The following is a 72,089-nucleotide window of genomic DNA, read 5'->3' as shown; positions in this document are numbered from 1 at the left end:
TCTGCTTTTTTCTCATAGTGTTTGTATTAATTGAGATTTTTTGTTTATATCTATTCCACTAGAATATAAAATCCTCAATTGCTAAGGATGTGCCTATTTTGTTCAGTACCTTATTCCTAGCTTTTAGGACAAAGTATGAAAGATAGTAGGTATTCAATAAATACTTGCCTTAAAAAGAGAATAACGAAGCCTTTCACATCGCATGGTTTCTATGAGAAATTTTTTTTAAATGCATTTGAAACACTAGTATATCCTAGTCACTCATTCAATGTTGCTCATCTCCTCATAGTTGAAAATGAATATTTTTTCCGTCTTGTTCCCTTGATACCTAGCAGTTTCTAGAAATATTATGCATATAATGATTATTTTTTGTATCAAATCAATGATTCCACAATAAGTGCACTAACTTTGGTCACTATGGATTCCATAGGATATTTTGATCAAGATATTTTTGGTGATAAGAAACAGAAATCTACTCATACTAACTTATATGCAAAGGAACAATCATACTAAGGGCAAAGGTGTCATCTTATAGATGCACAGAAAATACCTCCCTGAGGCTTGGAACCAGGAACTAGAAAATTATCACATACCGTGGCTATTTCTTTTGAGGTGGCATGACATTTTTGTCTGGATCATTCTCTCTCTGCAGTTCAGGTCTTTCTAGTGTTTCAAGCAATGGCTATCCCAACCCTGGCTTTATATTAGTTCATGGTTCAAATGACCGAAAGACAGTAAACTAGTGTCTGGGAATTAGATTTCCAAATTCCTGTGAAAAAAATCTAATTTACCCGGACTGGGTCAAATACTCACCTCTACTCAAACATGTATGGCCAGGAGTTGTGGTTATATATTACCAGATGGCTTTGGAGGTCCACACCTCTGTGTGTGCATGTGTGTGGTGGTGGGGGGAGGGTAGAGGTCTCAGAAAAAATGAAGAAATAAAGGAATGGACTAATTCCTCAAAATACATTTACCTCTCAAGATCCATAAGTTCAGCTTACCAAGGAGTAGAGACTCTTATCTCCAATGGCAGCTTTGGTCTTCAGATCTTAGCTGATTTTCCTTGACCATGTCCCATTCAAATGGTGTAAAATACACTGAGAGGGGAGACCTGGCCCAGATGTATGCGGAGAGTTTGCCTCATTTCAGTCACTAGTGAGACTTCACACTCCAGGGGCCTTCCAGTGAGCTGGTGTCTGATATGTGTAAATTACAAGTCAGATACACAAAGCACTCACAATATGGGGGCAAGAAGTCTTGTCTGATAATGCAGAAGGAACAAATGTAATTGGCATTTTGATCAGGATACAAATGTTCCCAGGAAGAACCATTTTGAAACAAGCTACGGAGTAGAGATTGAAACTGAGATGCAAATAGATACCACTTTCATCTTTGACCTCCAGAGAAGCTTGATTTATTAAGAATGTAGGAAAACAGAATGATTTGATTCCTGGTGTTTGCATGGGCACTGCAGTAGAATCATGGAAGGAAAGGAAAGTGGATTTGTTTTAATCCTTTTTGCCTTACCCTCTAACGGCAAGCCTATACATTTCCCATGCATAAGAGAGAAGTGTTTATTGAATTTTAGGACATAGTTCTTCTGCCTGCCACTTCCCATTCTGTGACTCTCTCATGAAGAATGAGCACCCTTCGAATTGAGAGGTAGGCAAGAGTGAGAAAAAAGTGAAAATTGGACTGACTTCTTTGAATGTGGAATAAAAGAAAAATAAAGATAAGGACAAGCGACTGAATGCTGCTTTGTATTTTAGACAGTCCAGATCAGAAGGAAAATATTTGTAATGTTCTTGAGGTCAAGTCCAGCTACATTTTAGCCATATCAGGGAACAGTAATTAAGAAGATGTAAATGTTGGATATGCAAAGGCTACTTCTGCCTTGAGCAAGTAATACAGAGATTATAGTATTTATCAGGCATTCCTCAGATTTCAAACTTTACTTCATAACCATGTATTAAGACCTGACATCATGGACCAGTGTAAAAACACATTTGTCATTATCTGGAGTGTCATCCAGCCAAACTTATTGGACCTGACTATGCTAGCTATTTTGAACAGTCCATATATAAGCTATTTGCTGGCAAATACATTTTTATTTATTTATTCATTCATTCTTGCATTTCTTGATACATCCATTTTCCCAAAAGATTTTTTTAAGAACCTTTCAAATTCCAGGTACTGTTCTAGAAATATAGACTATAATAAGGCAAAGAAAAAGGATGAGGAGGAGGAGAAGAAAAATTAATTAGGACCTTGCCGCATACTTCATTTTGCTGAGCACTTACTCAGTGTGGTAGTTAATTTTATGTGTCACCTTGACTAGTGCCCAGTTGTTTGGTCAGACACTAGTCTGTATGCTGTGAAGGTGTTCTGTAGCTATCATTTAATATTTAAAAGATCACCCATGATAATGTGAGTGGGCCTCATCCAATCAGTTGAAGGCCTGAAGAGCAAAACCTGAGGTTAACTGGGAAAGAACTGCCTTAAAACTGTAACATGGAAGTCCTCCCTAAATTTCCAGCCTACCATCCTGACCTACAGACTTTAGCCTGAAGATTGCAACATCAACTCTTCTGTTTCCAGCCTGCTGTCCTGCCTTAGATTTTGATTTGCCAGCCTCCACAATCATGAGAGCCAATTCCCTTAAAATTTCCATTTCTCTTCCCCCACCCCTCCTCTCCCTTTCTTCTCTATATTAGGCACTCTCCTAAAGCTTTATATTTACTTGATATCTCATGTCATCTCTGTAACCACAGGCAGATCCAGATATTATCAGGCCTGAAAATAGTCAATTTGGAAGGCTCTTTTTAAGAAAAACAATACAAAATTACAAATACAAAATTAGATACTGAATTTGGAGAAAACTTGTATAAATGAAGCCTTGAAACTTATCCTTTATTAATGTCATGGTAAAGTCACCTCTCTTTATAACAACTTGTGAGATAGGTCCTATTATTTTTATTTTTCCCAACTGACATATGAGGAAATTGAGACTTAAAAGACTGACTTGCCCCATGCCTTAAAGCTCAGGATCAGACAATGGAAAATTCTAGAATAAATTATACCTCATGTTTAAGGCTTAAGGCACTTTATGTAAGCATATTAGGTAATATTCCAAACAGGAAGTTTCTATTTTGGGTTGAAGAGAGACAATTCTGAGAGGTCTGTGCCTTCCAATTTGAGGTATCTTTTTAATTTCTAGACCCAAAATATACCACTACCACCACTGACCAAACACAGAACACAGAGAAACAATGCACCGTGTAATCAAAGTCTTGAAACCCACATGATACTAGCATCTTAGGATTTATGGTCACAAAGTGGGAATAGTGCATTTAAAACAAAAACTGGAATAATACATTATATGTTAAAAAAAAAGATAGTAGGAAAGGAAAAATGAAGGGGCGTAATCGGAGGGGGAGACAAACCATGAGAGACTATGGACTCTGCGAAACAAACTGAGGGTTCTAGAGGGGAGGGGGGTGGGGGGGATGGGTTAGCCTGGTGATGGGTATTAAGGAGGGCACGTACTGAATGGAGCACTGGGTGTTATACGCAAACAATGAATCATGGAACACTACATCAAAAAGAAAGAAAGAAAGAAGAGAAAGAAGAAAGAAAGAAAGAAAGAAAGAAAGAAAGAAAGAAAGAAAGAAAGAAAGAAAGAAAGAAAGAAAGAAAGAAAGAAAGAAGGAAGGAAAGAAAGAAAGAAGGAAAGAAAGAAAGAAAGAAAGAAAGAAAGAAAGAAAGAAAGAAAGAAAGAAAGAAAGATTAAAAAAAATAATAATAATAAACTGGAGGCGCCAGGGTGGTGCAGTTGTTTGGGTGACTGGCTCTTGGTTTTGGCTGAGGTCCTGATCTCAGGGTTGTGGGATCAAGTCTGCACTGGGCTCTGCGCTCGGGACAGAATCTGTCTGAGACTCTCTCTACCTGTTCCTCTGCCCCTTGCCCCTGCACACACACTCTCTCTCTCAAATATATAATAAATAAATCTTTAAAAAAAACTGGAGCAAAATGAAGTGCTTTTAGTACTTACGGATTTTAAAACATATTTCCTTTTTTCTTATTCTTTATTCTCAACCAAATGTCACATATTATATTCAAGATACTTGGCTTTAAAACAAATATCATTGGACCTACAATAAGCTTTTTTTTTTTTTTTTTAATTAATGAGGAAGAGAGAGAAAGAGAGAGAGAGGAGGGGCAAAGGAAGAGGTGGAGAGAGAATTTTAAGTAGGCTCCAATCCTCAGCATGGAGCCTGACTCAGGGCTGGATCTCACAATCCTGAGATCATGACCTGAGCTGAAATCAAGGGTCAGACACTTAACTGACTGAGCCACCCAGGTGCCCCTGGACCTATAATAAATTTTAAACAAATCTTAATATTTTGCCATATTTGCTTCAGATTTTTAAAAACAAAATATTGTAGATAAAAGTTAAGCCACCATTGTATTCCCTCCTCAATCACATTTCTCTCTACCTCAATATTTACTAGTAGAATAAATAACTGAACTAATGAGCGAATCCAGTTGCAATAATACTTTCTCTCCTTTCCTTCTCCACAAAGCCGTAAGTGCTTCCATCCTCTACTCCAATAAACACCAACAAATATCATGCAGATTTGAGTGAAGAAACTAAAGATGAATATTCTGATCCTCCCAAAATGTCAATAATGTCATTGGGCAATACATTCAATTGGAATGGAAAACCCTGAATCAACTAAGAATTAGTCCATTCCTTAATCTTTAATCAAATTACAGGCACTTAATGCAACTGTCTTTTAAAAATTCCTAGCAGAATCTCCCCACATCCATTTTTAGAATCATAGGATCATTTTTCTTTAATTTCTAGTGAGATCTATAGCTTTAGGTGAGGACTAACACCACCAAAGTTTATGAAAAATCAGCATCCATATGTGAAAGTCACTTTTAGCATGAAAGGTGTGATAGTTTATACTCTGTTGGAAAGAGAAAAATGATATAGACATAGGTAACAGAAGCACTTCAAAGTTGTGTGATCTATAACATCTAAAGAATTCCTGTCTTTGAGTTCTGCTCTGGCTTTCTTTTTCATGGCTTGTAATCTCTGGCTGGCCCTCAACATTGGGGAGAGAGAGGAATGAGCTGTTCCCCACCACACCAGGGTTCAAAATTCTTCTGCTCACTGACGGGAAGTAGAAGTCTGGTCTGTAGCTGAAAAGAGACATTTATTAAATTAAATGTCCATAACAGTCAGTAGCTCAAACTCTGAACCAGGCAAGCTTGATTTGGTATGCTGGCTTTTCACCTTACTCATTTTTTAAAGCCTGAACAAGTGACCCCTCACTATAACTTAGTTTCTTCATCTGTGATATGGAGATAATAATAGTAACTACTTCATTAGATTAACATTTAATTAGATATTTCATCTAAAGTTTGTTGCATTGTGCATAACACAAGAGTAGATGTGCACCAAAGGTATGTAACTTTAGTAAATATTTTTTTTTAAAGAGAGAGAGAGAGAGAGCGGGGGAGGGGCAGAGGAAGAGGGAGAGAGAGAATCTTAAGCAGGCTCCATGCCCAGCGTGGAGCCTGAAGCAGGGCTCTATCTCACAGCCCTGAGATCATGACCTGAGCCAAAATCAAGAGTCAGATGCTTAACCGACTGAGCCACCAAAGCACCCCGATTAATATTTTTAAAAACCAGGAATTGAACTGCCTCTCCAACTCCCAAAGTCACTTCAGGAGCCACCAGGTGCATACATTATGACCTTACTCCCTGAGCACAGTTCCTTTGGGGTGGGCATCTGACACGTCCTTTCCTGGTAATTTTGGAACTAGAACTGAGAGAAGCAGACTCTCTTTGAGTAACTTCTGCCAAAGATATAAAACTCAGAAGTTGACTTCTTGGACAGCCATGATCATCTACTATGAATAAAAAGCTGGTGTTTGGTGGAAGGGAAGAATAACATCCACATGCAAAGGAAATAGATATGAAAAGCAATAGTGTCTTAATGGCATCTGAATCTCTAATTGCAGTTGGCCATGAGAGGCAACCAAGTCTTTGCATTCGGTAAGGTCTTCATGTTCTACAGCATATCCCAATAACTTTCCAATACATTGCCCTTTATACTTAAATTAGTTGAAGTTGAATTTCTATATCTTGCTAACAATGGCAGCACTTTAAAATACATGATCTCGTTTACTTTTCAGTAATGCAGAGAGGTAAATATTATCCATAATTTACAGATAAGGAAATCATGGTTCAATATGTGGTTGTTCAAGGTCAAACCACTGATGAAAAGTTGAACCCAGATGCAATATCTTTCTGCCTCCAAGTCTTTAATCCTGCTTCTCCCTTCCCTCTATCATGTTCTTGCCTTTTCTTTCTGTTCTCCTCTCTCCCTTCACCTAACTTCTCTTGTCCTTTAGGTACCTAAGCCTACCATTCCTTTAGGAATTTCCTCTTGTCTCTAAGGACCAGGTAAAGGTTTTCATTCTATGCTCCATAGCTTCTATGCTTCGCCTTATTGTAGTATTTATCAACTTGTATCCTGAATCTCTCTCTTCCAAGTTCAGCCCAACAGTCAGAACCTTCTCTTCCTGGGCTAGATGCTCCTATCTTATAAAATCATACAAGTCATCCTTTTGCTTAACAACCCACTCTTCTGCACCCCTCCCCATTTCTTTGCAGTTTTGCAGCTCTGCTCTAATTGGGAGGTGAGAGTGAAAATAGCAAATAAAGGCAATTTATAGACTCTGAGCTATCACATGGCAGTTCTACAGCATGGAAAAATGTGTCTTGGGCTAATAATGTTCATAACATTTCTGGCTTTAAATGCTGTCCTGGTAATCTCCAGAAATAGAAGCTATGGTTTTTCATTAAGTTTTACTTCAGAATGTCAAAAATTATCTGGTTTTCATATTTTTTCTTGACATCCAAGGAAATATATGCATAAACATAGCATGCATGCACACATACACACGCACACACAGAGAAAGAGAATGTAAGTTTTAAATAAAATAATTAAATCTAATGATTAATCCAATATTTAATCTAGTAATTAAATCTAAAATAATTACAATATTATCAAAGATTCTTCAAAGTTGAATCAATCATAATGAAGAAAGTTGAAAGAATAATATTTACGAAGATAAATTTTTAATGAGCACCGCCTGCACCTAATTAAACTTTTCTCCCCAGAAATGATCTCAAGTGAAGGAAGACCAATTGGAATTGATGCCAAAATGAACTATCAGATATGAGACTTCTTTTTTTTTTTTTATTTCTCTTGGTGAGCCTCATGTCTCAGTTTGATAGAGAAGACAGCATGCCTTTTTGTAGAGACCATACTGAAATGGTTTTGAATTATTAGGACTTCTGGGAAATTGTGCCTATTCTGGACAGGTGAACTGTTCTGAAGCTGTGAGTCTGTCACCATCCTCATTAAACAAAATCCTGAAAGATCAAATCCTCACGCAGGTTGGGACCAGAAGATTTCAAACAGCTGCTGAGCAGTGAGGGGTCTACTTTGTGGCCAATATCCCTCCAAGTTGTTCTTTGAAAGCATTGTCTCCTAAGCAAATGGAAGGAAGGGGACAAGAGCTCTTCAGCACTACAGAGGACACAGGAAACAAAAAGATACGTAGTGTGAGTGCTTTCAGAGTGGGGCAGCTTGGCTCCGGAACATGGAGACTTTGACTTTCTTCCTTTAGGACGGGGGATGGGGGAACAGAAGAAGTCACAGAAGTACAGAGAGTTAACACAATTAAACCAAACCTCTCATAGTGTGGGGGATCGAGTTTGAGTAAAGGACTGTATTCCTCCATCACTGTCAAAACTATTTTCCACAGGAAGCTTTTTGGTTCTCAAGCCTGTAAGTCTTATTGTATTTAAAACCCTCTATGAACTACGTTCCCCTTCCATGAATCTTTTTTTTTCTTTTCTTTCTTTTTTTACTGAAAGTTGCTATTTCTGAATTTTGGTGTAATGGAACAATCTGTTCAGCTGTAGCTCTTCATTTGCTGATTATAATAAGGAAAGGGTTAGTTGTTTTATAAATACAATTTATCATGAAAGGTGCTAACTCAAAGAGATAAATTAAATTGATGTTTGTATTTATTGCCATGAAGATGAAAAGAGTTACTTGGAAATAAGCTGCAAACTTGCTCCAACCAGAATGCCAGTGAAAATCAATAATTCATTCTCATACATCTTCCTGCACTTTGCTGGCAATTGCAGACAAAATTAACAGCAAATCTGACAACCAAAAGGAATGACTCTACCATGTTTCCCCAGGAGGCCTGCATCATTTCAGTACCAGTGACATGATGAGCAATTGGCTTTGGGATTTATTGTAGTTAGGGGGAGGGGCCGGAGTGAGGATTCTCAAGCAGGGTCTTGCATGGTTTGGACTTGCTGCCAGTGCCAAGGGAGGGAGCGCCTGGGCTTTCTTAGCAGCTTGCTGAGACATGGAGCAGAAGAGGAAGGAGGGTGCTTGAAAGTGGCCAAAAACCAAACATTAAAAATGTGGTCAGATCATTTAATACTCTCTATCTCCTATTGGGCCCCCATACTCTGTGGTCTCAGATTCTCTTTGCACATCTGCTACTTCAGCTTCTTTAAGGAACTGCTCCCTCTGTCAGGCTCTTGTTTTTTTGTGTGTCTTTTGGGGCTCAGTTAGGAATGGCAAAAACTGTAGCCATAAGTCTCAGTGACCTGTTAATGTTAGTGCTTATCACCATATAAATGACAAAACCTCTTTATCTAAATTCAGGAGTGAGAGAAAGAAAGGGAGACAGGGAAATAAAGAGACGAAGGTGGAGAGAATGAATTTTTTGTTTGGATTTCCCCTAGGCAAGGTATCCACTCTGGTCCATTTAATTCTGTCCACTGAGGTAAAGAAAGTCATATGGTCCAAATAGGGCTACTCAAGTGCCCTCTTTCTAAAGGTCCTGTGGTTGAGGTAAATTTTAATAAAAGAAGTGCTGACAGGGAGACTATTATGGCATCTTTAATACACTAAGTCAACACCAAAAACTACATTGTGAGATCAAATTGGATGAGCATTATATGAATATTGATCACAGAAGATGGGAAAATAGAGACATGGTCAACTAAGGGCATGATAATTCAAAACAGAGCATGGTATGCTGTACAAATTAAGCTACAAACAGATAACTGATTGATTATTGATTGAATGACGTCACAAATAAGCAAAAGTTGGTCATGTTAGTAAAGAGAGACAGATCCATCATTCGTTAAATGCTAATTGAGCACCAGCTATGTTTTAGGTATTGTTCTAAGCACATCTGTAAACTAAACAGAAAATAGCTTGCCCACATGGAGCTGTGATCAGTAAAGGGAGATAGAAAATAAATAATTTGTAATGTAATATGTTGTAGTGATAAGAATATTTTTATAAAACATAGACAACAGAATTCTATGTAGGCTAACACTTTGTTTATTGAGTACTTACTATATACTAGGCCCTGCTCTAAATCCTTAATGCATTCTAGCACATTCAGTTTTCACAACCACTATCATGTGGCTCTTCTGATTATCAGTGTTTGATGAATGAGGTTTCTGAGACACCAAAGAGGGTTTCTGCTCAAGATACATAGCTTTGAAATGGCTGAGTTGGGAAATGAGCGCAGGTTACTTAACATGAGTTATGGTGCGCTTAAGTTCTGCATTGTGTTATGGTTCTTAGAAGGTGTCCAGTGCATGTATGTTTAATACATATATTCTAATATCAATTACCAACTCATCCTAATGAAAAGTGTGTGGAAACTCTTAGCCAGGAAATATTTTCTTTTCCAATGGGGCCTGGATTTCTCTTCTTTATTCCAGTTGCTTTTGCAAAAAAGAACCAAAGACTAATTGTGAAATTTCTCTTGATCATGATTTTACAGGTGATACCATTCACATCAAGTGCGTTTGAATAATGGCTGAACTTTAAACTGTCTGTCTTAATCAAACCTTTCTTTTAAATATATACTCCTCTCTAGCATTTGAAGAGCACATATTGCTGTGGTTTTTAAGCTTATCAAAAGGTCACACTAAGATAAATTATAAGTGGAAAAGGGGAGAAATGGTAAGGGAGAGGAGTGGGGATTTGTAGCAAAGGGAAATAGCAGACCCTGCGGGAAGACATTTGGATCAGTGGGGGATAGCAGGGTTGATGAATGTAAGGAGGAAAGTAATCTAATTCCTATAAATGCCCTATAAAAAGAGCAGGTCCAAAGCACAGTTCCTCCAAAGAAGGCTCTCTTAGAATCTAAGAAAAGATTCTGCCTGAAAAGAGTCTGAATCCCCCGCATTAAGTCCTATCTGCCCCTTACCAGACAAGGTCTTGCCTGGGAGGGACTGCATCTTACCAGGATGTGAGGCTTTGTGTAAGAAGGCTGGCAAGCAACAATCTTGGCATTGGGGTCTTTCCCTTTCCCGGCTACTTTTGCACTGTGACTTTGTTTCTCTGAATCTGACAGCTAAGGACTTTTCTCTCAGACACTTTGACCACAGGCAAGTCAGCTCCTGCAAAGCTCTTTTTGCCTAGTAAGTAACATGTCTAAAATTCATAACAAGAGTCAATTTGGTCCAACCAACTCCGTTTATCAATGTAGAGCAATATTCTGAAGAGTTCCTTCACTCACTCAAGACTTTCAAAGTCATCAAATCCACCTCATGAATGTTTTTAATCCAGAAAGGCAATTTTAACATAATTATATCCAATAAACTATAAATAATACACAGTCTGGATTTAATTTTAAAATTTCTTCCTTTTCCAGTAGTGTTAGTTCTGGTCCTATCTGATTCTTTCTGGTTCTTTCTCTTCTCTAATTGCCCAGTATCTTTTCTGTATTTTGTCTAATGCTACTTAACTCCTAATATCCCTTCTTCCCCCTTTTTTTTATAAGAGAAATTTTAGCTGCATATGTGGTCACCCAGATAAAGACATTTTCCAGCCTCCCTTGCAGATATGCATGGCCATGTGATTAGGTTTGGGCCAATGGAAATAAATCAGAGCCATGTGTTTAACTTCTGGATCATGCTTCTTCCTGTCAACTGGCAGAGGAGGGCTATCCATGAACATGCAGGTAAAGGCAACACTCTTGAGACTGAAGAGCAACAAAATGAACAGACCTCGCTCCTCAGTACTGTCAGGTCATCCTACCAGCCTTGGACTCCTTTCTCAGAGATGATGAACCTGATTAAACCATTCAAACCACTATGTGTTAGAGTCTTTTTCTTACAACAAGCAAGCCTACATTCTAACTACCGTATTCTGCTCACGTCCCACCTCATTTTTCATTGCTTTGGTCACTCCATGCACCAAGATTTCTACTATTGATCAGGCTCTTGATTTTTAGTTGCTTAAAATGTGGGTTTTGGAGTTGCCATCAACCAAATTAAACAAGATTTTCTTCATTCCAATGCACCCACCATAATCAGCTTCATATGCAAGAAATCATCTTTCTTTGTTTTCATAGACCTACTGGAAGAGTATCTGACATGTATCAAAGTTTCCTGAGTGTGCAGTTGGAGATTCTTTGGAAGTATTCGTCTGGACCATTCCTAGCCTTTTAAACTCAATCACCCTATTCGTGCTCCATATTCCAGATAGCACACAAAATCAAACCAATAAAGAAGAGCAGAAAGTTTTAACAATTTCCCAACACCCTTCCCATTTAGCTTTTCTTAAAACTTTATCTACAGTAATAACATTAGTTCATTTTTATTTTTAAAAGTTGTCTTGAATCTCAAAAAAGATCATTTAAAATTGCCAATAAGCCCAGCACCCAGAGTTTACCATTCCATTAACCATTTAGTATTTTGGTTTATATTTTCCTATTTTATTTCTGTTATTTTTCAAAATAAATTTCACATTTAAAAACTAACTGAGGGGCACCTGGGTGGCTCAGTCGGTCAGGCGTCTGCTTTCGGCTCAGGTCTTGACCTCAGGGTCCCGGGATCAAGCCCTGTATTGGGCTCCCTGCTCAGCGGGGAGCCTGCTTCTCCCTCTGCCTGTGGCTTCCCCTTCTTGTGCTCTCTCTCTCTCTGACAAATAAATAAATAACATCTTGTAAAAAATAAAAAATAACTGAATTTAAATTCCACATTTAAATTTTCACATTTAAAAACTAACTGAACTCTATATTATGTGTATTCATCAGGGTATGCCAATTGCTTTAACAACTCCAGTTGCAGTGCTTAACGTAACAAAGGTATATGTGTCTCTCACTTAAATAATAGCAGAATTGGTTCACTCGGGACATTTGCCAGGCTTTTCCATCTAGTGTCTATGCCATCATTAGGTGCTTCAGAGTTCTATACTGCATTTGCTGAATCTGGCAGGGAGATAAGAGTTAACATGGAGGCATGAAGGCTCTCACAGGAGATGTCAGGTCCCAGCTTCTGCCTACATTCTATTGACTAAAAACATGTAAGACACCTAAATGCAAGAGACTGGGAAGTGCAATTTAGCTGGAAGGAAAGGTCACTTTTGATGAGCACCTGCTCTATCTCTACGAGGTAGTATATTCCCATGTGAGTAAATATTCTCAGAAAATGTGACTTTAAACGATTGCATAGATAGTTCCTGCTGACTCTGATACTCATATCCCTGGTTCTCGAATTGCTAACTATATGCTCCAGCTTTCATTTCTGTTTGTGGAACTATCTCTTCTATTTTCCATTTCCTCTTTCTATCCACTTCTTGGTCCTGTTCTCTCTTCTTCCTTCAACATCTCACCATAGTGTTAGTGAGAAATTTTCTACTCTAAATCTGTGGCCACAGAAACCTGTTAGCTCCAAAAGCTGATACGCATGTGGAAGAATGGGAAATAGAAAGGATATTTGGAACCTGCCAACCACTCACCTTTTTTTGGTCAATTAATAGCTTCCTACTTAATTTGGGAAATCATCCCTTCTACTGTTCTCAAATCATCAACTTTAGATGAAACGGACTCCACCTAGAAGTCAGAGATAAAACCTATGTCTGGTTAATTAAGACATCATATTTTCCTCTCCAGTTATTTCAAGCGAAAGAGAGTCTGTGAGAGAGTGGCTGGCCCTTAGAAGAAAGCAAAGAAGGAGAAATCCAAAACAATTTGGATTAGGCTTCTGTCTCTTTCAACAAAGAGTCCTAATTAATAATAAATACGGAAACCAGCAGGGAACAATTCAGGTTTCATCAATTCAAAGAGATACCACTCCAGAAAAGGAAAACAAAGCAGCATCTACAAAACAACAGAACATGTCAAAAAGCATTCTTAACTGAGCAACTCAGTAAACTGAAAGAGTAAAGCAAAAGAGGAAGAGGATTGGGTCAAGTCTGTTGTAGAGCAGATAAAGTCTCAAAGTTGGTTCAGTAGTTAATTCCAGGATTATTGAATACCTGCCATGGTATCCTTGTAGGTACAGCCAGGTAAGTCTCACCAGTTAAAACACAGGCATGTTCCTGAAGGGTCAACAGAGCCACTTTGTATATTTTTGTGGACAGATTAGGCTTTCTGTCTTAGGTTAAAAAACTTTTAATAGGGTGATCCAGCTCATCCTGAGCAAAGGTTGAGTGTGGACTTGGCAAGAAGATCAGCTATCAACTGTCCAGGTGAAAAGCAGTGATTCCCCAAAGAAAGTTGTGGAGAGGCAGAATGGATTCTTCCTTGCCGTCACCTCAGTGCTTAGATACATTCCTGGGTCATGGGCTCGGGAAGGGCTTTCTTCTTACATAGATTACCAGATGAAGGGGAACAGGTGATAGCTTACACTTAAAATCTGGCTGATATTACCTTTTAGACGGCTTAAACCTTGATGACGAAATTGTCATGTTACTTTTTGATTACACAAGGGGTGGGAATTTATACTTTTGCAGTAGAACACGTCTCCGTTCTTGGAAAACCATACCCATGGGTCATTTACTTATACAAGTGCTTTATAGAAATTATAATAAAAAATAGAGGTGTCTCAGAAGGTGTGTAATTAAGGTGCTAAACTTCTTGATGTGCTAACATGAATGCTTGTTGATGATGGGCTTAGCTACATCTCTGAATGTGATGTTTCCTTCAGAGAAGGTTTAATTTCCAAGTATGGATTTGGAGCAACGTGCCTCCAAAATATCTTCCTTTGGACTATTCTGTCACAAGAGAACAACATTTGTCAACATCACCAACAATTTCCATGTTGTAAAATCTAAGCGTCAATTTCTGTCCTCTTTTAAATAATAAATAATAGCATTTGACACTGGGGTCACCCCTTCCTTCCTGGAATGTTCCTCTCTTCTGAATTCTGCATCAGCTAGAAGGCCTTGTATTGCGTTACTAACATCTGGCTTACAAAATAAAAGAGATTTGTGGCGGCGCCTGGGTGGCTCATTCGGTTGAGCGTCCAAATCTTGATTTCAGCTTAGGTCATGATCTTGGGGTTGTGAAATTGAGTCCTGCATCCAGCTCTGCGTTAGCAGGGAGTCTGGGATTCTCTCTCCCTGTCCCTCTGCCCCTCCTCCCCCACTCTCTAAATAAATAAATAAATAAATAAATAAATAAATAAATAAATAAGGGCTTTATGGCTTATACAAATGTGCAAAGTTCAGAGGTAGCACAGGATGGGTTCAGGCAGAGTTTAGTCCAGGTCTGGCTCCATGTATATACAGTTATTTCAGCTCTGCCCTTCTCCAAGAGTCAGCTTCCTCCATAGCTCTGCTCTTTATGGTTACAAGATAGCTTCCAGCCACATCTAGGGTTAATAGCTTATTCATTTATAACCAGTAAGAAAAGACAGTTTTTCTTTAACTGTGGAAAAATAAAAACTTATGTTTCATATTGATTGGAACAGACTAGAATGAAATCTTGTAGTCAAAATAATGTCATGCACTACTTGACTTAAGCTATCTACTTCAACTACATTTCGCCCCATGCTCCACATTCCCACTGAGCCCCAGAAACATTGTCCAAGCTTGTTCTCATGAGCCCTTCCTTCAGCTTTAAGTACTCTTCCTCCAGATAGTTGCATAAATGGCTGCTTCTTACTTCCAGTGCCAAGCTCCAATATCACCTCTGATAGTGAATATGGTGGGTGCCTACCCATATTCCCTTTGCTATGTTCGTGCACCCATCCCTAGCTATCAAGTGTATTGGCTCTTACCAGCTCACCCCTGCCACCTTATCCAAAGAATTGCCCTCAGCCCCATAGCTTAAGAGGTTATGCTCCCCTCACCAGGGGGAGGAATGAAGCCAGTGACTGACTGACAGGGAAATACAACTTGCTTCAAGTTGGTACCAGTTGGTGTGGTGTAATTCATATTCTAGAGCTCTTGGTGGGACCAGGCTTAAGGTCCCCACATCTGAGACCACATCCCTGCTTTGCTTTGCTTCCCTGGCCTCTTTCCCCCTATTTCCCCTTGTCCTAAGAACATACATTTGATAAATCACTCAGGAATCCCCATCTCAGCTCTGCTTTTAAGAAATTCTATGTAAGTTTCCTCCTCAGAGAGGCTTTCTTGACAACCAAGTCTAAGGTAGAACTCTACCCTCCCACCATTCTCTATCCCATTACTCTCTTTTATTTTTCCCTAACACATACCATTCTGAAATTATTTTATTTATTTGTTTATTTATTTATTTACTCTTAAAAATCTGTCTCCTAGACATGTAATAAGTGCCATGACAAACATACATATGCTTGGAACAGTACTTGCTTGTGTGTGGTCACACAGTCAGTATTGGTTGAATGAATGGCATGTTGGCTTTCATGGATGAGGAGGAACATATTTTTTCTGTCCAGACTTCAACCTCTTAAGGCTGGCCTCTGAGGTGGGCAGATGCTTTTGAGCATAGCTGCAGGTGAAGGGGAAAAGGTGATGTATGCCAATGGGACATAGGCTAAGAGCATGGCAGAGAGTTATTCCTAGATCTTGCTAGGAAGTCAGGCCTGTAATGAGTGTGACACATCCTATAAGTGAGGCCTGAGGAATTCCCAAGTCACATAGCCTCTAAACTGCCAGCCCAGAGACTTCCAAGTGAGAGCCTAAGGGCCAAATAGGCCTGGAGAAATTCTGTTTAGTTCACATTGTTTGTTAATTTGCCATTATGTTTGCCAGTATTTAAAAAAAAAAAAAAAGTTCTGTGATGCCACATAAATATCTCAATTTTCTGCCTCTCAGAAAAAGATGGCATCAGTCCCATGGGGCCACAATCAGCTGGAACTAAGGAACTTCTGTCCCCTTTCGACAGGGTGTGAATTTTCTGTGTCAGCCCATCCCCACCAGCCTTTCTCCTTTTATATATGATGCTTGAACCCTGTAGGCCTTTGAATAGTAATCCTAAGTAGTGATCAGTTGAAAATCTTCTTCTATAATCCTGGGTCCCTTCTTTGAGCAAACCTTGTAGACTTTTCAGCTTGTCTTGAGCTGCGTTGTAACTAAGAGAAAGACTAGAGTGGTAAAGGGACAACAGGTCTGGGTGGAGGAAACACTGGGGCTGAAACCCAGCCGGAACTCTGTGCCAACAATGTACCCTGACACCTGGCAACTGAAAAGAATGGCGTCCCTTTCAAATCTCCCTCTTTGTAATTCACGGGCAAAGGGCAGGCCACAGGTAGAAGTTAGGGCCATGAGAGAGCAATAGCCCCTAAGGCTGGCATGGTGGTAGCAAGAAGAGTCCCTGCTGGAAGCTCTTGGAGTAACATTGCAGCAACTCATGGGTGGATCAGTCCTCTGGCACCATATTCAACAGAAGCCCAGTCAGTGACTCCGATGGATAAGGGCAGCCCAAAGGAATCTCCCCCAAAAGGGAAGTTGGACATCAAGCCAGGAGCAGACCTCAGGTTTAACTGTTACGTGATCTCAGTAGGACCCAGAAGCAGAGTGACCTAGAGGGATTCTGGTTTTATTTGATTTTCAGGCAACTTTTCAATTTCACTTAGTCTGCAGATCTCACCTTGAGATATATACAGTTGACTTGAGAATACTTGCTCCAAATAATAGCTTTACCTTCTGCAGTGACTGATGTTGCCATTGCATTGAATAGATCCACTTAATTTTCTGAGTAATGTTAAGCATAGACCAAGATGAACTGCCAAGTGGAAAAAATCCGACTCTTGAGGGATTTGGGACACCAGTCACACAGCCAGGTACACTGGCTTTATGCCCTTGTCTCCAGGGATCATTTTATTTCTTGCCCTTTGATCTAGGGTTTCTGCCATCTGATCCTTGAGGGGATCAACGACGTGTCTTATCAGACTGACTCCTTGTCAGCGGAACGGCCGTGTAGTGTCTCTGTGATGTCTTCCTCACTGTCCCGAATGCATCTTTACTCTCCCACTTGTGGCCGTGTCAGACAATCACATTCCTACACATCTTGGAGAGAATGCTAGGCAACCAATGCCCACACTAAGCCAAGTGTGAGAACATTTTGCAAGATTTTTATTACCCACACTAAATGAAAGAAATGGAGAGATTATTAAGAATAGCTGCTTTGGGGACCCCCAATAGCTCAATGGGGATCCCCAATTGAACAAGCTCTGATAAACTGAGAGACTTTTAGGGTCTCTTGAGAAGAGAGGGAGGTTATTATGGCTTGAATTATGCCCCCCCACAAATTTTTATGTTGAAGTCCTAACCTCCCCACCCCGCCCCCAACCGCCCGGACTTCAGAATGTGACCTTATTTGGAAATAAGGTCTTTGTAGATATAATTAGTTGAGTGAAGATAATGTCATACTGAACTAGGGTGGGTCCCTAATCCAATGTGACTGGTATTGATGAGGGAACAGAGGGCAAGCTGAGGACAAAGCAGAAGCTGACACCCCACACACACCTCCCCCCCCACATGAGGGATCTATGTGACATTCCTCAGGCACCCCTGGCTGCCCTAAAGGAAAAACAAATAGTTAACTTATAGGGATCACAATCCTACAAGACATGAGTCTCCCTCAGTTTACAAATGTTTTAGCAATCTACAAGAACAAAGCATTCCTATCATCAATAACCTAGCTTCCAGAAGGAAATGTAGATACAATTAAATGCCCTTATAACCTGCAGCCCATTGACAGATAATTGAAGCGGGCAGAATATAAGGCAGCTCCCAACTATCTTAATGTTAATGCCTTACTAGAGGGGAAAACAACCTTAACTTGACAATGGCAAGCCTCCGGTATCTTGTAGGTCCTCTTTAGCATATGAAAGTTCTTTTGAACCTCCCTTTTTCCTTACCTCCCCCAGCCCATAGTATATAATCAGCCACCCCTCACAACCCTGCTGCAGCAGTTCTTTCTGCCCACGGGTCCTGTCCCCGTGCTTTAATAAGCCACCATTTTGCACCAAACACGTCTCAAGAATTCTTTCTTAGTCGTCGGCTCCGGACTTCACTTATATTCTAAAACTTCATCAGTATCTTTATAAAAAGAATGCCATGTGAAGAGACAGACGGGCACACAGGGAGAAGAATGCCATGCAAAGATTGGAGTTATACTGTCATAAGCCAAGGAACTAACCAAAACTAGAAGAGAGGCCTGGAGCAGATCATTCACTAGTACCTCTACCAAGAGCCTGGCCCTGCCGGCACCTTTATTTCAGATTTCTGGCCTCCAGAACTGTGAGACAATTAATTTCTGTTGTTCTAAGCTACCCAGCTTGTGATACTTTCTTACGACAGCCCTAAGAAACTAATGCAGAGGTGTTTTGAGTTTCCCTCCACTCGATTCTGTATTAGGTGAGAGGCATAGTTCGGGTACTGTGGGTAAACATGAAGAGAAATAAAACATGATTGCTTCCTTCAGTACCTTTGCTGGGGAGCACAAATAATAAGACAATAATAAATAAGTGTTATGTGAAAATAAAAGTAACTTGTTGTCAGTGAGCAAAACAGAGCACGGCATACCAGCCTTCCAGAACCATTCCCTTCTTTTCAGGGTCCCTTTCTCCTCACTCCACACAGGGTCTTCATGCAGTCATGCTCCTGCCCACCCCCACTGAAGAAATGTCCTACTCATCCTAGGTTCTAGTCCCAAATTGGACAAATCAAAGACTACCTCCGAGTCTTGATTTTTTTTTTTATTTGAAAAAAAATGAGAATAATGACCCTTCTCCATTCTATCTCACAGCATTGGAGTGAGGATCAAATTAGGGAGAATAACTGAAGGCATTTTGAAAACCTTTAATATAGCATAAAATATTCATTGTTACCAAGGGTCTAATATGTTTACATCCAGTTAAATACTTCCCTTTTACTGAGAGCCTTTTGCAGAGCTGCTACCCTCACCCAAATGGAGAAGTTTGAAATCCCTGCATTTGTTTAGCCCCCTATAGAGATTTACACAGTTCACAAATCAAGCTGTCTGACTTAATTTTTACCACGATTTAGTGAGCTATGCATTTTATGCCCATTTTGAAGATGAGAACACTAAGCTCAGAGAAATGAAGTGGTTTGCTCATAAATAGTTGGAGGTATGATGTGAGGCTAACTCCAACATTGCATTTGTCAACTCCTAGTAAGGGGGATATTTTGGATCACCCATCCTTTCCCATGTTTTTAAAAATAAACCCTTAATGCAGGCAAATATAATGTCCTCCATTACTGATGAAGAAGTACGATTTTGACCTTACAAGCCCTCTGGTGATACTTAAAGATTCTATTTATGTTTCCAGACATATCATAAAGAACCATGTTCTATCAAGAAAAAAAAATTTTTTTTAAAGAAATACAGCTTAAAAAAAGCACAAAAAATGATAGTGTATGGTCAAAGCTTAACTTGAATCTACCATTTGGATGAGCCTGTTGTTCTCTGAGTGCATCAATTTCCTTGAGGAAAGAAACCAATTTAGGGTTGCTTCTGGAACAAATATGCTCTGAGATATGAGAGAGAAAACAACGAAAATTGAGACACTTTGTCTTGTTCTTGTGGATAACCTTGAGTTTCAGACAGAATTTTGAAAAAGAAAAAGCATTATTTCATAAATATTGTGCCTGGTTCTTTCTGTCTAGAGTTGTGAAAGCCAGGGACAAGTGGTCACTCTGCCTTGGACTCCTTCTGCAAGGTGCAGAAAGCATGAATCATGTATTTGTCAAAAACTTTGATTATCCACATCCTGCTCTTGGGTTTGAGTTGTGAGTAGGTGGGTATGAAACAAATGAAAAGCCAAGCTTTTATCTTAACATCTGGAAAGACACTCCGATTCCCAGAGCACATCATCTTGCCCCCCATCATGTCTGCCTTGGCACTCTTGTACAGAACGTGCTTCCAGTCCCTCCCCACTCCTATGCAACATCCTATGAGACAGAAATGCTCATCTTAAGCTCCACTAAAAATTCCTTTAAATATAACAACATCTAAACAGTGTAGTCTGCCATCTAAAGTCCCTGCATGGACAGCCTAATCATCCCATCCAGCCTCATATCTGTTCCTAACCACACATTTGCATCACCTGCTCACTCCTCCAAACACATCACGGTAGTTACACCTCCATGATCTTCTAGTGATGTGCCCTCTGCCTCTATGCATTTCTTCCACTTATAAGGTGGACAAACGTCTATTCTGCCTTCAAAGTCTAGTTCAATGTCTTCTCTCTGTCTCTGACTTTCCTTCTGACAAGAAGAATTAATTTAATGAGGAGGATAATATCATTCTGCTTGCATATCAACTATGACCATGCATTCTCCCATTAATTATTTGTTGAGTTCCTAATCTATGTTAGGCCCTGGAAATAGTATGGAGAGCAAAAGACATGCCTCACAACATTTACTGTTTAGTGGGAAAAAATAAGTTAATATTAAAGTTATAAACAAACAAATTAATGCCTAATTGTCAATTGTGATAAATCATATGTAAAAGTGAAACCGTACAGTGGTATACTTATGTCAGGAATGATTGTGACTATCTGTTGATATGCAGAATTTGCTGCCCAAATGAGAGATTCTATATACATGAAGTTCTTTCTTTCTTTCTTTTTTTTGCTCTGATGACATTCTTTCTATAGCTATTTTTATTTCTATTTGTCTTCTCTTCTAAACCATGAGCTTCTCAAGAGCAGAGACTATGCCTAATTCATTTTTGTATCTCTGCAGTATAGTAAAAGGCCTGCATATAGCTTAATAGGTGTTGAATGAAGTAATGAATGGGCAAATATTGTAACTCCTGAAAAAGTCCACCATTTGAACTTCTCAAAGTACCTATACAACTCTTTCATAGCATCTATCACAACCACAAGTGATTTTTCTGTTCACTTCTTTATTATCTGTCACCTCCATGTATTAAGAGCTCCATGAAGGCAGAATCCATTTAGCTCTTTTCCCCACCATATTCCTAGTACCTGCCACATAATACATTCTCAGTAAATATTTACTTGACAAACTGCCTAACTTACCAAATGAAAGAGTGGTTCTGAATTACCTCAAAAGCTCTGTTGTTAAAGAAGATGTGGTATATATATACAATGGAATACTATGCAGCCATCAAAAGGAATGAGATCTTGCCATTTGCAACGACGTGGATGGAACTGGAGGGTATTATGCTGAGCGAAATAAGTCAAACAGAGAAAGACATGTATCATATGACCTCACTGATATGAGGAATTCTTAATCTCAGGAAACAAACTGAGGGTTGCTGGAGTGGGGGGTGGGGTGGGAGGGATGGGGTGGCTGGGTGATAGACATTGGGGAGGGTATGTGCTATGGTGAGCGCTGTGAATTGTGCAAGACTGTTGAATCTCAGATCTGTACCTCTGAAACAAATAATGCAATAGATGTTAAGAAAGAAAAAAAAAAGAAGAAGAAGAATGTAGCAGAAGGGGAAGAATGAAGGGGGGGAAATTGGAGGGGGAGAAGAACCATGAGAGACGATGGACTCTGAAAAACAAACTGAGGGTTCTAGAGGGGAGGGGGGTGGGAGGATGGGTTAGCCTGGTGATGGGTATTGAGGAGGGCACGTTCTGCATGGAGCACTGGGTGTTATGCACAAACAATGAATCATGGAACACTATATTTAAAACTAATGATGTATGGGGATTAACATAACAATAAAAAAATTTAAAAAAAAAAAAAAACGCTCTGTTGTGAATCCCAAGATGTAGGTTAACATTACCCTTCTGCTACTAACTGTCTGGGGAGAATTTGACCAGTCACTTCACGTTTCTAGTTGCAGCTTCCCCATCCATACAATGAAGGGGTTTCAAGCTTGTATTTTCTTCCTTCCCAGTGCCAGGACTCTCTGATATATCCCATTAAACAAATAAAAGTTGAGTGCGACCTGTTATTAGAACTTAGACTTGTGTTTTTCACACAAGTATGTCAACTCACTGCAGGACGTTTACTTAATGAAATCCTCAAACCCAAAGTTTTGTAAGAATGTGTAAGGTGTTCCCTAAAAGGGTCAGAAAGAAAGGAGCATCACAGAAAGAAACCCACCAGGATGAAGCGAACCTCCAATAACTATCAAGATTTTTGAAATGTCAATAGGAGCGCAGGCAGAAAGTAAAAATTTAGGGGCACCTGGGTGGCTGGTTGGTTGGGTGTCTGCCTTCAGCTTGGGTCATGATCCCGGGGACGCCAGTCATGATCCTGGGGTCCTGAGAAGGAGCCCCTCCTCTTCAGGCTCCCTGCTCAGCGGGGAGTCTGCTTCTCCCTCTCCCTCTGCCCCTCCCCACCTTTTGTATTCACCCTCTCCACTTACTCTCTCTCTCTTTCAAATAAATAAATAAAATCTTTTAAAAAAAGACAAGAAAGTAAAAATTTAGTTTTATATTTAATGGAATTCTGAGAACAATTACAATCTTAAGTTGACTTGAGGAACTCAGCTATTTGTCAGTGGGAATAACGTCAGAAAACTTCAGAGCCTCAGAGTCAGGAGGATCTTTAGAAACCATCAAGACTAATGAATTTCTTTATTTTCCAGATGGGGAAGCTGAAGCCCAAAGAGCTGAGATGACTTATGTTGGGTTATGTAAAGAGGCTGTGGCAGATTTAGGGATTCAATCCACATAATTCTGATTTTTCTACCATCCCACTGCAACTGGAATTGAAAATTAATACGCCTTTAGATTAATGGTGATATACTAATTTCTACCCTGCATTCAAGGAGATAGGTATGCTCCTCAAATCCCTTTTTTAATCTTTGAGAAGCAGTCCAATGGACTGATGATATCTGTCAGAAAGAAGGCTTTCATCTGTGACATTTATTCTCATGCATACTTTTGTTGGCTTTGTGCCCAAGAACTTCATTTGGATTCATAAACCTGTTCATAAATGTGTATAATTCTACCTTTATCTTGACTTTATAAAATAAAAACATTCTCCCAAAGCTGTTGCATTAAATGTTATGGCTTTTGAAAACTGTCAAATGCTCTGGAAGATCATGACAATATCTTCATTGGCAGCCCAGAGGTTAAAAAAAAAAAAAAAAAGGCTGGAGAGAAATAGGACTTGTGTTCTCCAGGGAAAATATCTTATCTGGTTTGCTTGTTTTATATTTTACAATACAGAAAATTGTCTGAAAATATAATAAAAGCCATATATAAATTCCCAGAATAAATAAATATTGGTATTTTATCATATTTGCTTCAGCTCATCTTTCAAAATTAAAAAATGACAAATTTGAAGTTTCTTTTATGTTTTTCCTAAATCTATTCTCTTTCTTCCTTTCCAGCTACAACCCTTTTGAATACTTTTGTGTGTTTCCATCCCGTCCATGTCTTTATCCTTTTACTGCACAGTATATCATCTGATAAATATATATTTCATATGAATAGCATCCTACAGTGCCAATTATTTTGCACTTGTTTTCTGTCATATAAAATCTATAAGCTATAAATAGAAAAATAATTTAGGTAATCACCGTAACTTAATTTTGGTAAAGATAAAAATATCTGAAGATAGTTTCCAAAATGATCCATTGTGATGACTCTGACATTGAGGTCATACTTGAAGAGTCAATACCTTGTATTTCCTTAGCACAGTGGGGAAAGGTGCAAGCAGAATGACCCTTGTTTAATACTGATGTGCAAGTTGCTTGCTAAGCACTTTATCTGTTATTTTACTTAATCACAATCCCAGCTACAAATTAGGTATTAGAGTGCCGTATTATTGGTGAAAAAAAAAAAAAACTGAGCTTCAGAGAAATTAAGCTACTTCGCAAAGTCATACAGCTATTTAGATGCAGTCAACTGTAGTGATGATGAGTACAGGATCTAGAGCCGGATGACTTACACTCACGTTCTAACTTTACCCCATTAGTTGTAGGACCTCGGATAAGTTACTTCACTTCTCCGTGCCTGCTTCCTCTCATTTACAAAATGGAGTTTAACAATAGTATCTACCACAAAGGGTTATTTTGAAAAATTATTTTAAAAAAGATTTTATTTACTTATTTATTTGAGAGAGAGCGAAAGCACATGCACGAGCAGGGGGAGAGGCAGAGAGCGAATCTTTATGCGGAGCCCCTACGGGGGGCTTGGCCTCTGGACCTGGAGATCAAGCCCTGAGCAGAAATCAAGAGTCAGTCCCTCAACCGGCTGAGCCACCTAGGTGCCCCACAAAGGGTAATTTGGAGACTAAATGAGTTATAGATTTGTATATGAAACCCTGAGAACCATGGAATTTTATAAGCCCTATATAAAGGAATCGTATTAGCATTATTATTATTATCAGATCCCTCACTCACGTCCTCTAAAATAACACCTAAACAAATAATGAAAAACAGAAACTAAATGAAAATGAGGAACGAAGATAAAAATAGCAATTGAGCCAAACAGCACGTCTCTAAGCTTCTTGAGAAGGAGACAAAGAAGGAGGCATGGCAGGCCCCATGTCTTTTCATTTCTAAACGCCGACAGTGCACTAATGTATCAGGAAAAGCATTCCTCAAACGCTTAAGAAATGCAAGGATCTGTATCTAATGCATACTGAGCAAAGTAATAAAACATGTCCTCAAATGTGATTTAACAAAACTGAAGAGGTTTCTTCATGTGGTTTGCTCTTGGTGAAATCTGAGGGGTTTCATTCAATAAAAGCTGCTGAATTTGGACGAGGCATAGGGTCATAGGTCCGGATTCTGCAGCTTTTAGGTGCCTGGCCACATTCATGGGAAAGCTTGGAGAAGCTCGAGCATTTTAAGGGACTGTATAGCATAGAGCAACCTTCACAAATGAAGTGTTTCTGACAGCAGCGGAATAAAAATTCAGGTTTGAAGTCTTGTATGAGGATGGAGAAAAGAGAATAAAAAAAAAAAAAACAACCCTGCTCGTTATAGCACCACGGTAAGAATTAAATCTCAATAGCCACGATCTGTGGATAAGACCGACAAAGCAGTATACACGTACAAGAAGGGGGGAAAAAAAGGAAAGAGAAAATGTACAGGTCATTAGAAACCCAGGGGAGGAACACACACAGAAAGAAATGTGAAGGAGAACTGGAAAATGAGCTTAGCAGTTCAGCCCATCCATCTCCCCTCCTGCGGAGAGTCAGGCATGGAGGTAGCTGAGGCTGATCTTGCTGCGCAGCCTGGACTCCCCGCAACGTGGGGATCTCTAAGGCTAAGAAAAGCCTCCTCACCTGAAACTTAAAAAAAAAAAAAAAAATGGACATGGGGAGCACCACCTGGAAGGCAGCCCACGTTTGGGAATTTTGTGGATTAAGAAAAACCTTTTCTCAGGGAAAAGCCTCTTCTCTTCAGTCATGTCTGTGTGGCCTCTCTGGGTAGCTGGGGGTGCTGCAAACACCTCATGGAGGAGATTTGGACTTTAGGAGCCCTGAGAGCAGGGACTGTTTTCTCATTGCTGTATTGACAGTGACTTGCACAGTGTCGGTGCTTAATAAACAGTTATTGAGTGAATCCGTAAATTAGCAAATGAAACCCAGGAAAGCCGATCGCCAGTAGCACTTGGTAGACAAACACAGGAATGATAAGCGAAGGATAATAACTCAAATATCCATCATGGTTATAGAAGTTAGAAGTGAGTATATGTAACTTTGCATTTCCCAAAATCATCTAGGCAAGCAGGAAGTTAAAGGGGAAAACGTGCAAAGATAGATAGAATTTTCATAAATAAGGTACTGGATACATAGGTTAAATACAGCCCATGTAATAGGATATTAGAGTATGGAACTCTATTGTTCAAATAGGAAAATGCACATGCTATATTGTTAAACAAAAAAGTAGTTTGCAACAGTAGACTAAGTATGACTTCAAATTTGAAAATTGCAAAAGATTTTCTGCGTATTTTACTTATAAAAGATTCCAGAAATGTTTAACGGTGCTTATTTCTGGATAGTGAGATTGCCAATTACCCTCTTTTTAATACTGTTCTTTGCCTAATGAAGCTCCCCTCCCTTGTACTCCATTTATAATCAAAAGAGTAATAAAGCGATTTAAAGATAAAAATAAATCAGTCTCTTGCTGTGGCCAAATAGTCTGTCTTTTGTTTTACTCCTGCCTAGGGAATCTTTAGGAAGTTAATTACACCCTCTTATACCCAGTTCCCTTACTTGGAAAATAGAAATACTAATACTGGTATGTGGCCTTTCAAGTTTACAAGGCAGATGTGTGGATGAAATGGGATAATGCATAAGAAAGCATTTTGCAAATTACAAAATACCTCATATATATAACATTGAGATGGGGATAGGCATAGAGATGAGGAGGAAAAGTGGGAGTGTGAGGAGAAAGAGAAGGGGTACCTGGGTGGCTTAGTCAGTTAAGCTTCCGACTCTTGATTTCGGCTTAGATCATGATCTCAGGGTCCTGAGATCGAGCCCCACATCAGGCTCTGCCCTGAGCGCAGAGCCTGCTTGAGATCTCTCTCTCCCTCTGCCCCTCCCCCTGCTTGTGCACACTCTCAAAAAAAAAAAAAAAAAAAAAGGAAGATGAGAGGTAGGAGCAAATGAGGGTGGCCAGTGGTAATATCTGGAGACATCATTAGAACGATTCTCTTACTCTCTTACAGGAACTGTAAACTTTCGCATTATAGAATTGGGGAAATTATAAAGTATTAGATCCAAGACACTTTCATTCTTGCCAAAGTTATGCAAGAATGGCATGTGAGGCTCCATAAGAATTAGGCTGGGTCTCTGGCTGTTGTTTCTTTGTGCAGAGGATTGCAGGAAAAGAAAATACATTCCCTCACCTCCCACCACCCTCCACACACACTATGTGAGTCGTGGATATGGGGTAGTGGTTGAACCGATAAATATTCTTCAATTAACTTCTTAAATTAAGTCCTGGCTAAAAAGAAAATAAAAATAAAAACAAAGCACAGCTTACCATAACAACTTCGTTCCAAATCCTTAACATCCTCTGTATCCCATCAGTTTCTCTTCTTGAGCCTCAGTGTCTTAGTTAAATAAAGAGTGTCACCTAAATCATCCCATAAGTCCTTTTGAGCAGTCAAGTTCTAAGACTGTAAGATTCCAGTGTTGTATAATTATGGTCTTCCCTTTCTACACATCTATAAAATCGGGAATCGGAGCGAAATGATCACTTTTCCAGTGACACACACATTCCACCGGCTGCTACCTTGATAAATCTCGCTCACTGCTTGCTTCTTTGGCTGACACGTTATAATATAATGCTGGTACTCTATTTTACCTTGGGGAAGTTTTTTAACCTTCATGAGTTTCAGTTTCTTCCCTTGTAATCTGGGATTAAAAGGAGTACCTGCCTTGGGTCATTGTGGAGTTCTATGAGATTCTCTACATAGAATGGGTAGAGCAGGGTCCAGCACAACCTACATGTACAATCTAAATTAGATGGGATCCTTGACCTGACAACTTTTGAATTTTTTTCCTGAATTTTTCTGTAAGCTTAGCACACAAGCTATGAGAAGACTATCATCGAGAGATAGAGTTTGACTCCGAGACCCATTTCTTGATGCAAAACTCTGTCTATGGAACCACATCCCACACAATCTAAAGAGTGCCATGTTCTTCCATTAAATCTCAAGGAGCTAAAAAGGTTATTATTCTCGAACCTAGCTTTGGCTTCACTGGAACACATGAAAGCTAAACTCCCATTAAAGCTGCAAACTAAATAAAATAAATCCAAATTAATGTATTGTATTTTTACAAAAGGATAAATAGAGCATTTTATTAACACTTTTTTTTTTTGCAGCAACAAAATGATAGTCCACATCTTTTCATTCAACACAACAAAAGCTATGATCACATTACATCACTTTGAGACACAAAGCAAAGGATGTTTTTATTTTCTTAAGGTCAAGGATGGTTTGCATCTTTAAAACAAATGTTATGTTTTCTATTTGCAGTAGCAGGGCTTCCAGTCACTAGCACAATACAATGAACAGATCAAATATCCAGAATAGACAATTAAATACACCGATGATATTTTGCATTGAATTGGGAAATGCATTATTATCATTTAGAACATTCTAAAGAGATCGGATGTCAACTTTTTAAAAGAAAAAAAAATCATTCCAACCACCCAGACAGCTACCACAAGCAAAATGAAGATAATATACAGACAGGAAATTGTATGCATTGCACTTATTGCTTGGAACACAAATGTTGCAATTCCTGTTGAGTTATATTAAGAAATGACAAGCAAAATGCCTCTGCCCCATCTAAAATTCTATGACTCTATGAAAGTAGAAATGGCAGTCCCCTAACCCAACATTAGGTGTATGCTATTTTTGTTTTTTTGTGAAGATTGTTTATTATGCTTTTGTGTATGGATATGTATAAGATATACAGATATATATATAGATATAATTTTAGTATAATTTATTGTCCTATATATTTAAGACAAATCTCTTTTAAATGGGACTTTAAATAATAAAATCGTCTACTTACAATATCTCTATTAAGTTTATTTTTTCATATTATATATAGCTCTGTGGCACAAGTTTCATATAGTATTTCATTATTAAGGAAGAATATCTAAACAATTTTCTATTTCTTTTGTTGTTAATATTGCATTTTCAGGGCTATGTCTCCATAGTAAATTTCTTATTAGATTCTTTATGGTGTATGCATCTTTTTTTTCTAATGCAAGTTACAACCAGTACAAAGTTGTAATAAAAAATACATTAAAGTCTATTTATTTTTTATATTTTTTGCAAAAAAGTTATGTGATATGCTACATGAAAAGTCAGATTTCTGTTGAAACATGAAGTGTTTTATACTGTTAGGTAAATGAATGGAAGAACATGAAGCATACCCCTCACTTTACAAGTTCTCTTTCACAGATATAAGTATATGTGTACAAGCATTTCATATAAAACACGGCAAGATATTTCTTTTCAGAACCAACAAAATATTCCACATTATGTAATAACAATAATTATTTAGTACACCTTGCTAGTTGCTAGCCCACAATATTCTTCTCTAACTGAGAGATATATCAACTCCATAATTTATATTCAATAAACGTTGCCACCACCGGATGCAGCCAACATGACATCTTCGGGTTTCTTAACAGGACTTCTGCATGGTATCTTGCAATACAGTGTAACAAATATATAAGTGCATTTTGCATGATCAAGTAGCTTTGGCTTCCTAACCTTTGTAGGATGGGATGTGCCAACTGTTGTAGTTGTGCTTTATTAAATGGTGATGAGTTTTAGCTCACGTGAATCCAATGAGTAACTACTCGCTTCTACAATTTTGACCAGTCAGCGTTTAAATCACAAACGCAAAAATGGATGACGTGAATGGAAATGATGGCATTTCACAACTTCTACAGATTGCACTTGATGGTAACTTCATGAGTTTGTTTGTGATTCATTTTTTACAGCAAGACTTGCCTGGTTGATATGTTTATGTGTGTACACCACTTTTTTTTTTTTTAATTTTTGTGCAATCACAATTAATTTAATCACAAACACTAAAAATAAATCCAGCAATTAGCTTTGTTATGAATAATCATCTCGGTCCTTATAGGTGTATGAGTCTTGTACTTCTTCTTGTACAAATTCCTCTTTCTTTTCCCAACCATTGGGCCAACCTCCATTGGCCTGTGTTGTGGCACCATAAGACTTGGTGGTACCATAATTTATATAATTTTGAGTAATGTCTCCTGTTTCTTCATCGAGCTCATCTTCATGGATAAATCCACATTTTTCTTCACTTGTTTCCTCAGGGTCTGCCCAGGGTTGCTTCTCTCCTGAGGCAAATATTGCATAAAATATAACTCCACCGTAGTGGACCAGGGCAGCGATCAGGAAAACATACTGCCACTCTTCGCGTGACTGCAGTAACAAAAAGCAGCACTGTGAGAACAGACTCCCCATGTTTGAAAAGCATAACCTCTTCTTTGAATGAGCCACCGTCACGCTTTTCATACAATGCTATCTTTAGGGGAAAGCCCTGTTCTGATTACATAAAGCAAATACTGTGATGGAAACTTTCCATAATCCTATGACTTTCATTAATTAAAATTTTTTTTTAAATCTCAGGTTCTGAAATAAAACTCCAAATTTAAAATTTAAAACTCCAAATTTAAAAGTGTTAATTTTTAAAATACCCATAATCTCTCTTTGAATTTCCATTGATTTATGTATATTTTTTCCTCCTATTTCTTTTGTTTATTTCCTTTTGGTGAAAAATAATTGTGAAGCTCTACATTTAAAGACAAATAACTGATAATAATATTCTTCCATTGATACCTGCAGAATCTGAATTGATGTTTCCAAATAAAGCTCAGAAGACTTCTACTTGAGTACTCTAAGAAGCTCAGAAAAAAAGGTTTGCTGTTGTTGTTTTACCACGCCAGAAATATGAGAAATATTAAAAGGTGTTGAAAAGCACAGTGCTTATTGGTTGGGAAAGAAGGTTTCCTCAGAGTTCTTAGAGGTTTTCTAGTGAGCCTCAATGATCTCCCTTACTAAGAGGTCTGGTGGCTAGACCACAGAGAGAATGCCAAACAGAATACAGTAACTCTTCTCTACCATGAGAGAGAATCTTCAAAAACTGAACATTTCTTTAGCTACATCTTACCTTATTCTTTGTCATTGCACCAACAATGATAGGGCAAACCATTCCTGACAATGTGCCAACACCATTTGAAATGCCCATTAAGATACTGGCATATCTCGGAGCAATATCCAAGTGGTTAACATTGAAACCTGAAATATACACATCAGCTTAGAGTCAGAGAATCCTAAACCCCTTGGAAGTGGGTGACTGTAGAATATTCTCTACCACACTCACCACCCTCCTTAGAAGATACTAAGTATACTGCATGTGCTCAATAAGTATTTTTTGATAACTTAGCTCAGGGATATGATCGGAGTGGAATGAAGTATGGGTTCTTACCCACTACTTAATATGTGATGCTCAAATCACAGAGAAATGTTCTCTTAAAGAAAAAAAAAAAAAGAAGAGTAAGCAGGAGGAAAATGAGAAGTAACAAATCCAAATAATGACTTCTAAATGTGTTATTCTTTTTACTTTCTAGTGGAAATATGTTAAGTAACTTTTCAACAATAGAATATTAAAGAGGAAAGGAGAATATATGTATTTTTACCGGCAAAAATCAGGATGTTACATTTATAAATTTAAAAACATGTATCTTACCGGAAATAGCAAATCCACTGAATCCCACTGCAAGTACCAAGAATGAGATAGCCACCCCTCTAGTGTGAGAATAGCCAACGACCAGAAGCAGTGTTGCTTCCATGCCAAAACCTTTGGAAACAGACACATGGAAACGCTTCAGAAATTTGTGTCAATTTTCCCAATGAGCCAAAACTGCTAGAACTGCTCATGTTTATCTGACTAAGAAACCTCTTCAGGGAGTCTATCTTAAAAGTAATAATAACAGGGGCAGCTGGGTGGCTCAGCCAGTTGAGCCTCAGAACCTTCATTTCAGCTCAGGTCATGATCTCAGGGTGGTGAAATCAAGCCCCAGGTAGCCTTGTGCTCTGTCCTCAGCAGGAAGTCTGTTTGAGATTCTCTCTCTCGCCCTGCCCCTACCCCACCGTCTCTCTCAAATAAATAAATAAAATATTTTAAAAATAATAATAACAGTTATAATTTATGCACAGAGATTACTGAAGCCTTCCATTTTAATAAAAATATTGAATATGCCCTTAAGTGTCAGTGGTGGGCAGGGACGAGTTAGTTATGTAGTTATTTAAAACTAGGAGTTATGAGGGGCACCTGGTGGCTCAGTCGTTAAGCGTCTGTCTTCAGCTCAGGTTATGATCCCAGGGTCCTGGGATCGAGCCCTGCATTGGGCTCCCTGCTCAACAGGGAGCCTGCTTCTCCCTCTCCCACTCCCCTTGCTTGTGTTCCCTCTCCCACTGTCTCTCTCTCTCAGTCAAATAAATAAATAAAATCTTAAAAAAAAATAGGAGTTATGAAAATTTGAAGATAGGGAAATGATTATAAATGAACAATGAAGACACAAATTTAGCTGCATATTTAACATGCACAGTAAAAGTTACTCACTCACGTATATCAGCATTTCATGAGCCAAAATCATGTGCTTCACATCACTTATGTACTTACCACCACAATTCATGATCTTTCTTACTGTAGTAGTTGAAAGAATTTGCTTGCTTCTTAGAAAATCTGCAATCTGCCCTCCAATGGGCACAATAATTGTCATTACCAAGTGTGGCACAGCAGATAGCATGCCAACCTGAAGAAAAAGAAAAAGAGGAGACATATACATGACCATAAGTAATATGGGCAATGGTCTTGGTTTTTTGAATCCATCATAAAGTCTTTATGGAAAAAGAAAGAAAAAAGTACTGTCTCCAAATGACCACTTACTCCTTCCTGGAATAAGCAATAACTTTCACAGAATAAATGAGAAAAGCTAAGTAAAGTTACTTTTTATCTTTTAGAAGAGAATACTTTTTTTTCCTGTGTAATGAGTCAGTAAATTTTGAGTTTATGAATAAACTATCCTGAATCTTATCACAGTGATTCACATTTATGTGCCTATTTTATATTCTTCAATATGTTTGCAGAAATTCATCATTAGTGAGTGACAGAGACACAGAGACAGAGTCAGAGGGATAAGAAATACATTTCACCAAGCCTTGAAGAGGCTCTATTTTTAAATTTATGTTTTTTTAATTCTTAGGAAGGCTAAAAACCTTAATTGCATTTTAAATATGTATCTCTTATGAGTTTTATATTTAGTTTCTAAGCTAAATTTAGCCCAGAAAATGCAGATCGGTTCTTCAATGTTAGGTATTTTCTATTTCAAATGTCAGTATTTGGTCACATTGTCACACAATGGTATATAGTTTCTGTATTAATTTCATATGAAATAGCTCGACCTAAAATCTAACCTACCAGCATGAATTCAACACACATTTTTTTGGCCAATAATTATGTGCAAGACACTCTTCTCTAGACATCATGAAGTATGAATAAAATGCATTTTTAAGTACTGGGGAAAAGTTTATTATTTGTGTTTAAAAATGTCTTCCCAGTTAGATTATTGAAGGTTTGAGACAAAGATTGCTGATGTCACAATGGCAGATTTGAGTACCACGCCCACGGAGTCGGGTTGTTACCATGATTGAGTCAGTGAATGACTCCTACAGAGCTCGAACGTCTGAGTTATTTAATTCTCTCTTTTATCCAGGTGAAAGTTTATAATATTATTACTCTCTTGTATTGATGAAGAACGTATAACTTAAAAAGGCTAAATCATTTCCAGAACCAAATATTGAGCCATTTTTACCTGAGTCTAAAAACTGGGCTTTTAACCACTATGCTTAGCACTGCCGCCATCTGAGAAAGAAAAATCAAATAAAACCAGATAATGTGCTGAATGTTCTTAATTTAGTTCAAAACCTGGCATTTAGTATAGGCTCAACAAACGTGGACTAAGTAAAACTATAAGGTAAACTGACATTAAGGCAAACATTATTGCTTTTGAGAACAGCATCTTGAAAAGCAGAATGGTTCTTTATTCTTAACTACAGTAGATACATTTAAAGCAATGAATGTGTGGAAAGAAACCATCAGACAAGAAAACATTCTGAAATACACCACGTTAGGATTTGTGTAGAATTGCATGTCTTGTGTTTGCTTCTAGAGGCAGAGAAAGCCGGAGAGTGACCTGCATTTCCTAAGTCCACATAACTGGCCTGTATCTTGACTCAGTGTTTGAGACATCTGAAAAGTTCTTAAATTGAACACCCTTTGCTATTTATTATCTACTCAAACAGACATTTTAATTCCTTTGGATAAACAAAGAATAAAGCTATGATTATTAGTTATTCTCTTTCAGCAAAGCACTATGGGAAGTGCAAGGAGCTAACAATCTAGAGGTTAACGAGACAGAAGTTGGGAATATCCTAGCCCAATGTCTTAATACTTGGAGGTACTCAATCTCCCAGTTCCTAGGACAATATGTGGACATATTCCATACGTGACCTCAACAGGGCCAAGTTGCAGAACTTTATGAAAGTTATCCAACAATTTATATAAAATACTAAAATATCATTTATAGTATATATATATATGCACACATCTATATATATTTCTGCTTTAACTGGGTCAGTCTACTTGAAATGAAGATTGAGCTATTGCACTTGTGCTTTAGTCTGCAGCATACTCAGTTTAACTAAGGTTGGAGAGAACTATCCTCCATTTAAATATTTAGCTTGCTTACATTTTGCCACAGTTCTGAAGGACAGCAGTAATACCATTATTTACGGAAAATAAAATCAAAGTTGGCAATCATTCAAAAACCAGCCCCAGGTTATGTATCAATAGTTTATTGCAGAGCTTGTGTCCCGAGCCCTGCCAGCCTGGATCTAAAGCCCATGCTCTATTTCCTTTACTGCCTCCTTCATACATTTTTCAAGTAAGTCAGTGGCTTTTTTTTTTTTTTTTTAACCAGTATAATCAAAGTCTTCAACCAATCTGTGTATGTAGAACTTATCTACAATTTTAGTTAAAAATATAACAAGTGAATCAAATCAACTCATCTGGTTATTATATTTAGTTTTGGCAAAATATCATTGCTTTTACTCAAGCATTTTCAATTAAGTGGAGCTACAGGGCCAGAATGACCACGCAGTTTCATGAACGTCAGTTGGCTCCTTCACTTCTCCCCCATGAGACCTGACTTTATTAATAGCCTCTCAGTGTCATATTTGTCCTAGATTATGAAAATGGACTCACACCTCCAGCAGCCTTTGTTGAGAAGTATAACACCTCTCGGAGCTTCCAAAGGCTACCCTGCAATGTTTGATCAGCTCTAGAGAGAAGAGCCCTATCTAAAGCAGCCATTCTTCTCAGGAATGGAGGAAACAGTTTCCTTAGAAACAGGGATTACAAAAGAGCTCTTAGAATAGCTTCTCCTAAACTCAGGTTTTCTTCAATTCCAGGCCTCAGATAGTCTTTCAAGTAGAGACTTAACATGAATAGCGAGCCCAGCTGGATGGATGTAATGACATGAAGAGAAATGGCAAGTCCATGGCCAGCACAGACGAGTGTATTCAGTACTCAGCAAAGGGCTTGGCAGAGATGGCATTTAACAAATACTTGCTAAGTGCTTAAATGAAGATAGGGTCTACCTGAATTTGAATAGCGTAGTAAAGGGAATTGAAACATAAATTAAAGAATCGGGGCTTAACCTTGATTCTGGCATATATTATCAGCTTGGCCTTAGGCAATTTAAATACCTTCCCTAGTTTGTTTCCCCATCAACAGAAATGATGAGAGTTATCCAGCTGGTCAACCAAACAAGGTTGTTCATGAATATGAAAGGACCTTGTGAATTTCAGCCTCTTCTATAAATATTAAGTAGTTATTTTTATGTTCATTTTATCCTTATAGAAAATCCCAAAATAATTACATTTTCACAGCTATGAACAAATGTCTGTAGGGTTTAGCATACTGTGTGTAACTGGTAACTAATTGCTTTTGTCTATACCACCAAAAGCTGTGAACTCCTGAGGACAGGAACCATGTTTTTATTTCTGAATCTGACACAAAGCTTCACACATCATATTCAAAAAATGCCTGTTAAGTGAATAAATTGAATAAATGACACACAAGAATGTTTTCAGATTTTTTTTTTTTTGCTTTCTCAAATATTTTAGCAAGACAGATTTTTTTTTAAGTTTATAAGAAATTAATTTTTTTTTTTTTTACTTAAGTATAGTTAACACACAATGTTACATTAGTTTCAGGTGCACTACAAAGTGATTTGACAAGTTTATATGTTACACTATGCTCACCATAAGTGTAGTTACCGTCTGTCACCATACAACATTATCACAATATCATTAACTATATTCCCTATGCTGTGCCATTTAGTCCCATGACTTATTCATTCCATAACTGGAACCCTGCGTCTCCTGTTCCCCTTCACCCATTTTCCCCATCCCTCATTTCCTACCCCTCTGGTAACTACCAGTTTGTTCTATTTACAGTCTGATTCTGCTTTTCATTTGTTTATTCATTTGGGTTTTTTTTGGTTCCATCTATGAATGAAATCATATGGTATTTGTCTTTCTCAAAGTCTGACTTATTTAATCTAATATAATGCCTTCTAGGCCCATCTATGTTGTTGCATATGGCATAGTCTCATCCTTTTTATAGCTGTGTGATATTCCAGCATGTGTGTGTGTGTCTGTGTGTGTGTCCATGTGTATTACATCTTCCTTATCCATTTGTCTATCAATCAGGACTACATCAAAATAAAAAGCTTTCACACAGGCAAGATTACCAGACAGATTTTTGAAAGCATTGAAGAAGAGATTGGTAATTATATAAACACAATTCCATTTCAATAAAAATTTCTTTCTTTGTTCACTGTTACACTGTCTCTGACCTGAGACTTAAAGGAAGTTATGTTTCTTTACAGGGGAAGGGCTACGGTGCTGTCCACCCTAATAGAGATATAAGCTCCACGAGGGCAGAGACTAGGTTGATTTTGCCTTCAAAAAGAGCACTTCCTAGCAGACAGCTGAATGCAGTAGACACTCAAACACCTTACTTAGTCTTTGTTTCCCAGAAGTTATTTGTTAAGTGGATAAACAAATAAATGAGTAACTCCTAAAATTTAGAAGATAAAATACTGGCAAAGGAACGTAATATTTAATTGAACACAAAAGTAATGCACTAGTAAAACAAAGATAATTTTTACATACCTTGCTGATTTCAAATCCAAAGACTTCCTCAAAATATGCTGGCTGACTAATAAGCAGTAAGTAAAAAGTCCAACTTCTGCAGAAGTTTGCGACAATTATTGCATAGACAGGCATAGATGTAAAAAATTTCCTCCATGGAGTCTTGAATTTCTGAAATCCCAAAAAGAGAGCAATTCTGACCATTTAAAGTATTTTCTAACTTAGAAAATGGGAATAATAGGTGCTTTGCATTTTCAGGATGTATATGTTGAGGCATGAGTAGGAGGTAATGAAATTAATTGCAAAAGTCTAGTTAACCTTAGCTGCATGAATAATTGTTGGAAGAAAAAAAGATATTAGCCTCTTCTTCTGATTAAATTGTTCCCATTTTCGGAATATATAAGATCTTATGTTTATAGAAAACAATTCCAAAAGCACAGATCCTAGTTTCCAAGATTTTTTTTTTTTCTGGCAGTGATAGATCATGCCTCAGCTAAAGATCATTGCCATATCAGTGACCTTGTTGGTATCCAAAATATTTTATCTAAAACACTGAAAATTCAATATAGTTAGGAGGAGAAAATAAGAAAAATTAGAGTGCAATATTCTAGACCCTATCTAAAGTTAATAATACCACTACCTATCTATAAATCCTCTTGATAGACAATGGATATCAGTATAAATTCTGTAATGCTAAAGGACAAGGTTCTAGAAAACTCACATGGTATACAGCTGGGTTGAAGTATTTGGCTATCCAGCACACCATGGGCACATCATAACTAGTTACTTATGACATTCAAGGCATTCAAAATTAACCACTTAAATAGGATTGGTTTTTCTTATGATACCCATTTAAAAACTATATCTAGTGTACTTAAAGATCCTGTATATGCCCAAAAATAAAGCAAGTATCCTCCCCCAAGACTAGTATTTTTAGACCTGAAAATGTCTCTCATATTCTCACTTTCTCAATGACTTTATTTTGAACGTCAAAATGCTGTTTGGTGAAGAAACAATAGCCTGAAATAACTCCATTTAATGCTAGCTTGGGATCCTTAACCTGACCAAATTAATAAAAGGGGAGGCAGACATTTTTTACACAGATTTAGTTAATTATTCCTGGATGTAGAGCATCATAATTGCTAGTATATTGATTGTGACTCCAATTAAGCCTCTCAAGATCACTTTAAAAGTAATAGAGTAAGAAGTTATACTGTCGTGATCACAAATACATATGACAAAAAACAAAAACAAAAGCATGTCCTAATAACATATAATGAGTAACTTGGCTTTGAATACAAATATCCAGTGACAACATCCTAGCTGGGTTCAAAAAGTGTGTTTTTTAAGTCCTATATACTCTGGGAAAATAACGCCAGATAAATATACTTATTTCACAGAAAATGAAAATTGTTGGATACAGGGATGTCAGCATGGTAGTATTATGTTTGTATAAGAAATAACTTCAGAATATTATTAAAAGTAAATACCTTTTTCCTGCTGGGAAAGTGTTTCTATTATTCATACCTGGATCATCTCTACTAAGAACTTTATTCTTCAGGTTGTAAAATACTTCATCAAATGTTTAAGATAGAAGTATCTAATTTTATACCTTAAAAAATTATTCGGGGTGATAGGAGGGCTTATAGTATTCTGATAACAGTCTACTACTGACCTGGCTATTTGCTTCACAGGTGTGTATGGTTTACAAAAATTAAGCAAGTTGTTCACTTATGATTTGTGTGTTTTTCTGTATACATGTTATATTTAATTTTTTAAGAAAAAAATATTTAAAAGGCATTATAGTCAGCTGCAATGTGTGCTCCTTAATTGGATGCAGACTCCAAAGAAATAGCTACAAAGGACATATGAATACAGACTAGATATTTGAATTTGGACTGGGTATTAGAAATCTGAATATGATCTAGGTCTTAGATAATGTAGGGAATTATTCTTAATTGTTTTAGGTATAATAATAGTACTTAGATTGTGAAAGAGTATTTTTATTTTTCTAGAGATGCGTGTGAAGTATTTGTGGGTAAAGTGTTAGGACATCTCATTTACTTTGAAATCATTCAGCAAAAAGAAAAATGAAGTAAATAAGGCAGGGTGTTGATAACTGTTGCATTTATGCAATGGATACATGGATATTACTATTCTTTCTGCTTTGCTGTATATTAAAGTTGTTCACAATAAAAAGTTCAAAATAACTACAAGTACAATAACTAAAATATAATCTCATTTTTAATTTTGTTTTGAAGCTACAGGAAAGTATCAAACATCAGTAAGAAGTAAAATATTATGTTTGGGAAAGCAGTAAGGTAAGGAAATGGGGGGAGTTTGAGATCATCTGTGCTGTCTTATCAAGTTACCAGCTGTTCTTTTTAAGGTCATTTCCAGAAACTGGTTTTCGCTTAGACTAAATTTTTGATTGTTTAAAAAAATTTATGCTTGATTTAGACACACAACCTTTCAAGAACTGGTAAATAAAAGAAGCATAGTTAAGTAATGAAAATACAGGTTGATCAGATTACCTGGGGCTAGAAATTGAGGCTAAATGCTGAGCTCACCATAGATCAGCCTATATTTCGTTTCTGCTCCCAGCAACTGCTGCCGGTGGGCACCATGCACACGGCCAACACCCCATCCCTGCAGAACCACTTGTTTCTTAAGTAGCCACCATTAGAAAGAAACTTCCAGTCCATTTACAGAAGGAAACAGGCAGGGGAGTTTCTAATGCCAGTCCATAGTGTTAGAATTTTTTTTAAGTACTGAAGTTTCACTTCTGAATGATATCCAATGTGGGATTTTTCTTATTCATTAAAGGCCTCAACCACGGTGGGTGATAGACCTTTGTACCTAGGATGAGATGTCAAAGACAGACCTTCTCTAACAAACGAAGTAGAGAATCAGAGCTGGAATTAAAGATAATTAGAAAGAGGGGAGGAGCCTTCAAAAGAAAGAGAAGCATAACGTATAGGAGATGCTGACTCTTCAGCCGTGCGTGATACCTTCCAGCTCTCAGCATAAGGAAATTGAGTTACTGCTTAGGTGCTGAATTACTGAGCCTATCTAAATACGTTAGTTTTGCCTTCCATTTTTTAATAGTATCAAATGGCTATTAATTAATATTTATGATATATTAATGTCATGCGGACTAAAATATTTGCTTTATTGACACACAACTGCATTTTCTCTCTCCGTAGAGCCCATGCAAGAAATCAAATTAGAATCAGAAAAGGGGTCCATGTTATATTTTTATGATACTTTATCTTCATAATAATAATCCTGAAAATGATAAGATTTTATCAATAACAAGATTCTATATTAAGAATATTTTTATGTCAGCTATCTATTATTGACATTCTAATGATTTAATATTTCTTTAACCACATGTAGCATAAATATACACGTATAACACCTAACATTTAGACAATTCAATACACAAAAAAATAGCCCTTTTCATGATTGTGTTAGGTGATCTGGCATTTCCTACAATCTGAAATTAAAAAATATTTGTTGAGTTTGTTTAAATTATGGACCATATTGAACTGTTTATAAAAACTTGTTTAGGTTTCTAGTCATAGCCGTAGTCCAGGGCAAATTTGAAGATCATTAAGAAAAGATAAAGAAAAAAATAGAAATTATAGATGGGGGAAGTAGCAATCATTCCTAAGTCAGAATGTATGGATGGAGGAAAGAAAACAATCATGATTGACACCAAATAGGTTTTGTTGAATAGGGACTCAGAAAGTAGTTTGGTTGGTCAAAGGGAGGTGAGATGAAGAATCAGAACAGGAATATACACCATAATAAAGTTCTTACTTCCATTGCACCTAAAAGATTTGCACTCTCTCCAATGCTTTCTTCAATGTACCTACGTTCTTCATCTGTAATAGTAGGATGCTTTGCAGGACTCTCATAAGACACCAAAAGCCAAAACATGTACCAGATCATTCCAAAGCTTCCTGCAAGGAAGAGTTCAAAAGAAGAAAATAAAAAATCTATCATAAATACCCCCATGTAACTGTCATTTGCTGGAATAAAACTGCAGGAATCTCATGACAAACACATTCTCTAGAATGTGAATTGGATTTTCTGCTTCTCCAATTGACCAGCCAGCTCTTCTTGTGTTATGTCACTGAACTTCAAGCTTCCTGAAGTCTGGTCCTATAGTTTTATCTCTTTGTCTCCAATAATGCTGAGACACAGCATTGGATAATTATTGAATGGTGTGGTTTGGAACATGTTCATACATCCAACAAACATTTACTGAGCATTTACTATTCCAGGCACTCTGCTAAGTGAGAGAAATATGGTGAACCAGACAAAATTCCTGTCTTCAAAGAATTTTATGACGGGGGATCATTTTCTTATTTGCCTTCTTTGAATATATGAGAGTGGTCTATATTTCCACAAAAAAGAAATACTTATTTCCCTTTCCTGTAAGTGCTTGCAGATCTAGTAAACAGATTATTAAATAAAATCTAGATTATTTTAGCCTGGGTGGCTATCATTCATAAAAAAGGCAGGAAGTGGGAGTTTCTGTAATTAATGTAGTAACATTTAACACTTTATGTGACTGTATACCATTATTATTTTCAGTACATAATATTACCTATTGATCACTCTGGGCAAATGAAAGCTATAAATTCTAATACAATAAACTGTTTGCAACTTCTTTAGCATCCCTTTCTTTATTTAGCACTCTCAGCATTAAAACATGCCCTTATTGTGTAATGTAAATCTAAAGTATTAATAAAAGAAAGAATTTCAAGTGATTTATTCTGGTTTCCCAGAGGCTAGTTATTTCATTTTTGGCTTCTACTGTTCTTTATCCCTTGGGTAACAGTCTAAATGCTCCTGATCTCTATAATACTTTTTTCTTGCTCATTCAATCTCTAAGAATTATTTTTTAATACCATAGATTTTGATGGGCCATGATCCTTTTCGTTACCAAACATGACAGCAAACACAAATGGGAGTTAGATAGTATGTGAAAATTTGGCATAGTGTAGTGGTTATGGAATATGGCTCTCCCAGATTCAAATCCTGACTGTGTCACTCATTAGCTACATGCTCCAATCAATGACTGAATCTCTGTGAACTTCCACTATAAAATGAGACGATTTCTTTTTTATGAGATTGTGGCAAAGTATAGTTAAAGGAGATAATGCATGAAGCAACTAGCATGGCAAATGGCACAAAATAAGCACTCAATAAATGAAAGCTCTTGTAATTCAATAATAATTATCATTACCGCTAACAATATGAAGTGCCGGACATTCAGCTAATTGCCGTATACACATTATCTTCTTTTAACATAAGCCACTATACAGTTCTTATCTTATCTTATTAATTTTTAATTTATCTTATCTTATTAATTTTTAAAATATTAACATTGAATGTGTGGCTCAAAGACCCAATTTTGTTATACACAGTAAGTAAGCACTATACACAGTAAGTACTATGGGGATGTGATATTTTCAGATTATCTAATATTTAAACTTTGTATCATTCTATGATAAATACTAAATGAGATACAACTTGACATAATGAGATTGATTTTCATGAATGCTTTGTGGAAATTAATATTCTTTTTTTAAAAAGATTTATTTATTTATTTATTTATTTTGAGAGAGAGGGAGAGAGAGAGAGAGCATGTGCACGTGCCACGCGCATGAGTAGGGGAAGGGGCAGAGGGAGGGGTGGGGGAAGGAGATTTCCGCCCTGAGCAGGGAGCCTGAGGCTGCTCAAGCTCATGAACCTGAGATCATGACCTGAGCCAAAACCAAGAGTCAGATGCTTAACCGACTGAGCCACCCACGCACCCCGGGAAATTAATATTCTTACTTTAAAGTCACATCATATTTTCAATTAAGTAATGGATTCAATTAAGGGACAAATCAGAGGATTTACTGGTCCAGTATCCCAACTTGTACTATATACCCTATACACATTTGCTTTAAACTTCTTTGAATTATGGACTCTTGAAAATCTAATGGAAGATATGGATTAAAATCTAATAAAAATATCTCCCCAGGAAAAAAATATACAAATGCATGTATGGCTTATCATTTAAGACATTTCATGAATCTAAAACCTATCCATGGCTTTTGAACCAGAATAAGAGCTCCTGCCATAAAGCATATTTAATAATATTCTGCAAACCTAAGAATTTGCTCTGATGAGAACATTTTGAAATGGGAATGGATCATGCCAAATTCGGAAGCAGCCAGATACTGTTCAGCTCTACCTCATGACTTCATTAATACTTCACATTCTCCTGCCCACGTCCAAAGACGGTATTAATCAGTGACATCAGTTGGAATCCAGCTCTCTTATATTTCTTTTTCTCATGGCTAAAAAAAAAAATATCCTAGAGAGAGACTTTAGGGGTACTCTCAAGTGGTAAGCTTTCTGGTTCTGGTTAGAAAGTAAACGGAAAGGGACTTTGGACTCAGGGTTTCTTGTGCTTTTTATTTCCATTTGAGGGCTTCATTTCATTTAATCCTGGAGTAACGAGGACTAAAATGTGAGGCTGCCGCTGCTGACTATTAATATTTTGTCACAAAAGCGAACTGTTGCATTAGCATTGCTATCACCTTCCAGCTTCCCATCCCTATTCAGTCTTGACGAGGCAGGGTCAGCCGAGGAAGCAGTGGTGGGGGCTGCCTAGCTCTTTCTTCTTAATTGGCTATGAATCAAGAGCTAATTTAATTTTTTTCTTCATAATCAAAGACAATATACGAAATATATCCCAAAGTTTCCACCAGCAATGTACTTCCTTTTTAAAACAATAAATAACAAGGTAGGGAGAATCATAGAGATAGAACATTTTCCTTGATCTTCTCAAAATATAAGGAAAGGATTCTTAATGGAAAAAAACGTGAGTGAATGCAGAAGTCTATTCAGCAATCTACCTCACTGTTTTGAGTTTACACCCATTTCTTTTAACTTTATTGTATCGTATGCAACATACCATAGACGTAGAATACCGAAGACCAACCAGTGTACTGCACAAGAATGCCAGCTAAAGGCATTGCAATTACAGCTCCAGCATATGAACCTAGAGTAAAAGGGAGAATGGGAGGTAGGTAAGTGAAATAAGTAGAAATTCTTAACTTCATCTCATGTTTCTTGGTAAGCTCTCACAAACACACTTGCATACTTAGGTGCATGTACACTCACACCCCTATATCTCCAAATATATATATCTATCTACATACATAGCCAGTGATACAGGACTACATAAGAGGATATGACCTACTTACCCAAGACACAAAAGAGATCTAACAATAAGAAGACTATAATAAAAAATCAATTAAAAAGACTATTATAAAAATTATTCATGAATATATTTGAAAACTTAGATAAAATGGATGAACTCCTAGAAAAATACAAAACACAGAAGAAATAGAGGATTTAAGGAGACCAATAAGAATTAAAGAAATTGAAGTGGTGGTCAAAAACATTTCCTCATGTACACACACACAAATGATTTTACAGATGAGCTTTATCAACTTTCAGTTCTTATCCAACTTGTTCCTAAACTTTTACCCACCATAACTATATCTGCATGCAATACTCACCACAGAAGGAGGTGGTTGCCAATCTACTCCTCTCTAGAGGAGGAGCCCATTTACTCCATATCCCATGACATGCTGGATAGGTGACACCCTGTGACGGGGAAGATATATATCACCATTTAGGATACAGGGTCATGAAAAATAAGCACAATCCCCTCTCTGATGCTGTCTCCTTAGAATGGGCCCAAGATATTAGGGAAAGTGGCTACTCATAGATCTTTACTAATTCCCTGAAATTCCACTTTAAAAACTTTCAGCCCAGATCAAGTAAGACATGGCTTCTTTTTAGTGACCTGACCAAATTCTCCCCACACTTCAAGTCTTCCTCCTACCTCAGTTTTCTTCTGATGAAGGCAAAAGAAAAGATCCTCTATTACTCCATTCATCTGGAACTTTGAACAGTTTGAGAAATGTGGGAGGTCTTTTCATGAGGCATTAAACACAATGATTCCCAGATATAAGGAATCCAGATAAAGCTTAGATCCTTGAAGCTCACACTTCCTGAAAGTAGTGTCTAGAACTTAAGGCTTTTAAAATAATTATCCATTTTAGGGGTGCCTGGGTGGCTCATTTGTTAAGCGTCTGCCTTCAGCTCAGGCCATGGTCCCAGGGTCCTGTGATCGAGCCCCGCATTGGGCTCCCTGCTCCACGGGGACCCTGCTTCTCCCTCTCCCACTCCCCCTACTTGTGTTCCCTTCCTCGCTGTGTCTCTCTCTGTCAAATAAATAAATAAAATATTTTTAAAAAATAAAATAATTATCCACTTTATATATTTTTATCCTACCATTTTTTTCTTTCTTTTTGGAGAGAAAAGAGAATGTTTTCAGTGCTTAATACTTTATCTGATTTATCTACTCCCACTGTATTTCAGGAGAAGAGAAGGGCAATAGGTAGGCCAATCTGAGGTTTTTAAATGTTCACAATAGCCAAACTATGGAAAGAGCCAAGATGTCCATCAACAGATGAATGGATAAAGAAGATGTGGTGTATATATATACAATGGAATACTATGCAGCCATCAAAAATAAAAAACCACGAAATCTTGCCATTTGCAACAATGTGGATGGAACTGGAGGGTATTATGCTAAGCGAAATAAGTCAATCAGAGAAAGACATGTATCATGTGATCTCACTGATATGAGGAATTCTGAATCTCAGGAAATAAACTGAGGGTTGCTGGAGTGGTGGGGGGTGGGAGGGATGGGGTGGCTGGGTGATAGACATTGGGGAGGGTATGTGCTCTGGTGAGTGCTGTGAATTGTGTAAGACTGTTGAATCACAGACCTGTACCTCTGAAACAAATAATACATTATATGTTAAAAAAAAAAAAAAAGAAGATAGCAGGAAGGGAAAAATGAAGGGGGGTGGAATCAGAGGGGGAGACGAACCATGAGAGACTATGGACTCTGAGAAACAAACTGAGGGTTCTAGAGGGGAGGGGAGGTGGGGGGATGGGTTAGCCTGGTGATGGGTATTAAAGAGGGCACGTTCTGCATGGAGTACTGGGTGTTATATGCAAACAATGAATCACGGAACACTACATCAAAAACTAATGATGTAATGTATGGTGATTAACATAACATAATAAAATTAAATTTAAAAAAAAGTCAATCATTAGAGTTATATTCCCAAAGAATTAGTAGATGAAATACTCCAGTGAAAAAACAAATCATGATTCAAGTCTAACAAGGATTTGGTATAAATCTCCCAAAAGGTGTTAATTCAGGGTTATCACCAGCAAAGGACAGACTCAGAAATTCTCCTCACAGCACATTAACCAAAGTGCTTGTCCCCCCTTTTTTTTTTCAGTCAAATAGTCACTAAACATTTCTTTAATACCACCCAATTCTAGAGAAGGGGAGGCAAGCAGTCACAGTTGTACTTTAGCATTATTTAAACACAAAATATCTGAATGCCTTAATTTTCCAACTTTTCAAGCATACTCTGTAGTCACAACTTTATAAAATGTTTATTTATAGATCAAGTCAAAGATAATCTGCTGGTTCTGATTAACATGCCAACCTTAAGATGGCGCCATCCTGCAGTTCCATACCTCAACAAGGCCCTGCAATATCCGGACAAAGATAACACACCCATAATGCACTCTGGCTGCTGATGGGATTAGCATATTCAGAGTAGAGGTAAGAAGTATGGCAGCTCCAAAAACCCTGAAAAAGAAAAGGAGTTAATAGATCTAAATTTTTCGGGTCAAGTTAATTGAAGGCAATTTTAAGGTAGATTTTTTCTAAAAGAATAAAATGTGTTCTGGACTTGGTTAGCCACTACAAATAGATATTTTGACTATCTTGAAATGTTACATTATTGAAGCACAAGAAATAGGAGAAAGATTCAATAAATCCAGCCATATGTACTAATATTTATTCTCTTCATAGATCTAATTACAAATTGCAAATATTGGGACGCCTGGGTGGCTCAGTCAGTTAAGCATCTGCCTTTGGCTCAGGTCATGATCTGAGGGTCCTGGGATCAAGTCCCACATTGGGCTCCTTGCTCAGTGGGGAGACTGCTTCTCCCTCTGCCTGCCGCTCCCCCTGGTTTATGTGCTCTATCTCTCTCTCTGACAAAGAAATAAATAAAATCTTAAAACAACAACAACAACAAAAAAAAACAATTGCAAATATTTACCAAATCATTGTCTATGGTTTGGGTTTATATCTCAGTCTACAATGTAAGCTGCTTTGGGGCAAGAGTGTATTTTCAAGGTCCACTGTTATATCCCTAATACAGCACAGTGCCTGACACATAGCAGATACTCACTGAAAAGTTGTCAAAAAAATAACAAATTCCTGAATGGAGTTAAGTCTCACATTATAGGACTATTTGCAACTTCCTAGAAGCTGCACATACATAAAAATTTTATGAGTGGAATTATATTTTAAATGCCCCAAGAAATCTCATGGATTTCTTGAGATCCCACAGCACAAGTATTTATAATGAAAATAACTATTACTTTATATATATTTTTTCTTTCTTTTTTGTGTATGTGAGTGGGGGGACTGCCTGAGGCACACCTTTAGCAGCACACATACACACAGCGATTCAGAAAAGAATTGCTGAAAATATGGTGCTCACCCCCTCCTCTATCTGCAAGCAAAAATTCCACTCTGTTCTTAAAAAATCTTCCATAATGTTCACACTAAGTAAGAAAAATATTCCCTTAACTGGGGAACTTTAAAAATATCGTCTTGCAGAGAAGTCTGGGGACACACTATCTCTAATGAGCTAAGCTGTGTGTCTTGTGCAAGTTTTCTCCAGTCGAACGTTGAGCCTTGAATTCAGTGAAGATTGTTGCTTCATAGAGGCTCTGATTCTTCCATGGGGCCCATTTAACCGTAAGAGTTAAAGATTGGCGCTTCTGAAAGGGGCCTTGATCATTATTAATCAGCTACTGAAATTTGAGAAATGACTTTATGAAGGGCCAAAGTGGATCAGCTGTTTTTCTATGAATCATAGACCAGGTCAAATACTTTCGTTTACTTGATGTAATCTAATATCCGCCTGTCCTCAGTGGCTTCTCACCACTGGGGTCCTCACTCAGGAGGTAAATATCCTGTTCTATTCTTCCTCTGTGCTGTTTGCTGAATAGGTATCTTTAGGTTTGAGTCAAAGAATAACTTATTTCCTAAATGTCTATCACAAAATAGGAACTTTCTATTTCTAAAAATGATTACTCCCATTAAAATGCCACACACCCAGTGACATTAAACTTCTGCCAAATATGGATTTATTTTTTCAGAAAAGAAAGGCAAAATCCCATAACCTGTCTTTATAAAATAAGAACCCAAAATGGTTATAAAAATTGATTTAAGATGAATTTTTGTTGATCATTACTTTTACGTTGAAAGAATTTTTCACCCCTCTTAAAAATGCAATCCAAATGTACTTGTATGCAAACCCCAGGACATTTTGGAGGTTTCCTTTAAGGCTGAGAGGAAATAGGAGAAAGTGTATGGGGCATGTTTCCTGGACCTAGTGGTGAATGGTGCAAGTTCCCAAAGGCCGGTGAGATAAACATGTTTCTACTGTTCTGGGAGTGCAAGTGTTTTACCTGTGTAACAGAGAGGATGAAAGCAGGAAGGGCAAACAACACTGGAGTTTTGGTCATATGGGTAGGCTGTCTGGGTACTGCCAAACTCATGCTGACTGTATTTTCTGTAGATGTATCCCATGTTGCTTATGGTCCTCCATAATAAAAGAGACTGACCCTGCTTCAGGCTTTAAGGATAATGAGAACCAGAGCTACATAATGCTATAGGATTTTTCAAAGTGTTTAGATGACTTATGCATCCGCCCGAATCCCTTCAAACTGTTGTCCATGAACCAGCTGCATCAGAATTCCCTGGAGTGCTTATTAAAAATGCAGATTTTTCACACCAGTTTCCAAATCAGATTGTGCTGGGAGTGAAGCCTGAAGAACTGTGTTTTAATAAGAAACCAGGTGATAATTTTGCATGCTAAGATTTGCAAAAAAAAACACAAAAAAACCAAAAAAAAAACACCATAAGGTTTATATCTAGGTTTATCTAATATGTGTGTCTTCTTTTCCAATAATTTCTTGCAAGTATGATGCATAAAGTTTATTTTCTATGGGGCGCCTGGGTGGCTCAGTCGTTAAGCGTCTGCCTTCGGCTCAGGTCATGATCCCAGGGTCCTGGGATCGAGCCCCACATCGGGCTCCCTGCTCTGCAGGAAGCCTGCTTCTCCCTCTCCCACTCCCCCTGCTTGTGTTCCCTCTCTCGCTGTCTCTCTTTCTCTGTTGAAAAATAAATAAAAAAATCTTTAAAAAAAAAGTTTATTTTCTATGAGTATAACTTTCAACCATCACTTTCTCTGAAGGGTTTTAAGATACTGCGTCTCTATATATGCCAAAGAGAGATGAATTTTACCCATTCTGTAGCTCATTTCTCAACCTCCACTCGATTGATGGTTCAGGATGGATAATTCTCTGTCCAGTGCATTGTATGTCTAGTGGCCTTTCCACATTAGAAGCCAGTAGTGTTTGCCCCCAAGTTGTAACAACCAAAAATATCTACAAAAATTGTAAAATGTCCTCTGGGGGACAAAAATCATCCACCAGTAGAACTGAATCAGTTATGAACTGTTTGTTGAGTGCCCACTAGAGGTAGCCCTAAATCTACTAAGTTCTTCTTCAACTTGCTAGACACCATTATGCTAACACCTCACATGCCATAAAATCCACAACTACTTCACAACCCAGTGAGATGGGTATTATTTATACACCCATTTCATAGATGAAGAAACTAAGCCTGAGATAAGTGAAATCACTTGCACAAGTTGTTCATCAGTTCCAAGTAGAAGAACCCTGGTTCAAATCTAGTCTGTCTGATTCCAAAGCCAGTGGGTTTTACTACTAGGGTTTTCATCTGATTATGCACACATGTAGTTAGTAATGTGTTTCGGGATTCTAACTGTAAATTTAAATAATAATCTTCACAAAGCTATTTGAACTCACCCTACTATTCCTGAAAGAAAACATCAATAGATCACTTTCAAATTTATTTTCTACTCTTGCCCTGGATAGTGTTTCTAATTATATAATCTTATGACATATCTAAATGATTCCTACTTTTAAGTTCCTAAATTCTTTTAACTATCCCTTTTTCATTATTAGTTGCTATTGGATCATAAAAATGCATTGACTTTTTTTTCTATTTAAGAATGAAATCTATCAGGGGCGCCAGGGTAGCTCAGTCGTTAAGCATCTGCCTTCGGCTCAGGTCATGATCTCAGGGTCCTGGGATTGAGCCCCGCATTGGGCTCCCTGCTCAGTGGGAAGCCTGCTTCTCACTCTCTCACTCCCCTTGCTTGTGTTTCTGCTCTCACTATCTTTTTCTCTGTCAAATAAATAAAATCTTAAAAAAAAAAAAAGAATAATATCTATCAGACTTTTCAGAACCTCATCTTTTTAAAGTTTCATATCATTGTTATCCAACTCAATACCCAGGTAATTAAAATTCTGATTATCAAAATTCTTGCCCAGTATGGGAAGCCTTCACACTTTCTCTTGCTGTGCTACACACAGCCAAAATTAAAGCAGCCACTTCATTCAACATTCACTTATGCATTCACACTCCAATTCTTTGTGAGCCTATATTTAGAGTGGAGTACAGTGCTGAGAAGGAAAAGGTAGCTAAAACCTACCCAGCGCTTACTATACACGCTCCACCTACATTAATTCATGTAATCCTCACAACTACTCTCTGAGCCACACATTCATCTCATTTTACAAATAGGAAACTGGAGACAATGATTGTGCAAGACAAAAGCAAGCAGTAAAGTGGAGACTGGAATCCAGGCTCTCTGACATGAAAATCTGTGCTCTTTCACTGATAAGATGCTATTAGGCACTCAGGAGAAAAGATAAAGATGGCCCGGGATATAGTAGGAGAAAGGAAGGGAAGACAAGTAGCAAGAGACAACTTAAACCAAAGGTCATAATAAGAGTACAAATGAAAAGCAAAAGAGGGAAAAATCCATTCCAGCTGGGGTGACCAAGAAGTGAGCCCTTCATAGGGAAACTTCCACGTTGGCTGGACATGGTGGTACCCAGTACCCTGAGTAACAGAAGTAAGACCATCAAGAGTGAGATTATGAACAAGGATGGTGTGAGGAGGGTGTGAGGAAACACAGACTGAACAAAGAGGGGAAGAGCAAAGTCTGTAAATCCATGGCATCCTGGAGACAATGCAACTTAGAGTGATTGTAGAGGGTAAACAATGATTAAGCCCTTAAGGAGAAGTAAACACGAAGCTTACTAGAATTAAGGACAGAGGAATCTATGAGGCCAGGGAGACAGAAAGTGATCAGGATCCATGTAAATTTAAGCAAGATGCTGACTTGCAGAGGAGCAAGTCACCAAAGTCACTAATGGTGGTAGAGGGGGAGAAAGTGACATAAATATGGTACAGAAATTTTTATAAGACCCTAGCTTCATCCCTTAATAACTGCATGACTGGAAAATTACTTAACATATCTAGGCTTCTGATTCCTTGTCTATAAAAAGGGCAGAGCCATGTAATGGTCAAGAGCATGGATTCTAAGTTTGGCTGCTTGGCTTCGAAGTTCATTTCTATCATCTATTACTTGAGTGATCTTGAGCAGTTTATTTAACTATGCTTCATTCCTTGTCTACAAAATGAGGATATTAACAGAACCTATGTGTTATTATAAGTAAAACATCTAGAAGAATGCCTGGCATATCCTAAGCATTTAAAGGGTGTTAGGATCTGTACAACAATGATATTCATCTATTACATGTCATAGGATTGCTGTGAGACTAAAAATGATGCACTTAAAAGGTGCCTGGCACATAAAAATAAATCCATAAATGTGAGTCAGTCAAGTAGAAATAATAATAAATTGCCAATGGTTATTGAATTGTTAGTGTATGTCAGTCACTGTTCTAGATTCTCATTTTAAGCTAACAATAATATCAGCAGGCTGTTAATGCTGTCCTTATTTCATAGAATAATGAAATGCAAGTGGGTTTAAATAGCTTGCTACAGTCACATAGATACTAATTGGAGAATTATGGTTTGTATTGACTCAGTCTGGTTGTTGATCCTAGATATTCACCTGCTAAGTTCTACTCTACTGTAATAACAACAGAACTAGGACTCACACAGTTCCACCAGCAGCAGATAAAATGGCAACAATTTTGGAAGACAAAAACTTGTTGAATAATGGATGATAGCAGCAGTGAGGAGTAAAAAAAAGGATTCTACTCCTGTCCTAGGTTCCAAAGTAGTTAAACTGAGAAGCTTATTTAGGGAGGGTTTTGTCTTTTAATGAGCAAAGTCTAGCTTTCAAAAGAGAAATGGAAGAAATAGAACTAAGTATGGAATACAAGTTCCAGAATATAAAATAGTTCAGCGCAGTGATTCTCAGATTTCATCATTCACGATCATCATCTTCGGGGGCTTGTTCAAACACAGAACCCTGGGTCCCAGAGCTTCTGGCTCAGGAGGTTTGTGTGGGGCCTGAGAATTTGCATTTCTAACTAGTTTCCAGATGATGCTGATGTTACTTTTCCTGACTTGTGAATCATTGGTTTAGCAGTACTATGTTAGATATTCCCCCAAGATATCACAAAAAGGACAGATTAGGGCAGGACTGGGGACAAGCCTAAAGTGGACAGAGGTAGACCTAGCTAGAAAAGGGGGTTTACCTTTATTTAAAGAGGGGAGGGGCAAGAATGGAATGGAAGCACTTGGTAAAAGGGGCAATATCCTTTACAAAGCAGAAATTGTAATTAGATGGTTGGATCAAGACCCAAAACGAAGTTCTCTGGCCTAATTTCGACTGCCTTAACTGGCCAAATTGACTGAGCAACTGCCATATTTCTCCTGGGGACATATAAACAGCATAACATAATATTAAGAATAAAAACTGTGGTTACGGTATGTGAATTCAAATTCCAACTCTAATTTCTTTCTAAGTATAACGTTGGGCAAGTTGTTATTACTTAAATTCTCTAAGCCTTACTTTTTTCCATTAGTAAAATGGAAATAATCAGTTTTCATACTTCAAAGAACTATCATGAAGATTAAAGGAATCAGTTATGAAAGGGGACAGTGTCTGGTTCATAGTAAATGGTTTATAAATATCAGCTATCATTATACAGGAATTTCCCAACATTCATTAGAGTTTTCAGAGAATTCTTATTCTTTGCCCTTTTTTTTTCCCAGCATGCTTTCGCCCTGGTGAAATAGTATTGTTTCTGTGACAACGGATTCAGAGTTGTTCCATGTCATCTTGAAATTCTATCCCCTTAGGGATGCCTGGGTGGCTCAGTCAGTTAAGCGTCTGCCTTTGGCTCAGGTCACGATCCCAGGACCCTGGCAGCCAGCCCTGAGTCCCTGCTCAGTGAGGAGTCTACTTGTCCCTCTCTCTCTGCCCTTCTCCCCAATTTGTGTTCTCTCTTGCTCGCTCTCTAAAATAAATAAATAAAAATCTTAAAAAAAAAAGAAAGAAATTCTATCAGCTTAAAGTGAGTGAAGACATAGAATAAAAATTCTACCTCCCATTCTGAAGGCATACAGAATGGATTGAACTGCATCAGGCTCTCAATCTGTACCTCAATAGGTCATCTAAAATATCTGGCAGGAAACAAAACATTTTTTAAAAATGTATGGCATTATCCAAATGAATTATATGGTCTTGGTACTTAGCATACTTCCACCCTTATCCCTAATACCTACCTACCACACACAGATACACACACACACCTCTTTTTTCAGATAATCTTCTCTCAGGTATCCTCAAGCAACTATAGATTGCTTTCGTAAGACTTAACTCAAGAGATCACATGTTCTCCTAAACCCCTGCATTATTTGTGGGGAACACAGTCCAGGTCTTTATTTCACTTCTTCAAACTCCATGATGCTAGCAGAATGCTTTGTACATGATATGCTCTTAAGAAATGACCACCCAGGGACACCTGGGTGGCTCAGTTGGTTAAGCGTCTGCCTTCAGCTCAGGTCATGATCCCAGGGTCCTGGGATCGAGCCCCACGTCGGGGAGCGGGGGGAGGGGGTCCCTGCTCAGCGGGGAGTCTGCTTCTCCCTCTCCTGCTCTCCCTGCTTGTGCTCTCTCTCTCTGTCAAATAAATAAATAAAATATTTTTAAAATTTTTTTTTTAAAAAGTTACTTTTGTATAAAGACTTTAAACAGAGAGCAATGATAACTTACCTTCCTGAGATATATGTGGGTGATAACAGATCTTTCTTCTTTGAACCTTTATTATTCCAATATCCTTTTCAATCAATTGACCATTTCTTTGTTCTTGCACTTTTAGTGGGGATGAACTGCTGTTCTGGGTATCCTAATAATCCTAGGAAGCTGAGTTACTCTCATAAAATAACTGTAGGATGGCAGCTACGAACTAGAATTTAGAGTATTCCTGTGGATAAATCCTCACTTGAGATAGTTGCTGAGTTCAAGTACGTGGCCCAGTCTGGCCTCATCCTTGTCTTCCCAACAACACTGTAGAATCTCCTGAAACCAACTGCCATTACATTCTCTGTTTATCACAGCATCCTCATCAGCATTTGAAACCACTGTCTCTAAAGCTCTGCTTTCAAAATTAAATTAGGTGGTAATGATTCAGATGACATATTGTCTTCTTAAAGAATCCCACCATTTATCAATTTTTAATGTCCTCATCGTGTATATTGTATTATGCTTGACAGTCATTAGTTTTGTTTGGCCCGATGTCAACAAAAACAAACAAACAAACAAACATAAGCATTGAATATATTTTTGATATCTCAGTAGAAGGAAATAGATTATACACCAAGAAACATTTGCTATTCTTGTGAGTTTCATTATCTCTAGCACTGGTTCCAACATTGACACATAATTGTATTTCAGAGCACTGCTGCTCAGAAAGCAATCCCCACCGTAATAGGTTTCCAAGTTTATCCTGATTAGAAGACTTGTCTAAAAACCAAAATCAGGCAAAAAATGTCTTAAATTATTCCACAGCCATGTTCTTTCCTATGAGCTTAGCCTAGCACTAAGTAATACAGCGAATTTTTCTAAGAGACTGTAAAATCAATGTTTTAAAGAGCACACAGTAAAGTTACTTAATAGGAGAAATGTTTTTAGTAAAGAAGCACGTCCTTTGAAATCAGACATCCTGGGGATCCTGGGGATCCTTTGAAAGGGGATCCTGGGGATCCTGGGGATCCTTTGAAATCAGACCCCAGCTCTTCCCCTTCTCAGCTAGTGATCGTTGGGGAAATAAGTGCTATTTTGTGTTCAGTTCTCTCATCAGTAAAACAAGTGTTAAGAATGTCTGCCTTATAGTCTCTATGAGGAAGAAAGATGATTGCTATACATAAAAAGTTTAGTGATACATATATTTAGTATTGTATTCAATTCTAATTTCATCTGCCTCCTGAAATGGGGAACTAAGGCAATTATAAAAACAATTTATAACTCATATCCTCTCTCTCTTCCCAACCCAATACAAATGTACTATTTAGGGAGAGGTGGAAATGTTATCCCTGAATGATCTACTTCTCATTGATTAAAAAGCTTTCCTGATACTCACTCATCCCTCTCCATGGTGCCTGGTTAGAGTAGCATTTCTATGTTTCCATTCAGTAGAGCTGGCTTTGTTTTTCCCTGTTTTAATCTAAAAGCTAGATTTCTAAACTCTTTTTAACTACAGGGAAGGAGAATGCTGTAGTTTACTCCATCACATAAATTAAGCAATCCTGTTACTGCTTGACTTCAGAAGGGCCTAAGAAAAACATCTATGCTGCTTTTAAGGTTCATTTTTACAATTTCTTTTTTATTTTTTTGTCTTTTGAAATTTCATTGTGGATTTTCTCCGGTACTTTTTCTATGTTTCTCAATAGGCTAAAGGCTAAGTTTAGTGACGTATCAAATAATAATGTAGTTTATTTGAGAATGTGTTAATGAATGCTGATTATAGAATAGAAATTTAAGACCTCTATTCAATATAAGTAACCAATTACATGTTTGTAAAATTAAGCTGACTTCTGTTTATAGTCTGGGTTTTGTTTTGTTTTTTGTTGTTTGCTTTATAATCTATGTCAGTTAAGAAGCTCACTTATGGTCTGATCCACCATTTATTCTAAGTAAAGGTGAATAATGCATAGGTAAATAAAGAAATATTATACTTTACGTTTAAAAAAACACATTTTCTCTAAACAAATTTCCCCAAATAAATATTTGTCTATTTTTAACATATTTGTTTACTTTGTAAATCTAAGTTCTCTATAATACCAGGCAGTATATGTAATATCAGGCAATATATAAATATATATTTATATTCAAGTTATTAATTAAATAAATTTTGCCAAACTTGAAGTTCCACAGAGGAAGTTGCATCTCAACTAGCATGATATTTCATTTCACCTACAGTCCTTCTCCTTATATAATTGGCAGCTAAAGTTCTACCTGAAAAATCCATGTTTGTGACTATAAGTAAGAGACGGGTGTCAGTAATTGGGCCAAGAAAAAAAAAGGCAAAGAAACATGCAAACTAAATGTGAAAAATCTTAACATCTCAAATGCCTTAAGAACAGGATTAGAAACTGATGGGTGTTCTCCATTTCTCAAAGAACATCATAATCTCTGTGAAATAAAATAAGGGCCATTTGCTAATAAGAAAGATTGCTTTCAAAATGATAAACCACTTGAAAGCTACTTAGAATTGTTGTTTTCCTCATGATTTCCCCTGCAGCAAATGACATATTAAAATGAATTCAATTTGCTTATTTTCAAGTTAAAACCTAATTTCTACTTATTTTCCCTCTGCTTGTTACACACACACACACACACACACACTCTCTCTCTCTCTTCTTTGTCTTCCAGTGGGAAATGATTATATCCTCTTACATAGAATGACTTTAAGGACACAGGTGTGTGTGCATTTGTATGTATGTGTGTGCAGTAGAAGGCTCTACATTACTAAACAGATTCCCAAAATTGAGAAGCATATAGTGTCCCTGATACAGAGATGTTTGGAAAAGCAAATGCAATTGCTGAAAACCTGCATCACACCCTGCCTGATGATTAACATTCATTGTGCTCCAGGGTGAGTTAGCTGTGAAATTCTCAGTCATGTTATTTCCCTATGACCCACAGCCACAATACCCTCAGCTAGCAAGCCCACCCCAAAAGGATTTGCCTGGTGGAGGTGACAGGAACACTGGTGCCTTGTCACTTCTACAGATGATATCCATTTTCCCCAAATCGATCAATCCATTTCCATTTGGACAGTGGCTTGTCACTTAACAGGGAACTAGTGTTCCTCACCCCAGGTGTGGCACTAATCCTGTCCTAGAGGGTGTGTAGGAATAGACTGATTCAGGCTGTTTAATCTATTTAATCTAATCAAATCAGGGCTCCGGCGCCTCCCTTTGTCACATCTGATGCCCCATTCCCATATTTAAAAAGGAATACACAAGCACAAGCCAGCCCTCTGGGTCCCTTGGTACATCATTAAGTTGTAAAAATGACTTCATCACTCATGACAGAGAAATTAGACAGGCCCAGCAGTGGCATATGGCAGCGGGACAATCATTCCACCAGCTGCCCACCTGACTCTCTCCTCCCTCAAAATCACGGCCCTCCCCTCCTGAGGCTGCCTCAGCACTGCCGTCCTTGGATGTGGCAGCCACAGGGGAAGCCAGAGCTAGTAAAGGGTGAGAGGAGAGGAGAATTGAAGGAAAGAGAAGCTCTTGTCAGCAAACCACATGCAAGCCCTTAGGGACCCCTCCCTCTCTCACTCCATTTATTCGTCTTGTGGAAAGGTATTTTCTTTTGTCAGGAAAAAGGAAAGTCTCTTCCGCTTTGTCCTTATAGATCCCACAATGAGAAGGCAGCGAGATGTCTGATGGGCTGCTAGATGAGTGAAACAGAGAGTCATCTCTGGTCCTAAAGGACCGGATCATGATAAACCATTTCCACCACAGCAGGATGGTGGTCTTGCCGCAGCTTTACGTTCATAGTCTGAATTATTTTCTCACACAAAAGGAATTTGCAAATGTTTCTCACAGGAAGGATTATGGAACCCTTGCTTGCAATAGATGTTGCAATGGATAAGTAAGTAGAGAGGAAAAAAATGAGTGATAGATGATAGATAGATAAGATAGATGATAGATAGATGATAGATAGATGATAGATAAATAGATGATAGATAGATAGATAATGTTTGCATATGTGTTTGGTACTGACAATTAAACAAACTGAGGGTTCTAGAGGGGAGGGGGTGGGGGGATGGGTTAGTCTGGTGATGGGTATTAAAGAGGGCACGTATTGAATGGAGCACTGGGTGTTATATGCAAACAATGAATCATGGAACACTATATCTAAAACTAATGATGTAATGTATGGGGATTAACATAACAATAAAAAAATAAAAAAAAAACTAATGATGTAATGTATGGTGATTAACATAACATAATAAAATAAAATTTAAAAAAAGAATTAATTTCCAATGCTTATTCCAGTAAATAAAGCACATCTTCATTGTTTTATTTCTGTGAAGGAAAAAGAATAACACCAGTAAAATTGTCCCTTCCTGGGCTTAAAATATGAAGATGTTATGTTCAAAGTATCTTCATTCCTCTCTTTCTGAAAATCCCTCTCACAAGAGAATTTTTCAGAATCAGGCAAGCCAGAATATTTACCTAAAGTATACCAAATTTCATTTTTATAAATGCAAATTCACATTTTTTTTAAATTTTTAAAATTTAAAATCCATGCATTTGAATTTGTTGATTTTTTTAAGTATAAACTATTCTCTCTTTCATAACAGTGGTATGAATTGAGTTGTATCCATCAAAATCCCAAGGAAGAATACCTTCCTTTTTGCAGACAAAAGATCTAAATTCCCCTTCCACCCCACCCCCACCCCCTGGCCCAGTGATGCTCAAACCTCTGAAATATTGCAGGAGCCCATACTACCAAAGGGCTGATTAGGGAGAAAAAGTTCTAAATGCCATATTTTCTCTTATAGAAAATCACACCACACAAATACAGTATGTTTCTCCTGCCACCAAAATGTAAGAATCCCTTGGGCCAGCTTCTCTTTCTAATTCTTGGATTTCTAGCCTGGATTTGGGGCATGATAGATTGTAGGCACTCCTTGAGAGAGCAGATGGCTCAGCTTGAGGCAGAGATGCTAAATTTCAGTGTAGAGATAGCCTGAGGTCATTCGTTGCTGGACACCTGAGTTTTAGTCCCAATCTGGTGGGCAAGTCACCACCTCCCTGATTCTCTATTTCCTTTCCTGGTCTCTTAAGTGAGAAGATTGGATTAGACGAGCCTTATCCCTCTCTAATATGGATTCTTTCTGTTAGCTAAAGTTCACTGCATGTTACAGACACATAGGATCCTCAATCTCTTATTCAAATAAAGAACTATTTTTTTTTCTTTAGCAAAAGTCAAGTTAGAAACCCAAGAAATACCTGAAAAGACAAAATGTTGCACCAGGAATTAAAACCTTTTTAAATAAAGGAGTAGGGGGAAATAAACTGTAACATTTAACAGAGAAGTCTAACCTCAAGCTTAAATGGATTTCTCTAAGTGTTTTTATAATGCCTGACTAGAATTCAAAGACTGAATGCACTGAATTACTAGCACTCTCTATACCCTTGGCTAAAAAGCTTTCCTAAGACAGTCCTTCAAATGAGATTTAAGGCATTATCAGTGAACAATAATTTTAGCTGGAATAATGTGTATAGGGAAATAATTTTAAAGCTAGAAATCTGACAGGTGGAAAGATGCATTTTTATCACAATAGAAATAATCCTTTTGCATTACTAATACTTAAGACCAATTTAAACATAAGTAATACTGAATGACCTTAAGATATTATTTATTCTTTCATTTTTTTTCTGAAGTTAGGACCTAATTAATAATAAATGATAACAGCCAACATCTAGTGAGGGCCAGGCACTTCTAAGAACCTTACACGTATTCTCTTATTTAGCTGTCATGATATTCATATCAAGTAGGTTCTTTGACTAGTCCCCTTTTACAGAAATATAAACTGAAGTTCAGAGGAGTTAAGTAATGTTTTATGTCTTTCAGTTATTAAGTAGTACCTTCAGGAGTCTGAACCCACATGGTTTGTCTTTAGAACCTGTATCTTAACTACTCTGTCATACTGCCTTTTAAAAAAGGCCCAAACACTTCGTTGGATGTTCATTTTATTTATTCAACAAATATCTGGGGCACCTGGGTGGCTCATATGGTTGGGTGTCTGCCTTGGGCTCGGGTCATGATCTCCAGGTCCTGGATGGGATCCTGCAGGGAGCCTGCTTCCCCCTCTCCGTATGCCTCTCGCCCCTACTTGCACTCTCTCTGTCTCTCTCTCTCTCTCTCAAATGAATAAATAAAATCTTTAAAAAAATATCTGTCTTGGGCCAGGCACTCTTTGAGATGCTAGGGATATAGCAGTGAAAACAACATGGATACAATTGCCTGCTCTCATGGAGCTTACACTTCATTGGACAAAACAAAAAGATAAATAAGTAAAATACTGGCATGACAGCTGGCCATAAGTGCTATATAAAAAACGAAGTCACCATTGGCAGATCAAGAAGATATGAGCAGGATAGGAAAAATTTTTAAATAAGGTTTATATAATATTGCCACTTAGACAGAAGAAAGAATAGTCTTTGTGAAGATAATATTGTCCATTGAAAACGTAACGTTGACCAAATATTCTTTGGTAAATCTGACCATCTGTGATTATGCCCTTTGCAGAAATTTGTTGTTTCTCCTGTTAAGTACTTGCCTAGGTTCCTCATCAGTCGAAATGCAAGGTAAAAATAATCCTTAGCAATTTCACATTTGCAATTATCTGGATTACTGTAAGCCCCATGTCCTGTACTGTTTAAAGGCAACATTAATTTGACCCCAACACATTGTTATCACTATAGTAAATATGCTCATCTAGAGACACTACAGATTTTGTAAGGAATCTCCCTTTGGTTCCTCATCCCAAAGCCCTCCAGGGAGGTGACTAAATTCTCCTGTCTATGATGTGCAATAGCCGTTAAAGAAAAGACAAAGGAAAAAATGATGCAAGAGTCCTCCTCGGGGACTGAGATTTCTCTCCCTAGCTTTTTTTCTCAATGAGGAAGAAAGCAAGAATACTTAGAATCTGACCAGAAAAGGGACCAAGATTCTGTATTCTGACTAAGGGTGCAGCTGCTTTTGCTTAAAACATAAAATGGAGAAGCCACATCATTGCTATTGGTTTTTCACTGAGAAATTTGCCAGGAGGTGTATCCAGGGGCCCTTCTCTCCAAGACACACACCTCACTTCCTCTACTCCAGTTCTGCCCATAACTGTGATGGCAAACACTTTCCAAAGTGAGCTTCTTTTACACCTAGAGGGAAAGGAATCTGTCCCCAGTATCCCACCCAAGGGAAATCTTGTTCTACTATTAGATGATCTATAGGGAGAAGTTTATTTGAATAGGCATACAATATTTGTAGGTGGAAAACTGGTCTTGCTGTGTTGTTTTGACTATTTTTGAAAAAGGATCATATTAGGAAATGCACATCTTTCAAACCAATTCTCAAAATCTCTCAGATTTTGTGTTAATAAAAAAGTTCTAAGATAAAATTCTATGTAGCATATATAGGACTATTTGGACATTTACCAACATGTTAATAAGAGGGTCTTTGTGTGATTAATTTATGATTTTTATTATATTTTCTTTTTAATATATTTTTATTAGGATACAATACTTTCATCATCAGAAAAGGGAATGTTTTCACAAGAAGCTTCAACTGTATTTGTAACATTTTGTTATATTTTTTAAATGAGACAAATATGTCAAAACCCTAAGATCTGATAAGGAAGTTAGTCTATATCCTCTATATGTTTGTCATATTTTACAATAAATTTTAGTTTTCTCAGTCTTGGAGAACAGAAGACATTGAAAACATTATGAAAATATTAAGTTTCTCTCCCTTGAATATCCATATAAAGGTAAGGTGAATTCGATCCAAATATGACTTCTAAAGTTCACAATTTTTTCCTTTAAGAAAAATCTACCAAATAAATTAGAACCTGAGTTAGCATACTAAACATAACACAAATGATAGTATAGAAATGATCTTGCTTTTTTTTCCCCCCAGGAAAACCTGTTTACTGACCTCCCAGTGTTACAAAGAGGGAAAGCTGGGGCATCCCTGGTGTTTTTCCCTGGCAGGAAAATGTTAGCATTTTAACAATTGGCAAGATGAAGGTTTTGACTCTGAAAAAAAACCTTAAAGGCCCAGCCATTATAGTTTCATTTCACATTACACTGAGTTTCTTGTATCATTTTTGTTTTTTTGTGAATTATTGGTTGTTTTTCCCCTGAAGTGAAAATATTTCATATATGTATGTTTAGATTATCTTTCTGGGAGGTTTATTTTGTTTTAGGGGAAAAAAATGAGGAGAAAAAAAAAGATTCGAGACATTATGCCTTAGGGATATGGAAGCCAAAAATGTAACATGTTAATTACCAGTACTATTTAAGGAAATATTTTCTTTAATTTGATTTATCCCATCCATAGAATTGGGTTCTCTAAATAGTTAATGATTTTCATTTTAAAATTATTCCTTTTTTAAAAGAATAGTTTGTCTCCTGTTGGGTCTGAGTACTAACTATCATGATGTCAAGGTAAACATGATATTCAAAAGGCACTATTCCTAATCTTTTACTCTCTTCTTTTGACATTTTGAAGGACTGTCCAAAAATCTTGGCCCAAGCAATTGTGAAGCCTAAAAGAAATTTGCAAGAATTCTTCCCGAGGCTTTGGAGAGGACAGAAAAATCTTGGGCAGGAAGTCACCGCTGGTGAATGGGGTCTTAGGTGACAAAGCTCCTGGAAGAGGCCTCCTCGGAGATTTTATTGAGAAATGAGAAGGGACCAGTTTACAAAAGCAAAGAGGAGATCAAGACTAGAGAGGTGCCTAGTTCAAGATATCTTCCCCAGAAAATCTGACTTTGGAGGGGAGGGAGAAAGGCAAAGTCATAGATACAAAGTCGGAGGAAAGACCTGAAGTCTTTTTTGGGGGTCTTTATGAAGCAACACTTGAAAAAGTGAGTGCATGTGTTCTTTCTCAGTTTTATAATTCAGACTTAAGGAGAATTTATTTAGTTTTATTTATCTTAATATACACAATGAAGCAAATAAAGCTGCCTCTCATGCTGCAGTGGCCGGACTGTGCTCTTAGACATCCCCACCCCTTGTGCCCCATACTTTGGGGTGTCTCTGCAGGCGACCCCAACAACATTCCTGGAGCTGGCGTTAGGACCTCGGCTGCAGCCCGGGCTGCAAAGCTGGAAGCCTGGGGACTCAGCTGAGCTCCTTCCCCACCCCGCCCCTACTCACTGGCGCTCATTAACAGGTGGAATCGCACCCCGGGCGCCTGAAATCCCGCCTGCCTCCATAGAAACAAATCCTTCAGACCCAGAGCACCATCTGGGCGGGCTCCGTGGCCCGGCGTTCGATGCGCCCTGCCGGGAGGTCAGCACCACAAGGAGCCGGGGCACCCGAGGGACTCACTGGCGAGAGCGCAGCACGTGTCTCTACCCCACTAAACACACACACACACACACACACACACACACCCTCCCCTTTGTGCACCCAGCCGCTCAGTCCCCTCTCGAGCCGGGGCCCCCGAGGGGTGCAGGGGCGAGAGCGCAGCACGTGTCTCTACCCCTCTAAACACACACACACACACACACACACACACACACCCTCCCCTTTGTGCACCTAGCCGCTCAGTCCTGGCTCGGTCCACTCCCCGCCCGGCCTCAGCTCCTACCAGGCCTTAAGGGATGTCGACCATTTGGAGTAAAGCTGGCTCAGCCAGGACAGAGAGGAAGAGGCAACCTGCGCCCAGCCTGGCTAACCCAAATCCTCTTGGGTGCCTAATTCTGGAAGGAGGAACCAACAGTTCCAGTCCTGAGAGAGGAGGTGCCTGGGAACCAGGAGACCTCACCCAGGAGTTCCAATCCCCGCGGGGCTGTCATCCCTGCCCCCAGCCTCTGATGCCCCTTCGGAGGCACAAGCCCCAAGATCCCCAGCCCTGGGAGCGCGTTACCTGTTGGCTGCGAGCCGAGACGCGATGTAGCCGCCCGGAATCTGGGTGATGATGTAGCCCCAAAAGAAGGAACCGTGGATCATCCCCACGGTTTCCGGGTCCCAGTTGAATTTGGCTTTCTACGGGGGTAGGGGGACAGAACGGGGTGGAGGGAAAGAGTAGAGTCAGTGCTTGGGCTGCAGACTCGCGTCCAGGAGCCCTCAACCCCCGGGGTACTCCCTGCATTCTGGAGGTGGAGGTGGCTGAATTTTCGTTTGCTAACAAAATTCAATGTATACCTTCTTCTAGAGAAGAAATGCTTCTTTTAACGGAAAAACTGTGCTCATTTGCAATGTATTGCAATTAATGGCGAAGCTGGACGCCCTGGCTTTGCCCCGCGACTACTGTCAGGCAGGTCTGATCCCCTCGATTTATGAGGAGTCCTCTGAGCTCCAGTATTGGAAATTAGAACTCTCCACGGAGAGATTCCATTTGCTGGCTGAGGATAGGGACCCCTGACCGGGGTCCGTTTAGTTAATGCCAGCCAGTACTAATGCAGTAGTGGGGTCACTTCCAGAATGAAATCCAACCAGGGAAATTCCGACGAAAGAAAGTGGGGCACCTGGATGGAAGGTGAGGAGGTCGGAGGAGCCAGAGGGAAGGATCATCCCGGCAAAATGGGGATGGGCTTAGGCCGGAAAGATTTGGAGTAGCCTGGGGAATTGGTGGGGGGTGGGGGTGGCCAGTGGAGAGGAGAATTTGTTCCGGGGTAGTCCTAAGAGCTGGCGAGGGGTGTGTCTGAAGGTCAAGGCCTAGCTCCGCCCTAGCCAGCCTGGGCGGACCCACAGGGTGAACCTTAAAGTAAAAATCTGCATCTGAAAGGCAAAGGAGCGCTAATCCCGCCTGGGAAACTGAGGATCCTTTTTCTCCTTTTAAATAGTATTTTGAAACCAAACGCACTTTGCAGGGTGTCCCGGAATCCCCAGGGCCCAGCAGCGTTCACCGCTTCTCATCCACGGCCGATTCCCGAATTTTCTCCTCCCAACCCTTGCTTATGATTGCTCAGATCCCTGAACAGGAAGTCGAGACCCAGGGGTTTCGGTGACTTTGAAGTTGACCCTCCTTTCCCTAGGCGTCACCCCAACACATTCAGGAGATTACGGGACTGGATTCCCTGTGACCTCGAGACACTCGACGCTGCGGCTCTTCTCTCCGCCAGTTAGGTGGACAGCTCCTAAAGGCCCTTCGGTGGAAACTGTCGATATGCTCACAGTTCATTTGATTTCGGTTTTGTTTCATTTTTATTATTAAGAATGTTTGGCAGGAATTGGAGGAAACCAGGGGGACATTATCACTGATATGCAGCCCTACTCCTCCGAGGGAAAGAAAAATATTTCGATTTAAATTTAGGGGACATTATTATGCAACTTCTCGTTTGAAGTCACTCCACAAAAATCTAGCGAGCTAAATGCTATTTTTCCACCTTGCAGGTAAGAAAAGGAAGGCCCAGAGAGCAGAATCGAAAAGGGAGGTCATACTGCTACCGCGGTCGATTCCTATTCTAGAACGGCAGCGCTAGCAGGGGGCTGAGCGAGCAGCCTGGCCTTCCTCGCTCAGTGGGGAGGAAATGGAGCCCAAACAGGTGATGTGGCTTTGCGAACCCACACGGCCAGCGGCTGCCCACCTCCTTGATGACCTTGCCCCCGCGGTGGATGGTGCTGTTGTTGACCATGTCCACGATGGCCACGCCCAGGTTGCAACGGATGCCGAAGGAGATGCAGAAGCCCAGGCCGCTCATGATGGCGATGATGTAGCGACGCGGCAGGCCGAAGCAGGTGCAGTCGCACAGTGGAGCCTTCTTCTCTGGCACCTCCAGGGGCTTCCCATCCTCCGTCAGCTCGATGGTCTCCCCGGTGTCTTGCTTCTTCTCCAGCACCCTGCGCGGCAGAGCGGGGGGAAGGCAAGGACGCGGCGGGTTAGGCACCCCGGACGCCGGCCCATCCCAATCCCCAGGACCCGTCAGGGCTGGGGGGAGGGGCGCTGACACGTTCGACTCCTTCAGGAGTTAGGGTGCTAGGGCGCCACCAGGCTTCGGGACCTCCCCGGCTCTCCAGCCTCCTGCCAGTCCCCCTCCCTGCGGTAGCATCTCTTCAACTTTCATACCGTCTGGCCGGGGGCATCCAGCCCCCATTCCCTCGGGATCCAACCCGCAGCGCCTAGATTCACCGACACAAGCCGTTTGGGCTTAACTTTCTCGCGGGGTCTGTAGCTTGAGAGGGAATGGGATACTGGAGCGGCGCCTGGTCGGCACCTGTGTAGATGTCTCCTGCCCGCAGTGCTTTACCCCCCGCGACAGGCGTTTTATCCAGCCACCCAGCCTCCTGGGGGCCGCCTCTGCAGGCCAGCCCAGCTCAGTCCTGCACCCGAGCTATCCTTTCCTTCCCAGCCAAGTTGAAGCTTTCTGGGTTAAGGACGCGCGATCCCGCCCCCCAGCTGAGCCCGGGGACCCGAGGGACTAAGGCCTCTCCTGACCGGTGCCCACGCGGAGGCCCATGAATGCTCTCTGAGTGTCACGCGCGCATTCTATTGCCCATTCCTCCAGTCCCGGGGTGTTAGTTCAACGTTTACTCTCCTGTCACGTATCTTACTTTCTTTTCCTTGTTACTCGAGTTTGAAACAAAGGCCTCCGCAGCATATGGCCGACACCTAAGCTTCCCACTGCCAGAACATGAATAATTAATTATTCACAATCTTGCGTCATTACTATCTCGGTTACAAACACCGAAAAATGTCATGGGCATATTTCCAAAGACGTAAAATGCGACTCCCAGATACACAAACGTGCCCCAAATCAACTCTGGTAAGATGTTCCACACCAAAGTAGATCTCACATTTATGTTTTGTTTTGTGTTTTTTAATTTGCATTGTATTTCACAAGATTTCACCCGTATAATTCAGTTCCTTTTAGGTTTTCGTCCTTGAGGGAAGGGGGGAGGGAGAAGGGGAAAGCAGGGTGGTGGCATGGTTTTACTAAAAGCTGAGGGTGTTGTTCTAGTCCACAATATATCCGTGAAATGTCTATTTAAAAAAGAAGAAGAGAATGAATGTGAACAGTAGAATCACTGTGGACTCTTGAGATGGATACTTTCGATATTTAAACAAAGAACCTCTCCATTTACAATTTGCAGATTTTTTTTAAATCCACCATGTAGTTTATTTTTCTGTGTTCCCATTTAAATGATATATTCACACACAATTATTTTCATACACAGGAGTAAAGCAAATGAAATTTTAAGATCAATTCCAAGAATGCACAGGTTGGGAGCTGACTGCCAAGCAATTTGAGGCTACCAGAAAACAATGTTAGACTTCCAAATTCTACAAAATGTCACCTGGAGAATAGGTCATGAAGGTTTTTGCAACTATGTTAATTCTTATTTTTAAAGTCCAATCCCAATGTCAGAACACATGGCAAATTATTTATTCTGGGAGAAAAAAATGTAACTAATGTGATTTTTTTTTTACATTGGCTTATAGCTGATATATGCAAAGTTGGACTATGCACCTGAACTCCCCACCTGATGGCAACTGAGCTGGGAAAGAACAGCTCTTTCCAGGGCAGCTGCGGGACTGCAGGGCCCTTGCGGTATCTACTGCCGCATAGGAGCATGATGGTGCCTACATGAAGCCCACCAGATCCAAAGAGATTTGGAAAATCAAGAAGTGCATTGGTCATTTTCTTTATATTTTCTATACATTTCTAAAGGCTTCAATTTCCCAAATGTGAAAATTAGCGCTCTCTTGGAATCATTTATCCTTCTGTTTCTGCCCTCTCTTCTTGATTTTGCTCATATTATTAAAAAAAGTGTATTCATGTAATATACTTGAAATGATTTAAAGTTGTAAAATTTTCAGCATAATTAGTACATTGACTACAGGGAGGATAACAAAATTGAATCATTTCTAGTACTTTTGAAGCATTTTGCTGGTTATTATTATGGTTTTTCTTATGAACACTGTGACATTTGCCATGCAAGAAATAGACTTCTGGGAGAAGTCAAATAATTAAAATACATATACATTGTTTTGGGTTCAGAGAGAGGAGCTGCTTTAGTTATTAATTATTGATATATTTTGATTCTTCTTCCTTCAGCACAGGAGGAAGATTCCACTGGGAGATTCTCTACTTGAGTGGTTTTGAGGCTGAGATCTAAATTTCCTTCTGCCATTACTCTTTGGAATTTCTTGGTTAATTTTTTGAGGGTTGTATTTTTTTAATTCATTTGTCTGCATCAAAGGAATTTAATTTGTTGTGACTATAAGCACCAAAACAAAGATTCTCTGAACAGGTGCGGATCATTTCTCAATTGTAAAGAGGATAAAACCTGGGTAGGAAAGGATGAGAATCTGCAGGTACCAAGACAAAAACCACACACACACATACACACAAAGCAGACAGGTTCATTTAGTGCAACATTCCTGAATTAATAAGCAGGTTTCCAGAGCAGCCCCGCTTGAGCAATGAGCAACAAAAAAAGACTTTCCGATCATATTACAATCTCTCAAAGCAACCAGGGTTTACAGAAATAGCCTTGTAGATTTTTTTTCATGCTCAGCCCCAGGCAAACATGGGTTTGCTTTCTCTTACCTGTAGATCTGGCCAAGGGATTTTCCAGCAAAATTCTTTAGCCCCTCTTTTCCTGGGGTCAAAATCCTTTGTTTTACCGACTCCATTCTTGCAAAGACTGGTGTTGGCTCTTGCCAGATTTAAATAGTGATCGCTATGAAAGGCGAGAGTTGCGCATATTGTCTTAATCGCTTAAGGTAGTTGTGGGCTTTTTCTTCTCAGCAGAACGGTATTGGTGTGCCTCCAGCAAGAGTGTGAGTGAGAGAAGGGAGGGAGTGAGAAAGAGAATACAACAGAATAGCTGCATGCAACCCACGGGTTTCCTAATAAGAGAGTTGGTAGACACAATCAGAAAGTCTCATTGGAAGGGGAGGATCCGGTGGCAAAGGGCGCATGCAGTGCCATGGTATTTGGGCGGGTGCAGATGAGTCCTTGTCCTGGAAGTCAGTCCACTGAAAAACAATGCAAATTCCCGGTTTTGAAAACCTTATTGCTGTCAAATCTTCTGGCTTTTAAACGGAGGAGCAGAAATATCACAGAACCTTTGTGTAAAAGCAAAGTCAGAAGAATAGTATTTTTTAAATGGTGTCTTTGCTGTAGGGAGCAGAGCACTTCCAAAACTCATGGGAGCATCTGAGGTCTCAGGTGAGCAATGCTGCTGTTAGTTTTTCCTCCTTGCTTATGATCTCCTTCCCTCACGCCGGCGCAACTCTGCTCTGCGGTAGTGTCGAATTAAGATGGAGAAAGCTTGCTGCTCTTTGAGGACGTGAGTAAATAACAGATACACAGTCCTGATTTGGGCAGCGTCAGGAAAGATTTCTTCAGCGCGGCTGACAGCGCTCGTTAGGGCGCGTCCTGGAAGAATTGTTCAGCACCACGGACAGAGTAAGTTTCCGGAAAACAGCTTCTTTTGGCTGGCCAGGTCGCCAACTTTCTAGGGGAGCTGGATGGATCGCCCTGACCAAGAACCATTCTGGGCATCTTCAGGAATGGATGCTATGGAAACCAAGTGAAAATCTGTCATCATCGCCAGAGTTTGCAGAGAGAATGGTGCATTTGACTCTTCAAGGGAGGAAGACTTTATTAAAAATTTACAAGTTACTTCTAGTTTCCTACATTTTGCCCAGCACGCTACCTCCAGCTCTGACAGAGTTGCAGAGAAGGAAGCTTACAACATATTTCATTTATGTTTGTGGAATTCTGGGGCACTTGGTCTCCCTTGGATATAAAACATTTGTACACAGAATGCATAATTATATTGTTCATGAGTTTTGTTTTAATTTCTGATAAAAAGGAAGGAAGGAAGGAAGGAAGGAAGGAAGGAAGGAAGGAAGGAAGGAAGGAAGGAAGGAAGGAAGGAAGGAGAGAGAGAGAGAAAGAAAAAGAAAGAAAGAAAAAGGAGGAAGGCAAGAAGGGAAGGAGGGAGGGGAGAGAAAGAGAAAGAAAAGATGAGCTGCAACCTCAGTGCCCTTGGTTAAATAAAATACAGCCAGTTTAATATAAATTCCTTAGAATTTTATGATTCTTTGCTTAACTGATTTACAGCACACTATGGAAATATCAATATACTAACAAAATTTGTGGCTATATCTTGTGCTTGTTAACAAATTATGAGTAATTACATTTTCAAGATTTATTTGAAATCGCTTATATTCCTTTAAAATGTGATTTTTTTCTTCATACCATCTTCCCCTAAAGCAGAATTCTAGAGAGACATTCATGTAAGACTTTTGTTGTCACATACATAGGTATAGCATCAATGAATCTATTTCATTAAGCAAAGCAAGAAAGCTATGCTAGCTTAATGTTAATTATTAATGCATTTAACATGAATCACAAACCTCTTAGATGCCATTCAACCAAGTGATTACAAAATTGACTGCCCTTGAGCCACATTGTCAAGGTCAAAATCTTTGGATTTTATTTAAGCCAACAGGGAGAGTAGATTTTTCTTAGGGATTTTGGGACCAAATCTCTAAAGTATGGATCTAAATACAGAATCGTGTAAGAATGTTCCCTAAATAAGCCAAGTAATACAATGTATATGTATACAGTGAATGGATAGCCAAAAAAAGATAATCAAAAGTAGCTAAAACCATCTGCTATTACTAAATTATATTATATATCATTATGAATTATATTAAAGAAAAGAAAGCTAGAGGCATCTTTCTCTCATTTTGATAAATATGTATTAAAATATATATCCCTATAAAACAGTGAACCAGATTTTTCTAAAACTCTGGAATGTTTCAAAATAATATTCCCAAAGATGATCAAGTGTAAGAAGGAAACACACACACACACACACACACACACACACACACACACTAATCTACCTCCTTCCCAATAAAAGATTCAAGTTAATCAGGACTTTACTCATCTAGGGTGCTTTTCAAAATATTTATGTTTTTCAATTCTTTAGTGACCAAATTCATTAGATCAGATTCACTTAGGGATATCCATGATTTTGAAATTCTGTGAAGTTATGCAAAAAATAGAAGTTAGATAAATATCTGTGAAGCTAGGAGGATGATATAAAACTGATTCTCCTTAACACTCCTGCTTATATTTCACCTTAAATAACTAGAGATCTAAACCACCATTAAACAGAATTGCTAACTCTGCACTACAGATTATCTCAGAGGGCACCAAGCAATACAAATCCAACACGAAAACATTGTTTCTATAGTAAAATAATTATATTCACCTTTATTGAAATTAATGTCATCTGACTCCTCCATTCTCTAGATAACAGAGCAAGTCCTTGAATCAGAATTACTGCTAATATTGATTTATTCATTCTAAAAATATTCATTCACTGCCAAGAATTGCACTAGGTTCTGGGAATATTCCCTGAAAGATCTCACAAGCTATGGGAAATAAACACATAAATACAATTACAAACAATTATGGATGCAATTGGACAAGCAAATAAGTAAATAACCCAGCCTGGAAGTAAAAGTATACGGAAAAGATCCCAGGAAATGATGTTTCCTCCTCTGTCTTAATACTTGAAGAGAAACTTAGCTCTATGAAGGTGATGGCAGCCCAGTGGAATTGGGTAAGGAGGGGTGGTGATACTTGGAGAACATCCCAGCCAGAGGGGACATCTTGAGCGAAGTCATAAACAAAGGAAAAATATTGTATATGGAAAATTACAAGAATTGTTACTAGGCCACCTGAGACCAAAGAATGCCATTTAGGCTTT

The 72,089-nt window shown here is 38.6% G+C and overlaps 1 protein-coding gene across 3 annotated transcripts; it reads right to left on the bottom strand.

Moving 5' to 3' along the window:
- Window positions 1-28,156: 28,156 nt before the first annotated feature.
- Window positions 28,157-69,375, bottom strand: SLC17A6 (solute carrier family 17 member 6). 3 transcript variants are annotated; one of them, XM_032415074.1, is made up of 12 exons: window positions 68,903-69,373; window positions 65,939-66,191; window positions 64,276-64,394; window positions 46,691-46,805; window positions 44,641-44,728; window positions 44,031-44,117; window positions 40,874-41,016; window positions 37,070-37,219; window positions 32,451-32,583; window positions 31,515-31,625; window positions 30,936-31,063; window positions 28,157-30,187 (listed from the first exon to the last, which is right to left on the bottom strand). In XM_032415074.1, the coding sequence occupies exons 1-12, from the start codon at window positions 68,986-68,988 to the stop codon at window positions 29,852-29,854; spliced, it is 1,749 nt and encodes a 582-aa protein (XP_032270965.1). In that variant the 5' UTR covers window positions 68,989-69,373; the 3' UTR covers window positions 28,157-29,851. The 3 variants fall into 3 exon arrangements, with proteins under 3 accessions (XP_032270965.1, XP_032270966.1, XP_032270967.1); XM_032415075.1 differs by lacking the exon at window positions 68,903-69,373 and adding an exon at window positions 66,418-66,544; XM_032415076.1 differs by having other exon boundaries at window positions 29,892-30,102; window positions 68,903-69,375.
- Between the last annotated feature and the right edge of the window lie 2,714 nt (window positions 69,376-72,089).

The sequence above is a fragment of the Phoca vitulina genome, unplaced genomic scaffold (genome assembly GCF_004348235.1).
Source record: "Phoca vitulina isolate PV1807 unplaced genomic scaffold, GSC_HSeal_1.0 scaffold16, whole genome shotgun sequence".
Lineage (NCBI taxonomy): Eukaryota > Metazoa > Chordata > Mammalia > Carnivora > Phocidae > Phoca > Phoca vitulina.
Note: the sequence above shows the minus strand (reverse complement) of the source record. Positions and strands in the feature narration are given on the sequence as shown.

Excerpts from the sequence above, each read along its gene's own strand:
- SLC17A6 (XM_032415074.1), bottom strand. The coding sequence starts at position 68,988 with ATGGAGTCGGTAAAACAAAGGATTTTGACCCCAGGAAAAGAGGGGCTA. Across the intron at positions 44,729-46,690 it reads TATTGCAGGGCCTTGTTGAG|GGTGTCACCTATCCAGCATG; the intron begins GTATGGAACTGC and ends TCCCCGTCACAG. Across the intron at positions 31,626-32,450 it reads AAAGATCATGAATTGTGGTG|GTTTTGGCATGGAAGCAACA; the intron begins GTAAGTACATAA and ends CTGTTTCCAAAG.